The sequence below is a fragment of the Typha latifolia genome, chromosome 6, assembly GCF_019914945.1.
Source record: "Typha latifolia isolate L0001 chromosome 6, TyphaL0001v2, whole genome shotgun sequence".
Classification (NCBI taxonomy): Eukaryota; Viridiplantae; Streptophyta; class Magnoliopsida; order Poales; family Typhaceae; genus Typha; species Typha latifolia.
Window position 1 is genome coordinate 6,070,659 of NC_133091.1, and position 72,089 is coordinate 6,142,747.

Sequence of the window (72,089 nt, forward strand, 5' to 3'; positions counted from 1 at the left end):
GATTTGTGTTGAATGTTCTTATTGGTTTGGTGAACTTGTTTCTTGTTTTTAGGTATTTCTTTAGGAGCTTCTTTTGAAACAAAATGGACAACAAAATTGGTGGATGTAATATAGTAATAGAGTTGCTAGAATAAGAAATAGTGAAGTTTTTCTTGTTGAAAATAGAAGAAAATCATGCAGCCTAATGTAAATACTAGTTTCTAATGCCATTTTTAAGTGCATGCTTTCAATTTTAGTATTTATAGATCCAGAAATAACTAGGGAGTCTTGTGCATAGCTATTTTGCAGTGATAGTTTTGAAATGAGATTTGAATAAATAAATGGTGCATTATGATTTCCCACGCTTCATTCTACTAAATTCATTTCCAAGAAGGCTAGGGAAAAAAAAGGTGGTGTTTGCATGTACCTATAATTGTTTATTTCTATTTTTGTAGTTTGTTTGTTTATATTGACAAGTCAAATGTACATAAAGAGTATATTACATGTTGTGTGGTGTTTAAATTGGGCCTTCACTTGCATTTCATGCTACATGTTAACTCCACAGACAACTAGCTGTTATTACTTGAAAATGGAAAATGTACATCCTAATTTCCTTGTTATCTTCTATTCCACTTGATTTATTATGTATAATAGATGCTTTATTTATCTCTCAATATTCTCTATCTTAGTTAACATTCTCTTCTGTTTTTTTTTCTGACAGGATCGTGATCTTAGGATAATAAAATGAAGGGCCCAATGCAATTATTTCCTCTTTTTTTTAACTATTTGCAGTTTGTAATATATTATGAACTTGAAATTATGTTGTAATTATCATGAGATTGTTAGACTTGTAAGTTGTAAGTTGAAATTAAAATTAGTATTTAAACTTATTTACTTAATGTTGAATGCCGGTAGTTGAATTATTATATAGATTTGTGTTGAATTGAATTTATGGTTGAATATTTAGAATTGTATATTTTTGTCTTGTATATTTTTTTCAAATAAAAAGAGATTATTTTGTTTGAATTAATAAATATTGAATTTCATATAGGATTAATAATACTTTGTTATTTGTGTTATTGTCTCGTGTTAATACGATTTTCATTTATTAAACTGGTTAGACGAGTCATGTGAATGTATCGTGTTAACACTACCTATTTATTAAACGGATTAAGTGGGTCGTATTAACATGTCGTGCTAACATGACCCATTTATTAAACAAGTTAGATAGATCATGTTACCCATTTAATAATCGGTTATGGTCGTGTCTACCAAATGTAATTTATTTATTAATAGAGTCGTGTTCGTGTTAGGATGAAGTTGACCCGACGCAAATCTAACCTGACTCAAACTAGCCTAACCTGACCCAAGTGCCACCTCTACCCCTAATGCATCACACTCCACCGCAAAGGGTTTGGTAAAGTCGAGTCGCACCAAAATTGGTGATGTCCTTTTGAATTCTACCTTAGTCAATAGTGCAGTCAAGGTGCAATAATTTTTCTTGTAGTTAGCCACAAATCGATAGTAATAGCCCATCAAACCAAGAAATCCATGCAACTCCCTTGGCATTTTCGGTATCAGCCATTGCATCATGTTCTGCACCTTTGTGGGTCGACCTCCACTCCAGCGATTGAAGTTATGTGGCCAAGGTACTGCACCCTTGAATGGCCATATATTATGGTCCAAACGTCTGCTTCCCGATCTGGATCTAATGCAGGAAAACAGCCCGCACAGTCGGAGAAAAATATTTACCAGATATTCTACCATAGACAAAAACTACAAAACCAGCGATGGTCGATATATAACTTCATGATCTACGTTTTTGGTATTTACACCCCTCGCAGATTCTAACTTTAACTAGGACGAAAATATGTAAAAGTGGGGGTGATGGTAGAAGTGATGAGTGGTGGTGATGATGAAGTGAGGGATGATAATGGCGATGGGGTGGATGGATTGTGGTGTTTAGGGAATAAGGATGAGGGGGAGAAGGGTCAAGATCCCAAGGAGGAAGGACTCGACAGACGAGGGAGGTTAGTGGATCACCGATGTCGAGATAGCGCACGACGTGGGCTTGAGCGAAGGGGAAGGAAGATTAGAGTAGAGAGGAAGGAAAGGGGTAGAACTTAATATTCATTCATCATAATGTTTTCACACCTTAAGAGGCTAACCAAACAAGCCAAAAATAACAAATAATAACCCTAGAAATAATGAATTTTCGCCAATCGCGTTCAAACGGGGTCGAGTGTGTTCGAACGCACATTTCGCGTTCTTTGTCTATGCGAACATATGCAGGTGTTTGCACGCGGGTGTTTGAACGGGTTCTGTTCGTTCGAATGCACAATTTGCGTTCTCTGTCGATGTAAATGCCTACAGGCATTCGCAAGGGACGTTCGAATGCATCCACCCGCATTCGAATGCGACATACAGAATTCTTATTTTTTTGAAATAACAACTAAAACACAATAAGAGAAGACTCCCATAAGGTGTATCCATGCTCGAGATGACTCGGTGAAGTCCAAATCACATCATTCCACCATGCTTTCGCTCACTTTATCCTCAAAGTGTGAATTCAGGATATCACTCCATCAAGGTTGTCTCGGGTTTCCATGTGGTCTGCTCCTGTGTCTGTCCCATCCAGCTTACCAACACCTCTGTGACTATTTGCCTTCATATCTGACCCTCCTTCGTGCTATGACCTTCCTTGGAGTGGGCTCAACTGCCTCTGATTCGGGCTCGAGTTGTTATGTTGCAACTTGCTCAACTGGACCAACTCGGGCTCTCAAGTTAGATACATGGAAAATCGGGTGAACTTGGGATGACTTGGGTAGGTCTAGCTTATATGCAACCACTCCCACCTTCTCTAGGATCTGAAATAGGCCAAAGAAGCGATGTGCCAGCTTTTGGTTCTGAATAGTTCGTACCAAGATTTGCCAGTATGGTTGGAATCAAACATAGACCTTATCGCCAACTTCATGCTTCTTTCCTGGTGTTTGCGATCATACACTTGCTTTATTCGGTTGTGCCGCTGCTAGATGAAGCTTAAGCCGTTTGAGTACTTCATCCCATTCTACTAGTACCTCATGTATGTCGGTACGGTGAGGTGCGCTCGGTCGGTCATATGATCTCAATGTTGGAGGTATGCGCCTATAGACAGCGTCAAAAGGGGTCATCCCAATAGCACCGTGATGAGTCGTGTTGTATGAGTACTCCGCCCAAGGTAGGTAAGCTAGCTATCTCTTCGGTTGCTCCCCGGCGAAGCATCACAAGTATTGCTCGAGGCAGCGATTAACGACTTCGGATTGCCTGTCGGTTTGCGGATGATACGCCGAGCTCATTTTCAGTTCAGTACTTTGCTGTTTGAAGTACTCTTGCCAAAAGTGACTCATAAAGATCGGATCACAGTCTGAAACTATTAACCTTGCCATTCCATGCAACCGGGCTATTTCTTTCACAAAATTTTTTGCTACCTTCCTTGTAGTGTACGAGTGCACTAGAGTTAAAAAGTGCGCACTCTTCATCAACCAGTCGACCACCACCATTACCATCGTATTCCTTTGACCTGGGGCAGTCCTTCAATGAAGTCCATCATCACATCTTCCAAAATTTGCTCTGGAATGGGTAGGGGTTGCAGCAGCCCCGTTGGTTTGGTCTAGTGTGCCTTAGCGCATTGACAAACTTCACATGCTCGAACATAGGCAACACCTTCCTTTTCCCCCTTGCTCATGTACGCCACCAGCCTCCCTTCTTGCATGAGAATAGCTCCAATTCCAGTTCCTAATGCATCGCATTCCACTATAAAGGGTTTGGTGAAATTGGGTAACGCCAAAACTAGAGCGGCGGTCATTGCCTTCTTCAATGCTTCAAAGGACTTTGTTGTCACCTCGGTCCAATGAAACTCTCCCTTCTTCAATAGTAATGTCAAGGGAGCGGCGATCTTGCCGTAGTTGGCAACAAATCGACAGTAGTAGCCCGTCAATCTAAGGAAGCGTCACAATTCTTTCAGTGTCTTTGGAATTTGTCATTGCACCATGTTTTGCACCTTGGTGGATCGACTTCCACTCCCGTCGCTAAAATAATGTGGTCGAGATACTCCACTCTTGGCTGGCCCCATAAACATTTAGACTCCTTCACCTTCAACTCATTGTCCTTAAAAATCTGCAATACTTTGCGAAGGTGAACAAGATGCTCCCTCCATGAGCGGCTGTACACAAGGATGTCGTCAAAGAAGACTAGCACAAACTGCCTTAATAACGCCCTAAAGATGTCATTTATCAAACCTTGGAAGGTGGAGGGGGCATTAGTGAGTCCACAAGGCATGACCTTGAACTCATAATACCCATCATGTGTGCGGAATGTTGTCTTGTGCACATCCTTGCACCTCACGCAGATTTGGTGGTAGCTAGCTCGCAAGTCTAACTTATTGAAATAAGAGGCCCCCAAGAGCTAATCCAAAGGTTTTTCAATGACCGATATGGGATACCTATCCTTCACCGTGATGGCATTGAGTGCACGGTAATCTACGTAGAATTGTTGTAACAACCCAACCGTAAAAATGATGATAATAATAATAATTAAAAATTAAAAAATTTCATGGGCACGACGTGGGCAGCTACATGAGCAGCTTGCGTGCCACACTCTCGCCGCCGCCGCCACAGCCAACCGGCTGCGGCCAACTAGCAACTGCTGGCCCCGTCGCCATCGCTGTGGCCTCCCTCCCCACCGCCTCCCTCTCTCTTTTTCTTCTCTCCCCGCTCTCTTTCGGTCTCTCTCTCTCTCCTCTCTCTCTTTCAAACACACACTCTCTCTTTCTCCGTCTCCCTCTCTCCCTCCCTCCCTCTCTCTCTCTCTCTATCTCTCTACTGTGGGCTTGCCGCCCTCTCCATCACTTCCACTAATGCCAGTGAGCCTCTTCCCTCCTCCTCCCAGCTGAGCCGCCGGCAAGAGGCCAACCACTGGCTAGCCACTCCCCACTGGCCCGGTCCCCTCCACCTCCCTTCCCTTCCCTTTCCTTCTCTTTCTTCTCCTCTTCTTTTCTTCTTCTTCCTCTTCTTCTTCTTTTCTTCTTCTCCTTTCTCAGCTTCTTCTTTTGTTTCTGCAATAGTGCCAGCACTCGCGGCATTATTTTTATTTTTTTATTTTATTTTATTTTTGTTTATTTATTTAGTTAGGTATTACTTTCTTAATTAATGTAGATAAATTATTTAGACATTAATTATTTTAATAATAATATATATTCTTTAACATGATGATTATTAATTATAATTAGTATAATTAATGATTAATTAGGTTATAAACTATTACACATAAATATAGGTAATACTTTTATTTATTTATTTATTTATATTTCTATTAGATTAATAGATAGTTTTGTAAATTATAATTATTAGATTTATGTACTAATATTCATAATATATGAATTTTAAGTAATTTTAACAATTATTATACACTATTGTGTGTAGAATAATATACTAGTCTTTTTAATTAATTAATTAATTAATTAATTAATTTGTATAATTAAGTAAATACAATATAATTTTTTATTAATTAAGATAGAGTAAGAATTATAAAATTTATTATAAAATAGATCTTGTCAATTCTTATATCTTATTTATAATTATTTAGCTTTTATTTTATAATTATATATTTAGAATATTTTAAATAAAAAGAAACAAACCTTTCTCCTTATGTTATAACTAGCACTTTATGATAATAGTATATATAATGTTTGAATCGTACCTATAATGTGGATCTATGAGACACCTAGTTAGAGTCTTTTCTTATTGCATTAGTTATTTATTTTTATAAAAATAAATTTCATGTAGATCGCATTCGAACGCGGAAGGGGTTGCGTTCAAATGCCTTTCCGAACGCCTACATCAAGTTTGCAAAAATAGATAACGCAAAATGTGTGTTCGAACGTAGTTAGGCGTGTTCGAATGCCTGCATCAGGTTCACATCGACAGAGAACGCCTTTTGTGCGTTCGAACGTGATCAGGCGCATTCGAACGCAATCGATGGGAGTCCGCTAGAATTAGGGTTCATAATTATTATTTTGGCTTGTTGGCTAGCCTCTATAAAGGTGTGGATGGCAGCCAAAAATTATATTGCTATTGAATATTAGTTTTCTGCCTCTATATCTTCTCTCTAGTCTTTCTACCCTAATCTCCCTCTTCCCACTTCACCAACCTACCACCTCTACCATTGGCAAGGTTTCTCATAACTTCTAATCCCCCTCATCTGTCGAATCCTCCCCCTTCCTTGGGATCTCGACCACTTCTTCCCCTTCGTCTTTATCACTTAAACTACACCAACTATCCACTCTCATCTCCATTATCATCTATAACCTTAATATACAAAAAGAGTAGATCCAGAAGTTACGGATCGATCAAACTTAGTTTCGTAATTTTTTTACTACGGGAAAATATTTGGTAAATATTTTTCCTCGATTGCATATGAGTTGTGTCTCGTGAGGGTTTGCAGTGAATTTACCCACAAAATTCATTAAGTCAATTAAACAAAATTAAAGAAAGAAAATACAAGACTCAAGTAATTAAAAAAATCTTAAAAAGAAAATAATAAAATCACCTAAAATTTTGCTACTTATTGATTATGTAACAACATTTAGCAAAATCAACCGAGATCAGTAAATCTCAAACTTCGCAATTATCCTCAAGACCTCATACTAAGAATATACACAGGTAAATACTAGTAAATTTTCACAAAGCGGACATAGCTAGAGTCAATCAATCTAAAAAATGTAGGCAAGGTATCCAATTATCTTCTCATTTAGCATTAATATACATTCTACCCTTATTAAAACTATTCATTCTCCTAAAATTATAATAGAAAAGTATGCTGCAATTAAACACAAGGAGATAGATCCAGATCTGAATCACACTAGAACACCAAGGTATATATATATAATATGCTCTATTGCAATCTTAATTTTCTTATTAACTTAACTTAGAATTTCATAGTTGAGCAATGCTAGTGTTATCTTGCTTTCTAGATGGCCCTTGTAGCGAGGATTCTGCCAGTGGATTTAGCCACTGGAGGATGAGGCACCACTCGGGCATCACCCTCGAACCAAAATGCGGTATACAACTAACAACCATAAATTAGAGATGGTAACTCTGCCTTTTGACGCGAACACTTCCCGAGTGGTTACGTGAAGGCCCGGTTACTCAGTAGAGAGACTATTGCTCTAACATCAATTATATCTTTTTGCATTTCAATCAACTTGATATATTTATCAGTAGCATATTATACATTCAACCTACATGTGATCTAAAAATTTCTCCTGAATAATTAGCATGAAACTCTATGATGATAGATCGAGAATTATTAAGAATACCAGATATTTTATACTGATCCTCGCATTTATTTCAGAAATATAATGGTAACAAGACTACATTTTGAGGATTGCATCACTAAAACACATGTCCCATTAGTTTTTTTTTTAAATAAGTGTATAAAAATAGAATGAAGAAAATAGGATTTATGCTTCGCTTAATCAAAACATCACTTTGTGTTTGATCCTCGCTTTCTAACCAAATTGATCCTGCTAAATACCACTTCATATTCTAAGGAGAAAAAACATAGAAAAATATCGGAAAACAAAAGATAACTACAAGTAACTGAGAAGAAAAGACCTAAAAAAAGAAAAAAAAATGAAATTTCATCCCCACCAATGTAAATTCTACATTGTCCTCAATGTAAGAAAATAAAGCACAAAAAAAATGGTAGAATTTACCTGAGAAGGATAATTTATACTACAAGCTTCCTCCTGTTAAATACTGTACATATAATAATAAAAATAAAAAGTCAAATAACAATGTACAAAAACAATCTCTAGCAGATATAGAGATTAGCCTTGATAATTAGGATCTTCTAGAAGTGCTTCTTTCACTTCTCGATTGCGCAATTCTAAAAATGATTTAAGTCTTTGACCATTCACCATAAATACCTCACCATTTTTAGGGTTTTCAATCTTGACAGCTCCATAAAGATAGACAGTGCGTATAGTAAAAGGGCCCGTCCACTTACTTCTCAATTTTCTAGGAAAAAGATGTAAAGGTGAATTATAAAGTAGGACTTTTTGACCAAGACTAAATAATTTTCTCAATATGTGTTTATCATGATATTGTTTCATTTTATCCTTATAGCTTTTAGCACAGTCATAAGCATCATTTCTAATTTCCTCTAACTCATTCAATTGTAATTTTCTATGAGCACTTGCCTTATCAAAATCAAAATTCAGTTGCTTAATCGCCCAATAAGCTCAATGTTGGTACGATCCTTCCTCGGCTATAGGCTCTGATACCAGCTTGATACGAACCCTCTTTTGGTGCTATGGCTCTGATACCAGATTGTTACGATCTTGCACGGAATTTTAAGATAAGATCCCGAAATATCCCGCCGTTGGATCACTGTGAAATTTTGATATGTTGTAGGCCCGGAAAAGAGCTTTCCAACGGATCTAGTTTCAGGCGAATCGGAGTTGGGGATCTCGAGATATCGTTCGTTTAGTAGACGAACGTCAGGATACTCTGTTTTTGGATTCCGTGGATGAAGGCACGAAATCCTGGGTAATGGTGGATTGTGGAGGGCCGGTGTTGATGGGGTGGCACCGGTGTAAAAGTGATGGTGGAAGGGTTATGGATGATGGAAAGGTTAGGGATAGCGATGGATAAATTGGAAGAAGGGGGAGAAGAGGGCCACTCCTAAGGGACTAGGGTGATTGGCCCGTCGAGGGAGATTAGAAGCGGCGTCGCCGGGAGATTGAGGGAACGGGAGCGAAGAAGATGAAGGAGGCAAGGCAAACTCAATTCTCAATATTCAATTCCAATTTTGGTTGCCCTACACATACTTTTATAGGCTAACCAACAACTCAATCTTATCCTAAAACACAATCTTATCCTAAAACTCAATCTTATCCTAAAACACAATCTTATCCTAAAACTCAATCTTATCCTAAAACTCAATCTTATCCTAAGGTAAATCCAAACTCGAGACGACGTCGGTGAAGTCCGAATCGTATCAATCCACCACGCTTCCGCAACCTTGTCCTCAAGGTTTGAAATTTGGGAAGCGATCTTTGCACCTTGACTCTAGCTCCTCCATGGTATGATCTTCGCTTTGGTTCTCCACAAATCTGAAGATATAAGAGATGTTGGTGCTGAGAAGGAGGCGAGTTCACTTGTATCTCGGTTGGCGCGAAAGAGCATCGGCCGCTCTATTCTCAATCCCCTTTTTGTAGACTAATTCATAGTCATACCCAAGGAGTTTAGTAACCCACCTTTGTTGGGCTGGGGTGTGCACACGTTGCTCCATGAAGTAGGGCAAGCTACGCTGGTCCGTGCGGATAGTAAACCTTTGGCCAATCAAGTAGGGTCGCCATTTGGTGACGGCATGTAGAATTGCTAGCATTTCGCGCTCGTAGGTTGATAGCTGTCGCGACTGATTTGATAATGCTTTGCTCATGTATGCCACGGGTCTGCCCTCCTGCATCAAAACTGCTCCAATGCCTTCACCCGAAGCGTCGCATTCCACCACGAAAGGCTTGCCGAAATCCGGTAGTGCTAGAACAGGAGCTGTAGACATAGCGGTCTTCAAGGCTTCAAAAGCCTCCGTAGCTTTGCCCGTCCATTGAAACCCACCTTTTCTGAGTAAGGAGGTCAGTGGGGCAGCAATTTTGCCGTAGTTGGCAACGAATCGCCGATAGTACCCCGTCAGCCCAAGAAATCCCCTCAATTCCCGCTGATTAGTAGGAATCGGCCAGTCCACCATATTCTTGATCTTGCTTGGATCAGCTTCCACTCCTTTTGCTGAAATTATATGCCCCGTGTACTCCACACGCGTGACTCTCCCCATAGACACTTGCTCATCTTGACTTTCAGCTGGTTTTGTCGCAAGATATCTAGTACCTCCCGTACGTGTCGCAAGTGTTCACCCCAATTCCTGCTATACACTAGAATATCGTCAAAGAAGACGAGCACGTACCGACGCAAAAGTGGGCGGAATAGGTCATTCATAAGCCCTTGGAAGGTGGCCGGTGCATTGGTGAGTCCAAACGGCATGACTCGGAACTCGTAGTGGCCATCGTGAGTTCGAAACGCCGTTTTGTGCACATCTCCAGGGTCGACTCGGATTTGATGGTACCCCGCCCTTAAGTCAAGTTTGCTGAAGTAGGCTGACCCTGTGAGCTCATCTAGCAACTCCTCGATCATCGGTATCGGATACCGGTCTTTGACAGTAATGGTATTCAAGGCTCGGTAGTCGACGCAAAACCGCCAACTCCCGTCTTTCTTCCGAACCAGCAGCACCGGAGATGAGTAGGCACTTCTACTCGGTTGAATAATCCCTTGCTCGAGCATTTCCTCCACTAATTTACTGATCTCTTCCTTCTGGACATGCGGGTACCGATAGGGCCGAACATTTGCAGGTTCAGCCCCTGGAACGATCTGGATGCGATGGTCATGGCGACGATTCGGCGGCAGTCCTCGGGTTCCTCGAAGAGATCCCGGAACTCATGCAGCAGCTCTTGCAAGTCAGCGGCTATTCTCCTTGGTGAGGGATGTTCTGGTTCAGGAACAGCCATTTGCAATAGTAGAGCTCGGTCCCCTGCACTAGGAAAGCCTACAAGTGGTTGTAATGTTGGTCCTTGCCGCGGTTGATTTCCATCCAGCAGTACCTTTCTTCCATTCCTCCGAAAGGTCAGTGTGAGGTTTGAGAAATCAAATGTTACGGGCCCCAAGCTTTGAAGCCATTGAGTTCCCAAAACAATATCAGCTCCTCGCAAGGCCAATGGATAAAGATCCAATGTGAAACTTTGGCCTTGCACCTTCAATACCACACCTCCACAAATAAAATCTGCTCGCAAGGTGGTGCCATCTCCAATCGTCACATCGAACCCTTCCGTGGGTTCCGACTCGAGCCCAATCTTCCTAAGGAGCCTCTTGTCAATGAAGTTGTGGGTGGACCCGGTGTCAATCAAGATTCTCACTTTGTGGTCTTCTTGACTACTCCGTTCACCCGCAATGTCTTTGGCGCCGCCGTCCCCGAATAGGCGTGGAGGGAGATTTCAGCTATAACGTCCTCCACGTTTTGCTCCTCAACTTCTTCTCCTCGATGTCCAGCCACATCTGCGCTTTCAGCTGCAAGCTCATCCTCCGCTTCCTCCAATCCATCGATGAGCATCACCGATCCCATCGGTTTAGCACAACGATGCCCCGGTACAAACTTCTCATCACAACGGAAGCATAAGCCCTTGGCTCTTCTTTCTTCTACTTGGGCAGGTGTGAGTGCTCGCCCCGGACCTCTAGGTGCGTACTTCACATCTTGGGATGGCTTCAAGGGTGCTCGAGGAGGTATCAATGCAGTAGCAGCTCTTGGTACTCCGCTAGTGTTTCCCGCCGCTATGTTTGGTAGAGCTTGATTGCGGCTTCCTTGGCTTGTCCAACTCGCTTCCAGTGTATCTTCATGGCTCTATGCTTGTCTTCCATAAGCACCGCATCTTGGAAGGCCTCCTTTAAGGTTCTAGGCCTTAAAGCCCTCACATCGGCTTGTATGTCACCCCGCGCAGCCCGGAGATGAAGGTGCTTGCGGTTGCCGATCCGTCCATGGTGGATGACATCGGCTACTAATCCTCTCAAATTCTTCTTGGTATGACCCAACCGTGGTCTTCTGAACCGTCTTTGAGAGGAGAGCATCAAAGTCTTCATAGCCCGATACTCCAAATCGCCGTGTGATATCGGCGCAAAATTCAGCCCAAGTTTCGATGGCCTCAATGGCATTGGCTGATCGAAACCAATGAAGCGCCGCATCCTCAAGGTGGAAGCTTGCAAGCGTCACCTTGTATTCTTCCGCCGTACCTTGGTATGCAAAGAATTGCTCCGCCCTATACAACCAATCAATTGGATCGCCACCTTTGAACTTGGGGAATTCGAGACACACGACTTGTCCACGAATGCCGTTGTCTCGTTCCAGATCATGCCCAACTCCTTGTCTAACCGGCGGAGGATGCACCATGAAGGGTTGATGATCCCTCCTTCGGTTTAGATCAACTCGCCGTGGTTCCGGATCGTATCGGCCCGCCCATGGATCTTGATCTCCAATGTGGTCTCCATGGTGATTCGCTCGTCGGATGGGTTCACCTGCAACTGGTCCTGGTGTAACCATCCTTGCTTGCCTCTGCCCATAGGGTGGTGGTAGCAGCGGCTCTTGTGGTTGCAAAGGCTGAACCGGTGAGGATTGATTCAAGGGGGTGGACTCGCGTCGTGGGGTCGATGGTGCCTTCCCGTTAGACATTGCTTCCCTTGGCGCCCGTAGTTCCCGCATCATCTCCATCATCATCTGGTGGTTGATGGCCATCTGCTCTGAAATAGACCCCAACATGGATAGAACGCTAGGCTCTTCCGTATTCCGATTAGATCGGATGGTTCCGCGGTGGAAGTCCCCGCAATCGTCTCTTCCTCCTCTATTGGGAGAATCTCTTCTTCATCATCACGCCGTGCAGCCATGGATCTGGTGGTCGTCATTGGAAGCGCTTGTCCGAGGAACGGTGGCTCTGATACCAGTATTGGTACGATCCTTCCTCGGCTATAGGCTCTGATACCAGCTTGATACGAACCCTCTTTTGGTGCTATGGCTCTGATACCAGATTGTTACGATCTTGCACGGAACTTTAAGATAAGATCCCGAAATATCCCGCCGTTGGATCACTGTGAAATTTTGATATGTTGTAGGCCCGGAAAAGAGCTTTCCAACGGATCTAGTTTCAGGCGAATCGGAGTTGGGGATCTCGAGATATCGTTCGTTTAGTAGACGAACGTCAGGATACTCTGTTTTTGGATTCCGTGGATGAAGGCACGAAATCCTGGGTAATGGTGGATTGTGGAGGGCCGGTGTTGATGGGGTGGCACCGGTGTAAAAGTGATGGTGGAAGGGTTATGGATGATGGAAAGGTTAGGGATAGCGATGGATAAATTGGAAGAAGGGGGAGAAGAGGGCCACTCCTAAGGGACTAGGGTGATTGGCCTGTCGAGGAGATTAGAAGCGGCGTCGCCGGGAGATTGAGGGAACGGGAGCGAAGAAGATGAAGGAGGCAAGGCAAACTCAATTCTCAATATTCAATTCCAATTTTGGTTGCCCTACACATACTTTTATAGGCTAACCAACAACTCAATCTTATCCTAAAACACAATCTTATCCTAAAACTCAATCTTATCCTAAAACACAATCTTATCCTAAAACTCAATCTTATCCTAAAACTCAATCTTATCCTAAGGTAAATCCAAACTCGAGACGACGTCGGTGAAGTCCGAAATGTATCAAATGTTCTGGCTCTATAGGAAGGTGACAAGTCTTACCAAATACAATTCGATATGGGGACATCCCAATAGGAGTTTTAAATGTAGTTCGATATGCCCACAATGCATCACTAAGCCTTAATGACCAATCTTTCCTAGTGGGGTTAACCGTTTTCTCCAAAATTCTTTCGATCTCTCTATTGGATATCTCGACCTGGCCGCCAGTTTGGGGGTGATAGGGAGTGGCAATCTTATGCATGACAGAATATTTAAGCATAAGTCTTTTAAAAATATGATTGCAAAAATGTTTCCCCTCATCGCTTATAATGGCATGTGGCGTACCAAAACGAGCAAAAACATTATCTTTCAAAAACTTGATTACAACTTTGTGATCATTTGTTCTACAAGCTATGGCTTCAACCCATTTTGAAACATAATCTATAGCAACAAGAATGTACTCATAACCAAAAGAATTTGGAAAAAAGAATTTGGAAATGGTCCCATGAAATCTATACCCCAGACATCAAAAATTTCAACAATTAAAATCGGATTAAGCGGCATCATGTTCCTTTTTGAAATACTCCATAGCCTTTGACATCTCTCACAAACTTTGCAATACTCATGAACATCACGAAAGATGGAGGGCTAATAAAATCCACATTGCAAAATTTTTGCAGTAGTCTTTTTAGAGCTAAAATGACCCCCAAAGGCTTGATCATGACAAAAAAAAATGATTTTATAAAAATCATCATCAGACACACATCTCCTAATGATTTGATCTGGGCAATACTTAAATAAGTATGGGTCATCCCAAAAAAAGAACTTGACCTCAGCTAAAAATTTGGACTTATCTTGCTTGGTCCAATGCAGAGGCATTTGACTAGTAGCAAGATAGTTGACAATATCAGCATACCATGGTAGCTGAGAAGCACTCATTAGCTGCTCATCAGGAAAAGATTCAGATATTGGTTTGGATTCATAAGATGATTCTAGGATAAGCCTAGATAAGTGATCTACGACAACATTTTCAGAATCTTTCTTATCCCTAATTTCAAGATTAAATTCTTGTAGCAACAGAATCCAATGAATTAAACGAGCTTTAGCATCCTTTTTAGAGAGAAGGTACTTAAGTGCTGCATGATCAGAATAGATGATGACTTTAGACCCTAAGAGGTAGGATCTAAATTTGTCTAAAGCAAACACAACTGCTAGCAACTCTTTCTCAGTATTGGAATAATTTAGTTGCGCATCATTTAGGGTTTTACTAGTATAATAGATCACATGTGGTAACCTATTAACCCGTTGTCCTAAAACCGCTCCAATTGCATAGTCAGATGCATCGCACATAATCTCAAAAGGCTCATCACAATTTGGTGGTTGAATGATAGGAGCAGAAGTTAATTCAGTTTTTAATTGTTGAAAAGCCTTAAGACATTCTTCATTAAAGACAAATTGAGAATCCTTAGCTAGTAAATTACATAAAGGTCGTGATATCATACTGAAATCCTTAATAAAACGTTAGTAAAAACCCGCATGACCCAAAAATGATCGGATTTCCTTCACAGTCCGAGGTGATGGAAGGTTAGAAATTAAGTCAACTTTAGCCTTATCGACTTCGATCCCATCTTTAGAAATAATATGTCCTAGAACAATTCCTTTCTTTACCATAAAGTGGCATTTTTTCCAATTAAGCACTAGACTTTTCTCTTTGCACCTTTCTAAGGCTAGAGACAGGTGGTACAAGCATTCATCAAATGATGATCCAAAGACAGAAAAGTCATCCATAAAAACTTCCAAGAACCATTCTACCATATCTGAGAAAATGTTAATTATGCACCTTTGAAAGGTACCAGGAGCATTGCATAACCCAAAAGACATGCAACGATAGACAAATGTTCCAAAGAGGCAAGTAAATGTGGTCTTCTCTTGATCCTCAGATGCTATAGGGATTTGGTTATAGCCAGAATAACCATCTAAAAAATAATAATAAGCATGTCCGGCTAACCTTTCAAGCATCTGATCAATGAAAGGAAGGGGAAAATAATCCTTCCTAGTTACAAGATTAACTTTTCGGTAGTCAATGCAAACACGCCACCCTGTTTGAACATGAGTGGGTACTAACTCATTGTTTTTATTCTACACTACTGTAATGCCAGACTCCTTAGGCACAACATGAATTGGACTCACCCATGCACTATCCGAAATTGGGTAGATAATACCCGCCTGCATCGCGTTCGCATCGATAGAGAACGCATTTTGTGCGTTCGAATGCGATCAGGCACGTTCGAATGCGATCGGTGGGAATCTTCTAGAATTAGGGTTAATCATTGTTATTTTGGCTTGTTGGCTAGCATCTATAAAGGTGTGGATGGTAGCCAAAATTATAATTGCTATTGAATATTAGTTTCTTGCCTCTTTATCTTCTCTCTAGTCTTTCTCCCCAATCTCCCTCCTCCTTCTTCACCAACCTACCATTTCTACCGTTGGCAAAGTCTCTCCTAACTTCTAATCTCCCTCATCTATCGAGTCCTCTCCCTTCCTTGGGATATCGATCACTTCTTCCCCTTTGTCTTTATCTTTAAACTACAACAACCATCCACCTTTATCTCCATTATCATCCATAACCCTAACATCCACTCCATCCGTCACCACCACCTTTATCCCCACTATATCGCATTTTTCGTCCCAGTTATAGTTCGAATTTATGAAGGATGTAATGAAAAACGTAGATCAGGAAGTTACGGATCGATAAAACTTAGTGTCATAATTTTATGATTACGGGAGAATATTCGGTGAATATTTTCCCTCGATTGCGCGGATTGCTTCCTATAATAAATCCAGATCTTAAAGGGATCGTTCCGTAACCTATCAAATTTCCCATAACAAAAAGGTCAAAAGCAACATTTTATTTAAATGCCAAGATAGTTTACTGACATACCATTTTGCCGTTAGAGGCCTTGCAATGACAATTTTAGACCTATCTAGTAAAATCAATTTGGTTTTAGCAATAAGAAGAATCAACGCTATAGCTGTTGTAGCAGTCGATGTTTACCTATCACGGTAGATGATAAATTTTGGTATAGGTAGACAATGGCAAAACCACCGCTACAGAGGTTTTAATCTATAGTGGCAAAATATAATTGCCAATAACAGTGACTCTCTACTATTTAAAATACTACAATTAGACCTCCATGACTAGGGGGTGTAAACGAGCCGAGCTTGATCGAGCGTGGCTCTAATCAAGCTTGGATTGAAATTAATTTTGAGCCTGTCTTTGTGATCAAGCTTGAATTGAAATAATTTCAATCCGAGCCAATTTCGAGCTTAAACGAGCTGCTCAATTAGCAATTTCAAGCCTTATCAATTTTAAACCATTTTCGAGCCTTAGCAAGCTTGAATTAATTTAGGCTTGAATCAAGCTTGAAATATAACTTAATTCAACTATAAAGATAGAAATATTACCAAAATATAAATTACAAGCAATAAAGATAAATTGGTTAGAAAACTACAAACAACCAAAATATAAATTACAAATAACAAAGATAATTGTGTCAAAAAACTTCAAGCAACCAAAATATAAATTTCAAACAATAAAGATAATTGTGTTAGAAAATAATGGCTGAAATTCTGAATGGGTGAAAGGGTTTTGATCTAATGGTTCATATTATATATATATATATATATTCGAGCCTTATCAAGCTGACTCGATCGAGCCGGCTTGGGATCAAGCTTAGCTCGAATTTAATTTCGAGCCTAACTTTAATTATCAAGCTCAACTTAGCCTATTTTTGAGCCAAGCTTGATCGAGCCGAGCTCGAGCTGGCTCAATTATTTTGACAGCCCTACCCACGACCTTGGCGAAAAATAACATAGTATTCTTCCCTGTCCATATGGCATTATTCTGAATTCCTATTGGCTGATACTAGAGGCAATATGAATACCCATTTTACATTAGTTGCTAATGAATGGGATGTGATTTGATTAGAAGTACGGCATCAACTTCTCCTTACTCTCTCCTATCTCCTCATCTTTCTACTCTAAACTCTCCCATTGCATAGAATCAACCTAAAGATGAGAGGACAATATCAAACTTCTTTCCTCTCTATTGCCTCTTTCATTGTGTCTTCTCTACTCTTCTTATCATGAGCTTGTATCTCTCTAGCCTTATCATACTATCAATGTGTAACACCCACCACTAAATACATGTGCCCTGGGTAAAACCCATGTGGTTTCCACGAACCTGTTGATCAATATTTCAATACAATATATATAAAAAAAGCCCAATAATTATATAAATAATACAAACAAAAGAAGCCCATAACACCAAAGGCAACAAGTCCCAAAATACATATCCAAAAATAGATATAAATGCCCACGCAGGGCCTACAAGCCACTATCTTAAATTTACATGAGAAAATAATTAGAAGAATTATGAAATAGATCTTCGTTAACTTTTCCACGAATTCAGACTCATCTACAAGCTAAAAATATTTTCACTAAAAAGTGGTGAGCATAAAGCCCAGCGAATTTCTAATTCTATAATCTAAAAGTAATATAAATAAAAAGGCAATAGTAGATAAATATGAATATGCACATTATGATCAAATCAATGCATCAGCACCACATACTCATCATATTCATCTAATATGCACATGCATTAGCAATCTATAATAAGACATGCATCAAACCTGGATAATCATGTCGTCAAACTTGAGCTCACACTGAACTCCGCGCATAGGCCATGTCAACAATAGGGTATACATCACATCATAATATTAAGGCTATAACTTAGGCTCATACAGAGTTACCCTTGTAGGCTTCAATACTCACACTCGACCGCAGGAATACCCTCAAGGGAAGGTAGACCCTAGGATAGAATCGCTAACCCATCACTCGACGAACAGTATGACTGATTGTCCATCATTGCAGACTAAAGACCTTAAGACCATCATGAGTTAGTATCGCACTTGATATTACTTTCTGAGCCCTTAGCTCCACATCATTGCACCACCATGAGAAAAAAAATTATTAGCTGTCACTCATAGATGCCCTTACCCTACGTCATCAGGTACCACTAGATATATGTCATCCTACCATTTTCTCTCTATCTTAAATACCCTAATGGTATGACTCTCATCAATCAACAGTAAATCGCTCATCGCACGATGAAATGACTGCTTGATTGTCTGTAATCAATAGACTAGGATCCTAAGCGTGGCCCTCATATATAAGTATAATAATATCCTCTCCTCTAATCCTACCTAGGGAGGTGCCGGATACTATCGAGATACAGAAGTCACCCTCTTTATGGTCGTATAAGTGTGCAAGCGGCATTATATTATACAACACAATAAGCATAATGGAACACCTCATTATCATATATTACGTGATATCGCATATAATCATGCCCATAGGTATGCATAGTAGTTATGATAAATAAAATTATACCAAATAGAAGTAAAGTTAATATGATCTACTTGCATCAATAATAGTAAATAAGTATATGCATATGTATAATATGAATATGATGATGTCTTAAAGTAAAACATCTCATTCTCTACGCTACTCCTAGACTATAGGAGTTTCGCTTGCCTTACATTGTTTCCAAATTAATTTACTCCAACCGCACCACAAATCATCCTTGCATAGTATGGAGTCCACCTCAATAATAAAAGTAATAAACATGAACATAACATTCATGCCACTAATTAATATAATTAACTTACTGACATCTTCTATAGGCTTGGGTAGGTCCATCTAAAAATTCTTACATTTATTAATCAAGTAGAGTTGGTAAATTAATTACAATGGTTTGACACGCCGTTAAGGGTTATTAATACAATTCCCATCATATTTACCATTCCACCAATTACTGTGGATATAAAGAAAATAAAATAGATTATGCTCAATTAACTTACTTTATTGCATATAATTGCACGTCTAATAGAATTATCAAACTCTAATTAGAACTAAATCCCCATTAACAGCAAATTCATAGAATTACTCTCATATCACTACCACATTTATTAAAATATTATTTTATAACAATTATTATGGCTAACTAGACTACCCTCTAAAGGCGATCAATATTTAAATCTCAATTATCAAGAATAAAAGAATAAGATGACTAACATAAATTTAAATAATTTTGGAGCAACTAATTAGTTAAGGCTAGCTCAAAGCCAAGCTCAAACCTACTAAGATTGGGCACAAAGCCCTAAGAACTAACCTTAAAAGCCTTATGGGCTAGGCCGCAGCCCAACCCTCCAACAAACTTGGGTTGGGCTACTAGCAGCCCAACTCACAAACAAACTTAGGCTAGGCTACTAGCAGCCCAAACCCACAAGAAACTTAGGCTGAGCTGCCTACAGCCCAAACCCATAACAAACTTGGGTTGAGCTGCTTGTAGCCCAAATCCACCACTTGGGTTAGGTTGCTGTAACAACCCAAGGCATCGGGCCGGCCACAATGTGGCCTCCCTCCCCACTGCCTTTCTCATTCTCTCTGTCATCGTCATCACCTCCATTGACACCGATGAGCCTCTTCCCTCCTCTACTCTCTCTCTCCCTATCTCTCTCCCTCTTTCTTTCTCTCCCTTTCTTTTTATTTCTCTCTCAGGTTCGCTGGAACCAAGCCACCGACGAGAGGCCGGCCGCTAGCTGGCCAGCAATGGCCGAGCCCCTCCCCGCTAGCCCGGTCCCCTCCCCCTCCCTTCCTTTCCCTTCTCTTTCTTCTCCTCTTCTCTTCTTCTTCTTCTTCTTCTTCTTCTTCTTCCTTTCTTCTTCTCCTTTCTCAACTTCTTCTTTTGTTTCTACAACAGTGCTAGGCTTGGCCCAGCATTGTAGCAAGCAGTGCTGGGCCGAGCCTAGCACTAGTGGCAATGTTTTTATTTATTTATTTAGTTAGGTATTGCTTTCTTAATTAATGCAAATAAATTATTTAGACATTAATTATTTTAATAATAATAATATATATTCTTCAACATGATTATTATTAATTATAATTAGTATAATTAATGATTAATTAGGTTATAAACTATTTCACATAAATATAGGTAATACTTATATTTATTTATTTATATTTATATTAGATTAATAGATAGCTTTATAATTATTAGATTTATATACTAATATTCTTATGATATACATTTTAAGTAATTCTAATAATTTATTATATATTATTATTATTTTGTAACGAATGAAATACTAGGCTTATTTATTTATTTATTAGTCCCTAATTAATCAAGATAGAATGAAAACTACAACTTAATTATAATTAGTTTTTTATCTATATTTATATTTTTATTTATAATTATAAATCTAATTAGTTATAAAGATAAGTAGAAATTCTAAAACCTAATAAATGATCATATTTTACACGAACGGATTTTAATTAGATAAACGGACAATTTTATGTTACCTAAACATTTTCAGATCCCAAACCCCCTTATGTGAGATCCTGTGGATCCGGTTAGCGATGTGTTGACCCTTTGTTGGCGGACATAAGGGATACATATTTTGTATCTTCTGATCAGATGTAAGTAGTCTAATCTCCTATACATCTTTATCAAATTAGGATATATTATATAATTATGTATATGCATGTTTTGGCCTTCAGCATGATTATATGATTTTATCTAGTGATGATTTTAGTCGAGCATATTTTATCATTCATGTGAGTAGATTAATCTTGGATATGAGTATATTGATGATATATAGAGATGATTAGAGATAATTATACTGTTATGACTTTATGTCCAGATGATATATAGCATGAGTATGCATGTGATATACTAGCATGAGTATGTATATGATACATATACCCTTGGAGATTTTGTCGCATTATATATTTCTTTTAACTTCTCTTCCACCTAAATTTATGATATGCATGACTTGTTGTAGTATTGAATAAAATGCATGTGATCTATTATTTGGAAGGAAATGCATGAGTTCTTATGGATAGGATAGTTGGTAGAAAGTATGAGGATACCCGAGTGGGCGCGAGGGTTAGGGCGTGCCTAGAGTTGATTGATCGCTCGACATAGTCACGATCCTGTGGCTTTACGTCTGAGATCAGTAGTCTGTGTGCGCAATAGACATTCGGACATATACCGTTCGTCAGGGCATATGTGGCGAGTTATCCTCATGTAGTTTCAATCAGCTAGTTGGGTACCCGGGTTTAGATGATGATGATACCCTTAATAGTTGGTAGGGGTATGATTATTTGATTGAGATACCCTTAACGATTGGCAGGGTATGCTCTGAATCTTCGGGCTAGATTTGAGACCGGGTACTAGAAATTGACTATGCACAGTAGTTTAGTATAATGATGAAATTCAAAGATGACATTGATGATTGAGATGTTGAGAAATACATATGATTTCATTATCATCTGATATACTTAATTATCGATTGGTTAATATACACCATATGTGGTTGCATTTGAGATCAGTATGCATCATATGTGTTATATTTGAGAGAGTTATAATGATGGTATGACAAAGAGATTTTTTTATATATTATTGAGAATTATATACTTTGATCAATTATGACATGATATTTATATTTTATTTATATATTATTGAGAATATATTTATATACTCATTCATGACATGATGCTTCTATGTGATTTATATTATCTAGTACATGATTTACTCTCTATTTGACATCACTAATTCGAGGTAGGATCTATTCACTGAGTCTTTTGCTCATGACTCTCTCTTTTTTTTTTCTAACTCTCTCAGATATGTGGTACGTGATAGCAACTTGAGATATCCTGAAAAGATATTTTAGGATGATAAAGTGAGCTATAGGTGCGAGATGGCATAGATGATAATTTGTATAGAAATTGAGTTGTATCGTGGTTTGTTATATTTATACTTTAGTATATCAAATGATGATTTGTATAATATATGTTAGATTATAGTATACTTATGTATTAGTTATTTTAGTTCCATCTTGATGGTTTATCATGGCATGTGTGGGCCCTACCAGATTATGCAGTGGTCTAGTGTATATTATTGTGGACTTGGATGTTTAGATGTTAACATGTTTATTTGGTTAATAATATAATTTATTTGGTGATGGATTATGTGAGCATGAATATGTTAGTAGGTTTCATTTGATGATGTCATGATTATATGGGCATAGGAGTGTATCTGTGCGTGACGGGCCCCGGGCCGACCTGTTGCATGCGCCGCGCGTGCTGTGTGGGTGCGTGGGCGTGCACGTGCTCGTGCCGGACGGGGGTGTTACAGCTGCACGTAGTCCAACCAAGCTCGAGTTGGGCTAGGTAGCCTAACTCAACAACACCCCACCCCGCCACCTCCTTCCTCTCATACAATTGAAGACCAACCAAGAGGAAGGAGGTGGTCGCTAGCGTGCACCATTGCCGGTAGTTGAGGTCGGTGCATCGACTAGCACCCACAGTGGGGACGACACCTGAAGTGTGACCTAGCTAGAGGTTGAGCAAGGAGTCATCTCCACAAGGAGGGCTCCATGACCGGTGAGGAGTCAACAACGATCCCCACCACCGACATTCACCCACCTCACCAAACCATCCACACGATGCACATAATCCACACAAGGTAGCGCAAGGCTATCCAAGGCAACCAACGATGATCAAGTCCCCACACCATGGCCAGCAACTAAGGGGATGAGTCACCCGGCGAACTTGACCATGAGGGCACCAAAGGACGACAATGGGAGCTTCGTCTAGTAAAGAGGAAAGCTTTCGACTGGACGAGGGGAAGAGATGGCACTAGTAGTGGTTGAATTCTCCCTTGGAAGTCGGCAAGAAGATGCCACTTGGTATGGCCTCTCCCAAAGGCGCGGAGAGCCCATGAAGGGGCCCATCCATGAGAGCTTCACTAGGTGAAGCTCCCAAGATTGACGCAGCGGCGATCCAAGGTCATCGACCGATGAATTGATTGATGAGACTAAAAGAGGAAGAAGGGAGGGGGAACCACCACAGGTTAAATTAAAATAAAAAATTAACTTTACAAGATGGGAGAGGACTCACCGGCGAGCATCTCTGCAGCATCGGCAAGCTCCGACGACACTCTGGTGTGAGCAGGGAGCTAAAGGGGGAAACAACTATAGGGTGGGAGGGAAGGAAAGAAGGAAAAGAAAAAAAAAGAAAGGAAAGAAGAGGGAGCGGAAAAGAAGGCATGCTCAATTGTTTTTTCTTTTTTTACATGATGTTACACCATGGCAATAAGCCATATTATAATTTGTGTGCACTTTAAAAAATTAGTAGATGATATTTATTCCAGGCATATTCCAAATCTGATGAACGCCTGAGACCACAAAGCATGAGGAATAAATTGGTTGCAATCAATAAAGATGGCATCCAAATGGGAGAAAGGGGTTTAAATTGCTAATTTAGGTATGGGCAGAGCCAACCACTATGACAAAGACTACGACCAAGGAGTGGACTACAAATGTCTACCCAAATGAAGTAAAAAGTCCTCTTTGTGCTAATCATGGCAATGATGAAAGTAATTATGACAATTACTATAACAATTGGATCTAAGAAATTGAAGTCCTTCACAAGGTTGTTGTGGATTCTTACAAGTTGAGAGTAAAGTTTAGAAGTGTGGATAAGTGTGAAGTCCTACTGCACTTCCCAATATGCTCCCAAGTATCAAGTTTGTTGTTGCCATGTATGCAATAATGTCTCCTAACTTCACTCTTAGTTTGGGGTTGATAAGGAAGAAGGATTTGGTTTTAGGTTGGGATTGAGTTGAAGACAAAGAAAGCTTTCAGTTAGGGTGGAGGAGGAAGAAGAAAAAAAAATGAAGGAACGATGAGAAGAACAAGAAGAATAACACGAAGGAATTAATGAAGAAGAATAAATGAAGGAATGAAGAAAAGGTATTTTGATCATAATTTAAAATATTTTTTTATTCTAACGGCATAGTTGTAACAAATCTCTTACATGCACCACGCGAGAGTATTTTGAGTCAAAGAGTGGGCATAACATAAGAGCAAAATTATAATGCTCGATTAGGTTAATGGGTCTGATTGTAACATTTTAAATTATAGAGAATTACTACGATATTGGGCCATAGAGAGTGTAAGTGTAATTAAAGTAAAATTTAAACCCTATTATTTCAATCTAATTTTAAATAACAATGAATAGATGGATTACCTATGCCTATACCCTAGTTATTTGGCAAATTAAATGAATAGAGTAGGATAATCAAGTTTGTCAATCCTGGGAGAATTTCAACCCGACAATGTGAAAACTTGACTTTCTTTCTCTCTTCTATCTGTAATCTGTCATCTTTACTCTTAATAAAAGTTTAGTTGGGAGTTAGTGCTCTTCTATTTTAAAGAAAAGAAAAAGAAAAAGAAGGAGAGAAAGAAATAAAAAAGAAAAGAAGAGGGCAGGATAACATTAAATTCAGAGAGTCGGAACAGTAGACTAGCCGATACAGAGCCGCACACGCATGTTCTCTCCTCCACAAGTAAAACTATCAAGCTTCTAATCCTCTCTATTATTGTTATCTTCCACGTACCTATTCAATAACTCCCCCACCAATGTCCCCAACCAACTCACCGGGTAGTTGATTTTCATAAATCATAATTCAATAATATATCTCTTCCCCGAAAAGACCACTCCTAATTCCCGCACCGCCACTAATGCGATCGGATCTCATGGCTGCCATGGCCATGGAAGCTTGTGATGCCGCAGTTCCCTACACGCTTCTAGGGTTTCTTCTCCGCCGCGGCGAGGCTGCGGTTTTGTGCTCTGATTTCGATCCGAGCTGGTCTCGATTCATGAGATATTACTACGAGAGGGGGACGAATGCTTTGCTTTGGATCGCCCTCATCTGTGTCACCTTTCTCCTTTTCGGGAAGCTAGTGAGGATTGTTATGTTTTGGGTCAAGGGGAACCGGATCCCTGGGCCGCCTTGTTCGTCCTTTTTTGGATGCTCGAATCTCGCGGTTGCTCTCGGATCTGGAGCTAATCTCACAAGTATGCGCGTTTGCTTGATTTACAGTTTCGATTCTAAATGAAATTAGATAACATCTTTTAACATTTTCCTATAATTCTCAACTTTGAGTTGATGTTTTGGTTCTCGGAATAGTTACTGTAGTGGCACTGTAGCTTTACTGAAATTTTGGATTGCGTTTTCTTGAGAAAAGGTGGTTTTTTTTACTGGTTTTAGATTGAGTCCGGCGAGGAGGAGTAGTTGCTCATGGGTTATGCTTCACCTTAAAGACCCTACTCCCGTATTAACAAATCTCCCATAATAGTTCTTTGAGGGGCACATTTTAGACAGTTGCTAGAATAAGGCTCACCTTTGGATATCTAACAGAGGAATTTAGAAACAGAAAAATATATATTAAAAACGATGATAACTAAATCTGTAAGAAAAGATGATGGCATCATCTTATACAGGGGATGCCTTCAGATCTCTCTGAAGGTTCAAAACTAGCCTCAGAGCCTCTGGATAAGAAGCCACAAAATTGAGATGTTCTGTAGGATTTGGCTCCTTGATTGATGAAACCAAATTTGAGAGTAAAAAGTCAAGAGAAAAAATAAAGGAAAAAAAGTGATGAAAGGGTTCTTCTTCCATCTTGTCCTTTTCTCCCTCTTTGTTATCCATCTTTCCCACTCATGTGCTGTTGTGTCGTACATGTTTGGGTTGGGTCAGGTTTGAGTTTGGGTCACCCTTACACTAACAAAAGTATGACCCTTATATTAAATGATTCACTTATTACTGACATCAATGTTGTAACCCGTTTAATAATGTGTACCACATTTATATGGTCTGATTAAGTAGGTCAAGCTAGGTTCTGTTATGGCATTAATTTAGCAGGTTAAATGAGTTAGAATTATACAGGTTATGTGGATTAAACGGGTTAAAACTACTCGACCCATCTAACGTAGACAAATTGGTCCATGTACAACCCAAACTCGATTTTGTCGAACCAAATCCGTTAAAAGCCTTTGGGATGGTCGATTATAGTATCAGCTCAATATTGCCATCCCAGTTGTTATTGCAGTATAGCAGCCAATGATAGCAAAGAGGGAGAGTGGAGAGGAGAGATTATCGCCCCTTTTCTCCTGTTGTTGGACTGCCACACTTTTAGCGAAATGCATGGCTCAATATAAGTGAATAGGCAATGTCCATCTGGGTCACTGGAGTGATAGAATAGTGGATTGTGTGAATGGAAATTCACAAACTATTTTTGGTAGCTATATCTACATGTACAGAAGTTGAATGATGTTAGTGACTTACTAGATTTCATACATATTTGCTGCCTTGTTCATTTTCACACACAATCACATCACTCCATTTTCTTCAAGTATGGTATGCTATTATGGACTTATAATATATGCGACTATTTTCAATTTAGCAGAGTACTTTCAAAATGGTGTAATTAAAATAAACTGATTAGCAGGTGGAGATTTGGAAGGATAAATGGTTGATTGTTAGAACACTTCATTAGTTGAGATGGATGAGAATAATCAGGGAAGCCTATAGTTGAAGGATCAAAGTAAATTCGCAATTTATTGTTTGACAATGTAATTAGATCCTGGAACGTTGGAAATAAAAGTGTATTCGTGAAAGATATTTTTGACTATATAATTGTTTGTGCTGACTTGGTCGAAGGTTCAAAGAACACACCTTTGTTGTCGAAGATAGGATGAAGAATGAGATCTCAAGTGAAAGGAGCGGAGAGGACATTAGTTGTAGATATTGCAACATATGATGCGCGTAATGAGTTGAGGAATCAAGATAATAGAAGATGAGAGCAACTACATCAACCAAGCCTTTAGTCCCTTCTCTCAACTATTTTGGGTTGTGTAGAAGATGAGAGAATCAATGATTTTCATGGTAGTAAAAGCCCCCATATGATCTGGCATATGCCACCTAGTAGTAACACTATAAGTACCAATAGGCAACCCCATATTGCTCGATATATGACCTTCCTATGGACTAGCATCAACAATTCATCCCATTAGGAGAAATGTATTTTATACGAACTGGGGTAGTGGATATGTGGAATGTGGTGTTGAAAACTTCTATTTTCTCAATGAAGTGTAGGGATCATGGATCCCAAAATCAATCAATCCCGAGTCGGATCAGCCATAAATAATCTCAATTTGAACTTGAAACTAGTCACCAGATTGATTTTGGCCATATCGGCCAAAACTAAATTTTATAAGATTCAGGTCAAATCTAAAATGTATCTAACCTAGGAGATATTAGTAATTAATGTCCTCAACTACTTTTTTTTCAAATTTTTAGTTTTTACCTTCTATCTCTCACACAACTCTCCTCCCATCCTCACACTTTACTGAACTCATTTGGTGGCTATTTGATGAGCCCCTTCGGCTACTCTGCACTTTGGTGAATTCGGATGAGTTTTTTTTTCTTTCTCACCCACTTTTTTACTTCTCTTTTCTAATTGCTATAGAACAATAGTGTAGAGCGCACTAGTAATTTATGAGTATAAAAGTTTGTCAAATGCAAGTCGGAATTCATTATAATTTTGAGTGAGTTTTTTCTTTAGTTTTTAGGCTTCATATGTAACAAAATTTTATTTTCTTATTTTTCTGTTATTTTTTATAAACTTTTAGAACATTTTCTATAATTGAAATAGTATTTAGAATCTTACGTAATAAGAAATAGTCCGATATGATGCGAACAGACGATACAACTGATACAGCCTGTACGTATCATTTTTTTTAAAACCCGATCCGAATCCCGATACTGAGTTTCAGAATCTTGGTAGGGACGATGATATGGTTATAAACTTAACTACCTAATGGACCTCGGCATTGAAAGGTTGTCCTACTTATGTAAAAATTGCTATTTGATCAATTTTCTAAGAATATTAAAACCTAATGTTTATGTACATAATGAAATATAACAGTGAAAGCTAAACCTGCTTTTAGACAAATTTTCCATGATGTGCATCTACTTTTCTTTCTCAAGCTAGGCCAGAAACTAACACAAGATTCTGTAATTTCTACTTTCCTAGTCAAATGATATCTTCTGTTTCACTGCTTGAAACTCTTTGAAACTTTTAGCAAATTAAGTGATGAGGTTTTCTGCATAAATCTCTGGATGTCCATTTATGTTTGAAAGTCAAGACTCAAGAGATTTCTGTTTCACTGCTTGAAATTCTTTAAAAGTTTAGCAAATTAAGAGATGAGGTTTTCTGCTTTAACCTCTGGATGCCCATTTATGTTTGGAAGTCAAGACTCGAGATTCTAAGTTATTATGCATATGTCAAAATCCTCTTTCTGAGTAGCTGATCATATTTACTACTTGAACTTCTTAAATTTGACAGGCTACTTGTCAAAGTTGCATGAGAAGTATGGACCTGTAGTCAGATTATGGCTTGGACCTTCACAGCTTCTTGTATCAGTGAAAGATGTTGCTTTAATCAAAGAGATGCTTATAAAGGCTCAAGATAAATTGCCATTAACTGGAAGGACATATAGCTTGGCTTTTGGGAGGTTGAGCCTTTTTGTTTCCTCTTTTGAGAAGGTATCCAGTTCTATATGGCAACAAAGTCATGTAGATCTTTTATTCAGTAGTGTGCTTTTCTAGTATTATGCCCTCTTTCGTCATGACACAGTAATCATTATTATTTCAATATAGTAATCCATCTTGCATTTTGCATCGGGAAGTAATTTATATCAAGTTTTCCCATTTGTGTGTCATTTTATAACTTCTAATATATAGCATCTTGCAAGTCTCTTTTTGTTTTAGTGGCCTTTTATTTTCACACATTCATAGCTAAAGTATTATCTTACGTTGTTATCTTGTAAACCATGATATTGAAATTTTGAAATAACTAAATATTTATGGTAAAGTAGCATAAGTTTTAGGAGATGGAGTATATCATAACTTCTTCGCTCGTTAACATGTGCAAAGTGTGCTTAAGTTGCTTGTATTTGGTGGACTATTTTCAGGTTAAAAAGAGGAGAGAATCTTTAGCAGAATACATGAATGGAAAGTTTGCGGAGAGAGCAAACAGAAGTCCCCAGAAGATTATAGATATTGTCATGGAAAGGATTGATTCTCTCATGGAAAAAGGTTTCCTTGATTCCAGATCTTTTTCACAACATATGGCATTTTACATACTTGGAGTGACACTTTTTGGTGAAGCATTTCTCGATTGGTCTGATGCAGCTACTTATGAAGAGCTTCTTATGATAGTCGCAAAGGACGGCTGCTTCTGGGCCTCTTATAAAGTACCGCCCTTTTGGAAAAGAGGATATTGGAGGTACCAGTCCTTGTGCGGTAGGTTGAAACATTTAACCAAGGACATTGTGCAACGGTCCAGGTGCAAGTATAACTCAGTTGGCCAAAATGGTCAATGTTCATGTGAGAAAACTGAAGGAATTAAAAAGAAGGTTGGGAGAGAAGCTGCTGTTTTGTTTGATAATACGCTGTTGGACAACTTTTTTGACAGGGAGATTGAAGGATCTCTTTGTTTAAAAGAGGAATCACTTGGAAACATCCTGGCCTTGATGTTTCATGGATGTCTAACAACTGCTAGTTTGATTGATAGCATTTTGACTAGGCTCGTATTGCGTCCTAAATTACAAAACCAGGTAAAGAGTTCGTTCTTTGAAATTTTTGTTTTAAATTGATTCTTATGTTCTTCTTGTGCTTGATTTCTGAAAATGAAAAACTTTTATGGCTCTTCCTGGTTGCTATGGATTATGGAATGACACATTATCAAAATAACTATATATTCTCTTCTATCTTTGGTATACTTGTTCTTTTATATGTTTAAATGGATTATTTTTCCTTTAAATGATAATTTTTCTGTCAACTTAAGCTATTCAGAATCTAACGATCACCACTGTTTCTGTGATAAGTAGTGTTCAAAATTATCTGCTGTAAGCTGGGAAAGTATATTGGTTAACATCTACTATGGAACATGAAAGATGTTCTTCATAATTCAACGCACTTGATAAATAACAAACCATCATTTTAAGTATGTATAGGTAAATATATTCTGAAATACCAATCTGAATTGTGAACCTAGTTATTGTTCATGTTGGTAAGTTTTGATGGTCCTCAGTGAGGAAAAATCAAAGTTATGGATGGTTCTGTTTCATTATTTTCAATTTGTGATGCTATCTCTAATTCTGTCATAGAGCATTTGGTCATGCATTACATGTCATAATATTCTTTTGACAACTGACTTGAGTGTTTCATTTGAGGATAGATTGATAAGGTTCTTAAGTCCTCATCTTATTTTCATTTCTTTGGTTCGTAATTATTTTTTCTATTTCTCTATACTTCTTCATAGCGGTTGAGATTTTGTTTGCTTGTCAATACTGCTACCATTGATAGAAGAAAATATCTAGTTTGATCTTTTAAATGTGATAACTTTTCCTTTGCTTACTTTGTATTTATACAATGAATGTTTTGTTAAATTCAAAGTCTTGTTTGATGTTAACCTTAGCCTGTGAAGCATGGATACAAATACAGGGATACGATAAATTTTTAAAAGTAGGATACGGATATGACATGGATACGCTAATAAATAAATAAATAATATATATTTGATTTGTTGTCAACCAATATAAGATATGGTAAAAAATGATTATCCCATAAATAATAAGATAAAAGGAAAGAAAGCTATATATTTAATATCTGCATGCCTAAAACTTTAGAATAGTATTATAATAGAAACTGATATGAAACTTAAAATGTTAGTGAAGCATTAAAACCTAATTTAACTATTTAGTGTCACGACCAAAAAATTGGAATTATGACCGGCCATATACCTCAATGCACTTGAGATACATGAAGCCTTAACTAATACTTTTCTAAGACCCAAAATAACAAGAATTTAATTATGATCAGCTAACACCAATAAATATAATCCAATAATAAAGAAACACTAATATCATCGATAATGTGTCACCAATCAAACTAAAATAACATATAGTTTAGAATAAAATGTCTAATATGATTGATGGACAAAATAGTAAAATCATAAGTGGAGGTTAGGTCTCGATACATTTCGCTCAGTCGCCACGTGGATCAGCACCTAAAATATCAAGAGGGAACCCATGAGCTAACAACTATAGCTCAGTGAGTGGAATCTACTCAAAAGCCAAATAAATCTAAATCTATAACATAACTTTAATAAATACAAGTCCAATAATATAAAATGAGAATCTTATTAAGCTTGCTTATGATAACAATAATAATAACAGTACAAGTAATAATAGAGTAAATCATATCTCATAACATGGTTCGCATCAATATGCTGAATTTCTTTCAATATTCATAATAATGTCATATGTCTCAACTTGGGACTGTTCCTGAGGATCCATATCAATTATAAGTCACCTCGATATGCACTCGGGTTTTTTCCTTATAGTTAATCTAGTTAGGGTCACCAGGGGGTGTCACTATGTGATAAATTCACCCTATCTTTTTCACTAACTATAGAGAAAGATTAGAGTCACCTCAGGGAGATTTCTAATCTAGCTTGGGACTATTCTCTAAGTATGCCAGTCACCTAAACGGATCATATGCTGATTAGGTCGATCATAGAAATGACTATATACGCTAAGTATAGCAATGCATTGGGTCTTATATTTTGCACCCGAAACATAATAATGCACAGAAAAAATATAATAATGTATTTGCACAATGAATTATACATGATTTGATAAAAAAAACACAAAATACAAGACGAGTAAATAAAATAAATACGTAAGTGAATCCACTCACCTATGTCTAAATGAAACGACTGAAATTTTTAGTCCATGGGTTAAGAAAAATTACCACATTTAATAAATAAATAAATAAATAATATATTTTAATTTAACTAATATCATGATTTTTAAAATTTAAAACTAATTAAATTATTTAAATGGGCTTGTTTAAGCCCAAATGATTGGGCTGGGCTATGGTTGGTGGCCCACCAAAATCCACTAAATAGTTTGGGCTTAAGGCCCAAGCTCAATATTATTCATAGGCTAGGCTGCAGTTGGCCCGCAGCCTACCCAATAATCCATTTAAATGGATTGGGCTAAAGGCCCAGTCTCACTAATTTAAAAGGGTCGGGTCGGGTCGGGTCGGGTCTTTTGGATTCGAAATCCAAACCCGAACCCAAATAACATAAATAAGTTGGCTCCGGTCGAAACTGAGTCCATCCCCGCTTCCTTCCTTAAGGGGATTGACAACCAGAGAGAGAGAGAGAGAGAGAGAGAGAGAGAGAGAGACGATTGGAGTCAACTTCATGGCCGAGTGGTGGTCTGCAATTGCTCCGGCGGTTTGATCCCACGTCGTGACCTTGACGGCAAAGAAGGAAGAAGGTTCCTCCCCTAGAGAGGATTTTCAGGTTGATTTATAGAGAAGAATCTAAATCCAAAACTCGCAGTTGCTCCATCGCGTGTCGGTGAGGGAGAGAGAGAAAGGTGCACACGTGCAGTGCACATAAGCTCTAAGAGATTTTTTTTTTGGTTCTTACAATTAGTCTACTATTAATTTAGATCTTTAAATAGGTTTCAAGTTATATGTTTAATTCATTATCAAATAAGAATCTAAATCCAAAACTCGGGGCTGCTTCGTCGCGTGCCGATGAGGGAGAGAGAGAAAGGTGCGCACAAGCAACGCACATGCGCTGCAAGAGTTTTTTTTTTTGGTTCTTACAATTAGTCTACAACTAATTTAGATATTTAAATAGGTTTCAAATTATATGTTTAATTCATTATCAAATAAACAAAGCCTTAAAGTATCGTGAAGGATTCGACAATCGTATATATACATATAAAGTATATGTTTTATATTATCTTTTAACATAAAAAGAAAAAGGAAAAAGGACTGGATGATCAAAAAATGTATCAAAGTCGTATCCCGCCATATCGGAGCCATATCCTGCCGTATCAGAAAATTAAAATTAATCTTTTTAATTTGGATACTCCTCCGGTCGTATCCGATACGTATTGGTGCCGTATTAGTATCCGATACGTATCGAGCCATATCAGTGCCGTATTAGTATCCAATACGTATCGAGCCATATCGGTGACGTATTAGTATCTGATACGTATCAAATATCGGTACGGAGGGGCAAACGAAGTATCCGTGCTTTATAGACCTTAGCTGATCAACTGATATGTTTCATTTACTATTCTTCAACATATTCCTGACCACATACTTGGCTAAATGTTTAATATCTATCTAGATCTTGTGTGATTAGATTTCTATTTCTCAGATTTCTCTTGACTTTTAGGATATCTTTATATTTGAATAATTATGACTTTTATTTGATATACCATTAGCTATAATTCAATTGAATTGGTGTCAGCAGCTTGGATTCAATTGTTTTCAACATGACATAACATCTGAAACATACGCATAGTAATTGATTTCTAACATATGCTTCTTTTGCCTTTACTTGTTCCAGCTATACTCGGAGATTATTGCTGTGCGGGAAGAAACATGCAAGCTGGACAAAGACAGTGTGCAAAATATGCAATTTCTGTTGGCTACTGTTTATGAATCTGCTCGCCTTTTGCCAGCTGGACCATTTCTTCAGAGATGCTCTTTGACACATGGTGTGTAATATATCCATCCTATCATCTTTTCTTCCAATGTATTGAAAGGTAGCTGTGGGTAGCGGGCAGTCACCCCACCACTTAGCGCCTAGAAGGCGGGCGCTAATGCGGTATAGCATTTTAATATATAAAAAAGAAAATATAATTATATATGATATATATTATATATTAATATAGCATTATAAACTTTTTAATAGTAATTTACAACCATAACAATATATATGACAACTTATCCCATCATTTCTCCTCTCTATATTAGAAGTTTATAACTCACAATGCCTTGAAAAGAGAAATGTTGGGTTCCCAAAGCAGATAGAGAGAAAATGAAAAATGGAGAAATGAGTTCCTAACGCGGAAAGAAACTCCTCTCTACATTGAGAACCCATATCACTTTGAAAAGAGAAGTAGTGGATTCCCAAAGTAGAGAGAGAAAGAGAAGAACAAGAAAAAGAAGAAAAAGAAGAGGAGGAATGGTGGCTCGCCTGCCATTAGTTGGCCGCCTAGCTGGCTCGGCGCCATGCCATGGCAGCCGACAAGGCCACCTTAAAAAACCATGTTTCATAGACGGGACTAATGAATTCTTAGTATAGCTACTGATAGTGTGATGCATCTTTAATGCCTATCTGACTTTTCTTAAAGCAAGTCTCTTATATTATGTTTTGTTGAAGTTTAACTAATAAAGATATTATTAACGAAAGATTGTGAGTACTTTCTACATATAATCCTGCACAAGCCCATGAGAAGATGCTATTGAATTAATCAAACTTCCATAAGGCTTACATGTTTAGCTGCACTTCGTAGATAGTAGAAACATTGCTTTTTCAGATACAAATATTTATCAACAACAAGGGTCTCTCTTGTTTGAGAGTTAAGTGCTTGGGCTGCTTCTAGATTTTTTGCCATCAGTGATGATCTGAGAATCCATTAAAAAATGTTAAAGGGTAATTTCTCATCTTCACGTGCCCATTGGCAAGAACTAACTTTAGCCCCTATTTAGTCCCTTGATAGACCTCCTATATGTGAATAGAGGGAGCTGAGATTTATGAATAGCAACAAACCACAGTCATATATAGAGACGAGAAATTACAAGTCTCATTTCTTAAGCCCCATTTTTAGGTACATGGCCAACATGGTGCCCTACAATTTGAAATTTATTATAAATATCATTACTCTCATATGCTAATTGGCAATTATGAATCTTTAGTAATATGTTTGAAACTTTGAATAATATATATGTCTACATTCATTTAATTATTTGTATATATAGAGGTCCCCGTAGGACTGTTAAACCACTAACATCATAAATATTTTTTTTCAAACCATACATAATTGAGAAAACTTATTTAGCCCAAAAATAGTCAAGAAAAATTAATAGGGACACTAATAGTCAATGTTTTGAAAATCAAAGCATTCTCCTCATAGGCAAGGGTGGACCTAGGGTGCGCCCCACATAGTGGATATCCAGTCTATTATGTGGTTTCTCAAAAGGTGGAGTAAACAGGTAGCTAGCACAGGAGGATTAAGAGGTAGTACAAGTACCATTAATAAGGTGTACATGTAGTGAGGAAAAAATTGTGTCGCTAACCCTAAAATCTCAATTCTAAGCTGTTGCCTCGTGAGAAATTTATGCGCATATCTCTGCCACTTCTTCTAGGTACTTTCCCATAATTTCTTTCGATGTTGGGGGCTTAATCCCTAACTTGTGCTTTTGCAATATGCTGATGCTTCGGAAATAAGTATTTCTTGCAGCAGACAATGTTATATGATTAAAATGAAACCTTGTATACTAGATCCACCCATGATTGGAGATTTGGATTTGAAAGATCGTGGGGAGATAGAATTCCTAGAATGACTAAGTTTAGAGATAGGAAAATAAAAAATCCTAAGTCAAAGTCAAAAACCAAACCTGAATTGGTTTAGGAAAACCGAATCTTACTAGGTTTACAAAACCGAATAAGAATTGAACTTTAAAAACCAGAATCGAGTAGGAGATGGAAAACCAAAAGCTATAACTACGAAAACTAAAGTCAAGTCGGCGAGCGATAAACTAAGAGTAGAAGGTGGAAAGCTGAATACGAATACGAATAGGAAAAGTAAAGCATGACAAATATACCACGACATGTTTTTTTTAACATGGAAAATTTCTCATATAGAGTGGAAAAAATCACGGACCCACTTAAACCTAATTGGTCTTATTTCATTAAGCAATAGATAAAAAACTTACTTACAATCTTTGTCGATACTTCAATGCTTGAGTGTTTAAGTAATCAATTGAATACAAAATGCGTGATTAACTATCCTTGTGAGAAAGATTGCTTTCTTTTGATAAGCACACCCAAGCGACGGATCAATCCACTAATACAATTGTGTCGATGGTGATTGGTGTCGACGGATGTTTTAGCTCCTTCCAATGCTACTAGATCATCCTTAACTGTAGGTTTATAGCTCAACAATCAGACTTTGTGAGATAATTAGAGAACTCCTCTAAGATGAGAGTAGAATTCCTAGAATTCTCCTTATAATTGGTGATTAAACCTCTAACTATGGGTTCCCTAAATAGAGGATAAGATCATTCTTGATTCGTGCTGGAATAAGCCACTAAAGGACTTTCAAAACTATTTCTGATTTTGAACTTTCTTTTGCTATCTTGCACATGCCATCTAAATGTCGCTTAAGTTTCTTTTAAGTGATGCGTTCTAACGGTTTGGATGCCTTTACTCCCATCCAAACAAGATCTTGAAACTCTTTTTTTTTCTGAATTCAATTCTGCATCAATTGACTGGAAATCTTCACTCATTCTGACTCTCCATAAGTTATGTGACTTGATCATATACTTGAATCTAATTTGTACAACCCAATCAAATATGTAATTTTGTCCACGAATTTACTATTACAACAAATATTGCCCTTACAGGGTCCATGTCATCTCCCTTCTTTATCATACTCATCAAATTCGGGGTAACCAGCCTCCCATCTATCATGATCAATCTTTCTTTTGCTTTGTAATTTTTTTGACCACCTAGACACTGTTTTAATGGACTTTTGTTGCATCTATGTCTCTTGTGGCACTTTTTTAGCACTTTTGGGAATCCACCAAATAAATTCTTCTTCAAATGACTGACCTGTCTACCCTTTCCAATTATTTGATGATATCATGAGCTATACAGTGGGATGACTGCCGGCATACTGCGGGTGCCTTTCAAAAGTTAAACATTGTTGATAATTAGGGTAACTAACTTGATAAATTCTGAAAATGGGTAGGAATTTACCAAAGTTTGATTGTGGTCAGAATCACCTTATTGAACCTGGAAAAGACTAGAAATATATGTTCAAACCATTATTAAATGGACCAGAATTGTTGGGCAACTTCTATGTTGGAATCCATGTTTTATCAGCTTAATCAGTGATAGTTTACTTGGTGAACTTAATTAACTAAGGTTATTTGTGGACCCTAGGGAGCAAGGGACCTACAATAGCTTGATAAATTCTAAAATTATGAAAATGCCCCTTTACAGTCAAGGGAGCATTTTGAATGATCTGAAAAGCCTCCCTAGCTCCTCAGTCTTTCATTCTTCTTCCCAGCTTGTCAGTTTTGTCTCAAAAATAGAGGTTCGTATGGAGATGCAGGTTTGGAGGCTTGTGCTGGTGGTTTGCGCTATGGAGGCTTGTGGTAAGCATGGAGATTTGCAAGCATAACATATCTTATGTGGTTGCAGTCTCACAGGGTAGAGGTTCACACATGCTCGCATGGATGAAGTTTGCACATTAGAGTTGGTCCATCCATTGGAGAAAAGTTTCTAGTATGAGAGATTCTTGTTTAGAGATTTTGGTTTCATGAGATTTTGTGTGTGTGTGTGAATGTATGTGGAGACTTGTACTCTTGGTTTTGTTTTGGACTGGATCTAGTGATTGATTTGGTTGTTCTTAGTGGTTTTTTCCTAAGAGGTTTTCCACATAAACCTTGTGTCTTTTTTTCTCTTCATTTCTTTTATGGTTTGATCCCATCTCACTATATCTAGCTAAGAACAACAAAAATAGAGGGGAGGGAAATTGAGAAACAATCTCAATGTTTCTGAAAGGAAAAGAATCCCATTTTTGCTGGAGCTAAACATGCAGCTCAGTCTGTAATCGGGATTACTGATAATATTTTCTCTCAAGCTTAGTTCTGTTACTTTCCTTTGACCAGGGACAAATGTTATCCTGAGTTAATTTTTAGTTTTTAGGGGAAGTTTGGAACTATTATTCCCAAATAAAATGGAGCAATAAGCACTTTTTATCCTCTTTAAATCCCTACTTTACCCATCATCTAGTCCCATAGTTAAGAATCTGTTTGGTACAAACTGCAGGAATAAGCAGCAATGAACTCTCAATATTCTGCTTTCAAACCTGGCCTATACATTTATTAACTGTCAGGTAGATAAACAGATAGTTTTTTTTTTTAGTTTGTCAGTCATGTGGGTCGCTGTAATAAAATTTGTTGGAATCTGATATTTTGGGGAATGTTTTACACCTTCGTCACATTTGCCTAATCTAGACAAGAAAAAAGGCCTCTTTGTTTTGTTGGATGTTCTAAGCTTCTGACTAGAAATTTCATCATTTTTGGCAATTTCTTTGGAGCTGTTTCCTTTTACCTGATTCTTTATCTCTGTTCATGCTGTAAAGTCCTTAGTTCTCTTTCTTGTCTTTCTTGTTATACATACAACTTCTTATAGCAATGGATTTTATGCAGTCATTCATTATTATTATTTCCTTATTTCCAGATCTTATCCTTGAATTATATTTTTCCTCTTCTGCAGATTTGAGTTTGAAATCTAGTATAACTATACCGTCAGGAGCAGTTATTGTTGTTCCATTGCAGCTGGTTCAATTGGACAATTCTATTTGGGGTGAGGATGCTTGCGAGTTTAATCCTCATCGTTTTCTGTCAAACTCAACCAAAGGTATTTTTTTCATTTGAATTTTCTTTGTTATGATGTAACAATAGTGTTAACCTGGAACACTAATTCCGCTTCAGTTTAGCTTCCTTATATTTGTTAGTGTTAGTCAAAAAATTCTTTCATTCCCATTCCATGTCAAAGGAAAAATATGTTTCACATATTCATTGGATGCTTGGCTCCTCATATGCAAGCATACTTTACAACATCTAACAAAAGGCTTGTTGTGGAATATTTTGCTGCCTTTAGTGAACATATTTGCATTTACTTTTTGACTGATGTGTTTAAATGTTATTTTTGGTTTGCCATCACAAAGGCATGGATTGCTACATTATTTGTTTTGCATTGGTGTTGTTATGGCACTAAATTAGAGGTTTTCAACTAGAACAAAAGGACCATTTAAACATCTTTAGCCATTTAGTTGTTATTACTAATGCTTGCCCATCAAAGGATCATGGATTGCACTGAAATCAAGGTTTTCAACTAGCAGAACAGAAAGGACCTCATATGAATATCTTCTTGGCCAATTACCACTAGTTTCTAAAGAGAACTAAAGATTTTCATTTAGCTCAATGGAAGTTAGTGTCTTTTCGACCATGGCGTACAGTTTGATTGCTTCGATCTGTCGTTAGTAGTCTGTTATCTCTAATAGGTAAAGTAGCTTAGCTCAATTTCTTCATTTCTTGCATGTAGTCAATAATATATAGTTATATACTATAAAGTTGGGTTAAACACTTAAAATAGAATTACTTACTATTCATCATGTTTTTAAAATAGAACTCGTGATGTGTTTATTTGGACAATTCTATTTGGGGTTAAACACTTAGAATATAATTACTTACTCTTCAGGTTTCTTGCCAACATCAGTCTGATGTTGATGTGTCTTCTTCATCAATCCAACCCATGATGTTAGTGCTTAATTATTTTGTTGTATGTGAAGTGAAGTTTATTTTCATTAGAAACATATTATGATGAGATTTCTCCTTTAGAATCTATTACATTTGTTCATATAAAATGACTCAAATCATTAATGCTTTGCTGTTTTTCTTCTTGTCTTTAGGAACATCAGAGGTATACAATGACTCTAGTGGAGGTCCGTTCATAATTCACTCAAATAAAACCGCAACATTTCTTCCTTTTGGGTCTGGCAGTCGAACTTGCATTGGACAGAAGTTTGCAATTCTTGAAATTTCAGCACTATTTGCATCTTTACTCCAGAACTATGAGGTTAGTTACTGAATTCAAGATTGAACTTATAACCATTACTCGTTTTACAGATCTCTATCCCAATAATGCTTTGTATTTATCTCTGTGTATTTGTGCTACCTTGACATGGATTGATAAGCATTGGGCATTGGTTGATAATTTTGTTATAGAAAGATATGCATGAATTTCAGCAAACAGTACCAAGGCCTTGAGATTTATGTTATCAGACAGTTCAGTACATGTTATGTATCTATTTAGACACTAGACACTAATTCAATATAGGAAGTGTCATGCTTTAGAGTTGTTGCACGTTGAATCAACACTGTTTGTTTAGCACAACCTTAAAGGTGAAGATAGAGCAACAATATTTTCTTTTACACTCATTTTTTGCAATGTAGAATATGATTTCAACTGTGGTATCAACCCCGCTTCCTTCCTTTTCACCTTGCACTTTCCAAAAGGACACAAGTAGCAAGCTGAGGGCTATCTAATTCATGTGTCCTCCAGTTTTCAATGAACTTTAGTAAGATGAACCAAACTCCATATATGCCTGTAAAATTTAACTACATGACTCCAATTCTGTCAATAGGCTTAAATAAAATGAACCAAACTTCGTATGTTCAAGCCTATAAAATTCGACTACTTGGCTCCAAATCTATCCACAGGACTAGTTGAAGAATATCAAACCAAGCAAGAATGGCCATTGCGTTCGATTTTAGCTTTTGTACCTGAGACTAGTGTTGGACAATGCTATCTGTTGTGCTCATGTCAACCTTGACCTTGGGCCGCCCCCCTCCCCTCCTCTCTCTCTCTCTCTCTCTCTCTCTCTCTCTCTCTCTCTCTCTCTCGCGCGCGCACACAGATACTACTTCCAACTTCCAGATCAGTAAGACCCCAAGGATCCTTGTGAAAACCTCCTGAAAGATGCGACATTTGTCCTTGTCCTTGCAGCATTAAATTTTCTCCAAAATTGTCTACTTGCACGTCACCACTCGCCTTCTGAAGAAAAAATAAAATTTCCTCTTCCTCTTGACCTACTTTAGTCTACTAAAGTTGGACCTGATTCTATCACAAATAATCATAAGCATATTTACCAAACAAATGGACACAAGCACATGAAATTAAACAATTGATCTAGTTAGATTACTTGATCAATTATTCAATCAACTAGCAGTATGCGTAGAGTCCACCTTTTGCCTATTTGCAAATGAAGGGGAAAATGTAAAGCCTACCATTAAGGCAGCCCAAGCAAGACTTGCTATATCCATGCTAATTTTGTCTCCTTTTTTAATGAACAAAGGAATGATTTCATTATTGATCAATAATCCTAATGGATTTAATGGCTAGTCATAAAGAAATTAGTACATTATTGATTAATAATAATAGTGGTTTCAGATTTTCAATGGCATCGAGTCAAAATAGTATTCTGACTTAAAATCTATTGATTATCCAATTTAGTGAATTTACTCCTAACAAACTTGTAATAGGATTTCTCTCGTGCACAAGCACATACAATTGCTCACACACAGAGATAGACATATATGCAGAATTGTAGATAGAAACATAGCGGTCCTCATATTTACCAAATAAACGGACACAAGCATGTGTAACACATTGTGAATCAAGGATTGCCATCCAGATCAACAATATAGTGGTACTCATATTTAGCTCACAAATAGACACAAGCATGTGTAATACACTGTGAATCACACAATTTATCATGCCAACCAACACTTGCGCCATGCTGACCGACATTTGTTGTGCCGATAGCAAGGTTCTTAGTATCGGGATCGGGATCGACATCGGTCGTTCGGAAAAACGATATAGTCGGTCGCTCGTATGGGATCAAACTATTTATTAATTATATGAAATTCTAAATATTATTTAAAAATGCAGAAATTTTTTTAAAAATTTAGAAATAATGAGAGGAAAATAAGAAAATAAAAATTACTCAAATATAAAGCCTAAAAACTTAAAAAATGTGTTATCTTAAAATTCAAAATTTTAATGAACATCGAGCTATTAAAATATCGAGCTCTTTCCCCTCCTCGCTCTCAAAATTTAAAACTTCCCTCCTCTCTCTCTCTCTCTCTCTCTCTCTCTCTCTCTCTCAGGCTCTCAGCAACTGGTGTTGATGCTTCACTATAACAGCAACAGTAGAGATCATCAGATCTATTCGGTGTAGGAAGAGAAAGAGAGGGAATGAAAGGAATTTACAACTAAAAAAATGATAAAAGAACTCATCCGAGGTCGCTGGAGGTCAAGGTCGTCGGATCTTCGTTGGAGAATGTCACTGGAGGTCGAGGTCGCCGGTGGAAGAAGTGAGAAAGAAGAGAGAAAGAGAAAAAGAAAAGAGAGAGAAAAGAAAGAGGCAGGTGGTGGGGGGGGTTCGAGTTGGATACCACCCGTTCTGGCCAGTTTCAAGCGGGATCGGCCGTATCCGAAACGAATCAGGTATCGGCCAATATCCCAGCCAAAACCAGCCAAGCGGCTTGTTTCGGTAAGGATCGGGATAGCTTACCGACACCTGGTAGAAAGTTTATCGAAGACACTCTTTGGTAATAAGGCGTGCCGACCAACACGCATGCGTGCCCCATCCATGTCGAGCCTCGTTTTGCTTGCATCAGGCAATTCGGGCACACAATGTGAAGCAACACCCATTATGTGCTGCCGGAAACCTATTAACTTATGGCAGCATTGATGCGAGCAATTGGGGTACAATGTCCAGTAGCACCATTATGGGCCGCTGGAAACCCATTAACTTATGGCAGCACATTTCATAAATAGAGAATGGTTTGAAGAGAAGAAGGGGAGAAAAAGAGGAGATCGAGGAGGAATTTAGGATTTTTTTTTTTCTTCAAATGCCATCAAAAGGTATAATTTCCTTTTATTGGGCATAGCATTGAGACCCATTATGTGGGCCTGAAGTCCATTAACTTATGGCAGCACTTTTCCAAATAGAGAATAGGAGGAAGAGAAGAAAAGGAGATCAAGGAGGGATTTAGGATTTTTTTTTTTTACTTCAAATCCCATCCAAAGATATCTCTTTGGTATTTCCTTTCTTTTACACTTTAGAAATCAAATTGGTGTGTATAAATGATTGTTCTAGACTAATTTTGCTAGATTTGACATTTGGAAGTCATTCTACATCAAGCATTTTGGTGCTAGTTTTATAAAAAAAAAAATTCTTTGGAGAAATTTGATTTCCTCCAAATTTTAAAAAATATAAAGTTAATATGTCAAATTTATTTTTGGTGTAGGAACATGTTAGAATAATTTATGTCTGTTCCTCCCTGTAATTCTACATTTGACTAGGTATTTACTAATATTTTAGTTTTTAATTACTAAACTATTGTAAAGTGTCTTTGATCCTCCCTGTAATTCTACATTTGACTAGGTATTTACTCATATTTTAGTTTTTAATTATTGAACTATTGTTAATTTATGAATATATTCAATACTTCAATCATATCATATGTTGAATTACATTTCTACTTGATTATTGCAATATTTTTAACAAAATATATCATTTACAACATTATTTTGGGGATAAAAGACTCAAATGCACACTTTAATACATATGTTAGAACCTAAAATATGTAGTAAAAAAAATCTAAAAACGAATTAGATGTGTGCTAGTGTCTTAATGGCACACTGGGGCATACCGAGACGGCACAAGATACATCAATTGTCACGTGTCATGCCAACATAGTATCGACATAGCATGTGCTATTGGCACGACAATTCTTGCCTTGAATGTTTTTCTTTCTTTAATGAGAACGTCCTTGTTAGCTAGTAGAGACTACAAAGTATAGTACCTCTGCATGGCTAATGGATCACTTAGTACTTTTACCAAGTTATAAGCAAACCCTCAACCATGGTTTGTAGGATTGGCCGATCCCAATCCAGACCCATTCTAAACTCTCTCTCCTCTTTCTCTCACTCTTCTTCTTCTCTCTCTCTCTCTATCTCTTTCTCTCTCTTTTTTTTTCTCCTTACCATATAGCCATTATTTTTCCTATGGAGAGATCTAGTTTCGGCAAACTCCGGCGACACAGATCGAACTCTGATGAATTCCGGTATGTAATTTTTTAATTTATTTCTTTATTTCTCTTAGTTTTTTTCATTGCTTCCACTCTCTATCTCCTTTTCTTTTCTTTCCTTCTTCACTACACCATAATCTTCATTCTTTTATTTGGTTTTCTTTCACTCGCTCTCTCTCTAATCTCTTGTTTTCAGTTTTCACTGTACTATTGTTTTTCTTTCTTTATTTTCTTATTTTTTGTTATTATTTCTAAATTTTTAGAAATTTGTCTACATTTTAAAATAATATTTAGAAATCTCATAATTAAAAAAAGTTTGATTCAATCCAGGTGATTGATACGCCGATATGGCCAATCCGGCCGATATGTATCATTTTCTCGAAAGACTGATCCCGATCCGAATTTTTGAACATTGCCCTTAACTTTGTGCCAATTGCACCATAATTTTTTTTTTTAATTAGTAAGGTGATTTGCAACAAAAGCACACTTTAATTTTTATGTTGTACGCAAGGTTCCAAGTATCGGGATCGGGATCGGGATCGGGATCGGTATCGGCCGTCCCGAAAAACGATATGTATCGGCCGTATCGGCCGTTCGTATCGGATCGGACTATTTTTTAATTATATAAAATTCTAAATATTATTTAAAAATACAGAAAAATGCAGAAAATTTTAGAAAAAATGACAAAATAAGAAAACAAAAATTACTCACATATGAAGTCTAAAAACTAAAAAAAATGTATTAACTTACTCAAAATTTAAAACTTTGTTGAATATCGAGCTAGTTCTCGTAAATTTCTATAGTCTTCATCATCATAATCACCATAAGTTTGTAAATATTGATGTCTGGGACCTGATGCTCCAAAAAGTGATTTCATCATATTAGTCATTGTATGGATCTTGTTATGTGACTTGCGTTTGAGGAGGATAATAACCAGCATTTAGATCTTGTGCCTGAGAATACTGAGGATACTGAGGATAATAACTAGCATATAGATCTTGTGATGGCTCCAAACAATAAATACTCGATGTACCATAATCATAGGAACCAAAATGCATCTCATGACGACGTCGCTGATATGTATATATATCCTCAGTTTCTCTGTCTTCACTCCTTATGCCTCCTTGACTTTTCTCAACAAATGTAGATAGAACGATCTCACCACCATATGTATCATCAGGACTATGACTAGTACTAGTAGATATATTATCTCTCGCTGCTAAATGACTCGTACCAGATCAATACAATGTGCAGCACATGGCGTCCAATATAAATGAGGTCTTTTAATCATCAGTAAATTTCCAGCAGCTTTATAATTTGCCCCATTATCAGTAACCACTTGGACTACTCTTTTTTCACCGATTTCTTGTACCACCTCATCTATCAACTGACAAATATAATCTGTATTTTTGAAATGAGCAGTAGCATCCACAGACTTCAAAAATATTGTCCCCATGCTAGAGTACACTAAGAAATTAATTATATTTCTTTTGTTTTTTGTACTCCACCCATCATACATCAGTGTACAACCAAATTCATCCCAATACCGTTTAAATGTCTCAATATAAGTATGAAGTTCATCTACCTCTGAGTCAAGATATTTAGTAGCAATATCATTTGAACTAGGAGGGGGAACACCAGACCCTACTGATTGTATAGCATCCACCATAGTGTGATAACAAAGGCTATCAGCTACATTGAAAGGAATATGGTTGTAGAAGAAAAATTTAGAGATAGCTCTACTAATGTGTTTCTTTGCATTTTTAATTCCTTTGAGAGCTGTCTTGATGGAAGTCTGTGTACGACCCCTTTTATCTGAAGATATGTATCCATTGGTCCAATATTTTCAGACTTTGTTGTAACACCAGGAGTCCTATGGGTAGAACTGCTGCTCCCATATTCTTTTTCTCCTCGTATATTAACTGATCTAGCCACCAGTGCTTCTTCTCATCTCTTCCTCTTCTCTATACATATTTCTGTTCTTTTTTATTGCCCTCCTCATCTGTCTCTCCTCCTCATCCTCCTCACTTTGCTCACTGCCATCATCATCAATGTGTACAGGATTATGCATCAATTCTTCACGAATCATTGACTCTTTTGTTGTGCAGATTGTTTATCCTTCTTTTTGCCAATTAAATGAGCCAATATCTGCTTTCTAACTTCCAAAGACACTTGAGTGCAAGCTACTATATTTTCTTGTCTTCCAGCTAAATGTTCTTTCAAACGGCTGACACCACCACTCATTTCCTTTCCATACCAGCTGCATTTAACGCGTCTTTTATCTTGCCCAATAGTGTTGCAATGTTGCCATCCAATGTCGGTATCATATGACTTCTCTTTTGGAGCTATTGATATTTTATCTCTGCAACTAAAAAACATAAATCAAAATCAAAATAAAATATAAAATAATTTAAAATTTATGAGGCATAACTGCATAAGCAGCACCGGGTGCTGCTGCAGCAGAGAAGCTACTGCTGCTTTGCTTTTGCTGCTGTGCTGGCAGAGAAGTCTCTGCTGCAGCAGCAGCAGAGCAACAGTGCGCTGCTGCAGCAGCATTGCTGCTACAGGTGCAGCTGCTGCACAATGGAAAAAAAAATACTGAAAAAAACTTACCCAAGGTCGCCGGAGATCGAGGTCGTCGGAGAACGTCGCCGGAGGTCGACGTCATCGGAGAGACGGAGATCTACTCACTACTCAGTCGTCGGTGAGAAAGAGAGTAAGAGATCCGTGAGAAAGAGAGAAAGAAAAAAAAGAGAGAAAGAGAGGAAAAGAGAGAAAGAGAGAGAGAAAAGGGAGAGAGGCAGGTGGGGGGTAGGGACATCAATTATTGATGTCCCCCGGGTCGGATCCGACCCGTTCCCTTCCGTTTCGGTCGGGATCGGCCGAAACTAGGAACCTTGGTTGTACGAGAGGCTCAATTTTTCCTTTTCTATTCATAGTAGGATTTTTTTACTATTTTCTTCCTAAGCTGTCCTCAACCCATATGAAAAAAAGAGAGTTGTACAAGTCATTTATCAGCTGTATTAATTGCATCTTACACTCAATTGGACATGCTAGAATTCTATAAGAATATGGAATTCTCTTCTCTTTCATCCAACCAAAGGGAACAATTGATTATGCATGCAAGTACTCTATATTAGTTAAAAAATTCTAAACTTACTTTCTTCGGCCAAAGTGGAAAATACAATAATTCTGGAAAAGTTATTACTCTTCATAATTATTATTTGTAGTTCGTAGATATTACTATTTGTAGTTTGCAAATATTACTCTTTGTAGTTCACAATTATTATTCTTATAGTTCACAATTATTACTCTTATAGCTCATAGTTATTACTCTTAATAGTTTGTAGTTACTACTCTTATAGTTTGCAATTATGACTCTTTATTATAGCTTGCAATTATTATTTTTCTTGGTATGAACATAATTCTTTTTTTTTTACATAATTCACAGTTATTTATGTAATTCATAGTTATTTTACATATTAAGTAAATACATATGAGGGAGAACAAACATTTATTATTATCCACATCTTCCTAAGGCAAAAGTGATAGAATAATACATTTTACAAAAAAAAAAAGACTGATTACTTTGCAAAACATAATTAGTAATTATTTTATGTAAGGAATAATTCTACTTAGACCCCCCCCCCCCCTGAATTATCATTGTTTTTCACATACACTCTCTTAACTTTTCTATTACCTACATACACCTTTTAAACTAAAAACAAATTTGGATTAGGTGTATGTGGTAAAAAAAATTTAGGGAGTGTATGTAGAAAATGGCAATAGTTTAGGGGGTTTAAGTGAAATTATTTTTTTATGTAATTCATAATTTTTTATATATTACATAAATATATGTAAGGGAGAGCAAGCATTTATTACGGCCTATGTTTTTTTAAGGTAAATTTGATAAAATAGTACAATTCATAAAAAATATCAGACTGTATTAAATGCATAATAGACTTCTTTCCTCATCTCAATGCACACTTTGTTGTTTATTCACCACTCAATAAGGATAAAGTTGGAAGATAAATGAAAAATAGCCTGACATGCAAAGAAAGCGTAAAGTGGGTCAGCCAAAATTGAAAAATGAAGTGTTTTCATTGCAAATCATCCTATTGGTAATGAACATCCCTTATTTCCCCACATAAAGTGCAAAAGGACAATGCATATCAATTACCAGTCTATTGGTACCATCTTTTCACTGCGAAGCAGTTTGCTATTTGACAGCAAGACTAGTTATTTCCACAAAAATCAATATATGCTATCTTATACTTAGTGAGGTTGCAACTATTTCATGGATTCAATGTTTGGATAGTCTTCATATTTAGCAGAATGTACTTAAAGACTAGAAATTAAAATATAGTTACTTGATGGATGGGCACTCATGGAACATTTGACATACTTGCTTCTTGTTAACTGTCTTCTAAAGCTGTTTTAATTTATTTATCTACATCAGAGTTCTATTTAATTTTATTAAGGCCTTACCAGATTGCTTTTATGGTAAGTTGGTAACTAAAGGCCTGAATAGACCTTGCTTTAATCTCCTTATACTATCTGATTACATTTGTGATCATATTGTATAGTTGTTTCAAGAAGCCTCCCATGCCCAAGGTTTTTTATAAACAAACAGAAGGTGGTGTGACCTAGAGATCATCATCCCCCCACCCCTGATGAAAAGTCAGACCAGATCATATTCACAATGAAACCTCCTTTACAAACAAAACTGAAACTGCCAGAAGATTTTATTGTTATTGGAGCTATAAAAGAAACTTTGGCAGGAAAAGAAAATCAAAATCAGGTGCTTATTAAAACTTAGTTGCCCAGATTGCAGTTTTCCATGATAGTCAAATAGTTGGGCATAGTCCAATTTACCATGCTGCCTATCTAACTATGCTTACTGCTATCAACTGTACTGAATCATCATAACAAGTCTAAAAAGATTTCTATAAGAAAGTTCTATAAAAAATCTTTTACTCCTCAGGAGTGATATTGAAATATTCCACAAAGGAGTTTCTATCTTTAACTGGATCTAGTTATTCATCCTGACTCCTTATTGGTTGTTTTTATTGCTTCTTTTTTTTTTCTTATTGAGGAAGGGAAGGGTAATTACTTTTCTCCCATTTCAATTACATTGCTTAAAAGGGAGACAAATTCTTGACCTTTTAATTGTGAAAGGTGTAAGATATTTTTGGGATCAATTGTTATATAAGATCTAGAAAACCACAAGGGTTAGAGTCATATCTATATTGGATCTCCAATTGATCCCGGAAGGCTGAAAGGAAGTAGGTCTTCCTCTCATTCTATCTTTACAACCGGTCTCTCTCAATGGGCCAAGCAATTATAGTATTGCGGTGGAGAAAGACCTAGCTCATTTATACCAAACCAATGGGCTTATATTGGATTCAAAAATGACCTATACTTAGCTGCTTAACCATATCAACTTGTAAGATGCTTGTAAGCCCAATAAGAGATACTTAACAATATGGCTTAGCCTGTGTGTCTCAAGAACAATTTATTTTAATCGATTTTACAGATTCACATTTAAATCAATTATTGGGAACTTAATTTTGTAAAAATTTTAACAAATGGGTCTCTTCCACTAGGTTGACCTGTGTTTTGAGTTATTTTCTCGTCCTATTAGAATGTAACATGAAATTTAAATCTGCAGATAAGACTTCAGCCAGGTCTTACCATGAAACGAGAGCCAACAATGGTTGATTGTGTTCATGAGCTTCTTCCAAACCCAAAGATTGTCTTCATGAAAAGAAGGGTAGCATAAATGTGGACTAATAAGAACTTGCATTATTTTTTACTTGTCTCATCAACAAGGATATGAAGTATAACCTATTGTCTGTAAGCTTGCTGGAAAGTGGAAGAAAAGCATTGTACCAGGTGATCCTTTTTTCCTCCTAGTTTTTAACAGCCCCAGTGATCTTTTGTCAGATCTATTTTTAGAAGTCGGAACTCAGAAGCACTTGTGAGCTGTTAATTCAATGGAGATGTTTACATAGCTGCTGGTTTTCCTGCGTTCCAGAGGCGCTGCTTGTAAGTAAATGTAACCTAGTGTCTTAACTTTGATCAAGCATGTTATATTATAAAAAAGTCCCTTTGTTGTGTTGTTGCTACCTTGTTTTATTGGAATTGGTTGGGGCATCTCTCTCTTTCTCTCTACAAATTTACTAGATTATCTTATCTTTACTAGATTTAACCATCGACCAATATAGGGTCAGCTAATTTGAGCTCTTATGATCCAAACCAAACGATTGTTTAATGGGTCTGCTTGAGTTATGAAATTTTGATAAATGCAGGAACGTTCCTTTTTCTTTGAAGGGAACGGCTCTGTAGAGTAAAATCTTTGATAAATATTGACGAACTTTCTGAACACACGACTTGTCTTCTGTATATAAGAGGTATTAGTTCATGCCATCCAAACAACCTTCTCAGCAGTAAATTTGCTTATATCTGCTATCCCAGAATTTGCTGAATAGGAGGAGTTACTGGCCTAGAAAAAGATGGGCTCTCGTACTGGAGACGCGGAGTTAATATGGTTGGCGAATCTGGTTGCTCTTTTTATTAGGCTTCGCACGGTGTTTAAATTGACTAGACCTACTGCTACTTTCTTCAGTTCTCTCTCATGATGGTTAGAGAACCCTCTCTCTCTCTCTCTCTCTCTCTCTCTCTCTCTCTCTCTCTCTCTCTCTCTCTCTCTCTCTCTCTCTCTTTTCAATGATCACTTTCACCCCCTTCTTCTACCCTTCTTTGACCTCGCTCGGAGGAATGTCTACTCAAAAAGGGAGTCGAGACCTCTCTGATCTGGCTCTCCCTTTCTCTGAAGAGAAGATACATAGGGTTGTGTTTGACCTGAGCTCTACTACAACTCTCAGACCGGATGGGTTCCTTGACCTCTTCTATGAACATTTTTGGGGACATTAAGGTTGGCATGTCGAAGTTGTCATGTTCCTACTTGTCATAGATGCATAAAAGGTCACACTAGATCGAGATATTTAATCCCATCTAACATTTGTTTCCTATATACAACTCTTGTCATGATGTGTTCTTGTCATATTTATCAAAATATGAGTGCTAGAAGAAGAAAACTTGTTTTAAAAAATCTTATGTGAATTGTCACGCCCCGATCTGGGAACATGATGGCCATGAATTTTTAGGATAAAATTCGGAGAAAACACAAAAGCCTAAACAGTAATTAAATCCTAAAATAGATTGACACAACGAAAACGGTACTCAGTCTTTAGAATTTTCACTAAGCGGCTTCTTAAATTCCTGCAAAATAATAAGTTCTCATGAGAGCCCACTCTACTAATAATATTCTAATAACAAAAATCAACATGTGATACATATAGTAGTAGAAAAAGAATCATAACAATATATATAAGCCATCTTGAAAAAATAAATAATTTTCTTGTCTCTTATATTGAATTTTAAAATCCATATATACTAAATTAGAATCATAAATTATTCATATTAACTCATTTTGAATAAATCAATATAAAACAAATCAATCTTTGCTAAAAGTGTATTTTCATGGAAATCAAATCATAAATCATTCATATTAACACAATCTGAATAAATCAGCATGAAACGAATCTCCACTAAAGTGCATTATCATGGAAATCGAATTATAAATTATTTAGAATATCTCAATTTAAATAAATTAATATAAAATCAGTCGATCTCTGCCAAATGTCATATTGTCTCATTAATGGGTACTCTGACTCGTGGCCACATCGCACTATCTAGTAACCATATAATCGATCCGTCTAGGGTCTCACCAGGACAAAAATCCATGATCTTTTCCCTAATATCGCTAGAGTTACTTGGTAGCACATCGCAACGTTACATTTCAAGAATCTTTTCCCTTGACTTATCTTCTTGAAAACAAATTGGGTTCCAGATCTCACTTTTATCAGTATTCAACTATACTAATTTATTCTGAATCTCAAATATCAAATTCCTCAATCACCAAAATTCTCAATTCTTCAAATATAATATATACACAAATAATCCATAAATTCAAATATTACTATTTCCTCTAATATATATATATATAATATAAATCATTCTTAATAAGTCAGAAAACACGAATAAATAATAATCTAATATTTAATCTTGCAAAATTTCACGTCTCAAAAATAATATTTATTTTTCATCATATTCTAAAAATAAAGATCTCTTATATTTTATTTATAGAAAATAAAATATATTAGTATAAAGATTTCCTTTGTTATTTTCTGAAAATAAAATATAATAATAAATATATTTTTTTACAAATCCGAAATTCTAAATTGAAGTAATTCCAATTTATATCTTATTTTCTAGAAATAAAATAATATTAATTATTTTCAGGAATCCGAAATCCATATAAATTGAAATATTCCTAATTTATATCTTATTTTCTGCGATAGAAATAGATATTAATTATTTTCAGAAATCTAAAATTCATTTAAAGTGAAATATTCCTAATTTATTTCTTATTTTCTGCAATAAAAATAAATACTTTGAAATCTGAAAAATAATAAACAATAAAATCCCTTCTTTCCCAAGAATGATAAATATGAATTATCTATAAAATACAAAATCTTAACATTTCTAATTCTTCATATTGTAAAAAATTTTATCTTATAAAATTAAACAGCATAAGAATAAACATAAAGAGATATTTACAATTCATCAATTCTTTTTTATATAATAAAATTTTAAGAAAATATGAGTTGAAATTTGCCTTGATAGCTAAATGCAAAATAATTTGATTTTCACATCCTAATCGTAATTTGCACGAATTCCAAAGCGCTCCATGCCTTATCTTTCCTTTTCTTCTCTTTGGTATGATAAAAAAAATTTCTATCTATTTTCTTCTTTTTTTTCTCTCTAATCTCCCTCAAGAATAATATTTTTTCTTCTTTTTTTCGGTACTGTAGCATTGCTACATTACCGCCCCTAACTTCTCTCTAAAAAAAATCCTCTAAGGTTTTCTTCTAGGCCCCTTTTTATAGTTGGAAAAAAATATATAATAAGATTCATATTAGAATAAGGATTCTAATATCTTAAAGATATACCTAAAAATTTAATTTAATTTAATTTAATAAAAATCTTAAAATATAAAAGATAAAATAAAATTCCTTATTATCTAAAATGTATATTTTTATTTTATTTTATTTATTTATGTTTTAAAATTCTGGTTCGTTACATGAATGATATTGATGTGAGAATTAAAGCAGGTGAGAAAAAAAAAGATCACACCAAATTACTTTGGGTTGATGTCTTTGTCATACATCAACACCTTGTTGGCAGGGTCCGCGGTTTTCAAATAATAGGTTTAGGATCTAAAATAATATTTGTCTAATATAAGATTAGATTTTTATTTAACTAAGATTAATTTGAATAGAAGACAAAATTCACTAGATTTATAATTTCCCATTTTACTCTTGGCAACGTATTAGATTTATATTTTATATTTTATTCTAGTATTAATATTGCTAACTTATCTTATTTATTTGTAGCTCTTGGTTTGCTAATTATTAATTAGACATATAATGGCTATTCTCTTTATATAACAAAACCTACAATAGATAAATGTATATTATTATAAATAAGAATATAAGCACATACAAAATCTCGTTATAATTTAATTACTTGGTGATTATTACTCTTACTAGACAAATCATGAATTACACATAAAACAGTCATAACCCAATTATATAAAATTATAAATGTGTATTTTATACATAATAGTATATTATTAGTTGATACAAGTACATCTATATAAATAAATATATATATATATATAAGCATATAGAATCTAATTATAATTAATAATGTAAGATTGATATTTTTGTAATGGCAAATTCGTAGATAAAATCATTTTTATTTGAGTTGTACAAATTAGATTCACATCATATATAGTTAAAAAGGCAAAGAAAAGAAGTTTGCTTTTGGTTTCAAGACCTCGTTCAGATGGGACTGAGGGCGTCTAGATGGTCAGAACGCTTCAATTGAGTAAAAATTTAAATGGTGTCGGAACGAGATAAGCAGTGTTCCACTTGTGGAGAATAGCAAATAAAAGTTTTGAAATAGGATCAATTTGATAATTCTTTTGTTGGCTTGTCTTAGCACAAATCAAGGATGTTCTTAACCTATTTTCAAAAGAAGACAATCTTTTTTTGAAAAAAAATTGTTAATCAGGCAGTTACTATTCGAGCGGTTACGATATTAGAATGTTTGGACGTAAATTTTGCTTTTATTGCTTAATGAAATAAAATTAATCGTTCTTTCCTCTCTATGTGAGATAGATATTCGATGTTAAAAAACACAATGTGTATTCTATGTAAAAAAAAATTGTTTTGTATTAGTTGTGTTTATCTTTTCTTATTGTGTGTATTACCGTGTTTATTTTTCTTACTCATATTCAGATTTTTTTTTTATTTCTACTCTTGTCTACAAGCTGACTTGAGTTTGGTTTTTCATTATTGGAGTAAGATTCAAATTTCCTAGTTAGTTTCAATTCTCAAATTTCCTAATTAGTTTCAATTTTCTTTAAACTAATTCAAATATGTTTTATTGACATTTGACTTTGGCTTAAGATTTCTATTTCCATATTTGTAGACATAATCGTTATATGACTCCATCTCACCCCCACAAATTTTTAATTAGTATTAGAAAAAAATCCTGTCTTAGAGGGATCTTGTAGATGTTCGAACTATCCATGTTGGAAAGCTAGAATAGAAGTCTTCTTAAAGGTCAATTGATGAAGTATTTGGATGTTTGTAATGCATTCTCATTCTACTAAAAAAAAAAGAGAAAGTAGTACCAAAACCCATTAAAAAAATGAGATAAGATTGATTATAATGATATTAGAATAGCAAAGCAATAAACGCCATCTTTCGCAGTGTCTCTTAGGACAAGTTCAAAAATATCAATTTCTACGAGATAGCAAAAGAAGCTTGAGACAGATTTACTCATGATGGTAGCATGAATTAGAACTTTTTAAATTTCAGACTTACTATTTTTTAAGACTCTTAGAATAGACGAGTTAGAGACCTTCAATGAATTTTACGTCAAGCTAAGCGAATATTGTTAACTCGAGCTTCAACCTTAGCAAAAGGATTCCTAAAAGTAAGGTAGTGAAAGAAAAATCCTTGGGTCACTTCCTAAACAATTCCATGTGAAGGTATCTGCATAAAAGAAAGCAAAGTATTTCTCTTAGAGTGAAAGATTCATTCAGTAGGTAACTTGTAGACATGAATCTTCTCTCCATTTTTTGAAAAAATAAAGGGTATTGCAATTTCATCGCTAAAAATGAAAAATGGTCATTCTGATGACACTCTGAAAGTATTACTTTATTTGTGAAAGAAATTTTAAGAAATTATTTAAAGTAATACTAACACTATGATAAGGAACACAAAAGAAATGCACTCTTAAAAAAGGGAAGTCCATAAATAATGAATCTTCCGCTCCTACTACTCCAATTTCCAAAGTCCAAAGTTGAAAAATCTCAATATAGTAAAGTGCTACGAGTGTCAATGTTAATAGGCACTTCTCCTACGAGTGTCAAGTGTCCAAATTAGAAAAATAAGGCAAAAGCATGAAAGTGACATGGGACGACTCAGGATGACTCTACCAAAATAGAACCCGACTTGAATCAAGACAAACATATTGTCTTTATCTTTCTTGTGATATATCTTGTGAGATTGTTCCAGATAGAGAGAGAGAGAGAGAGAGAGAGAGAGAGAGAGAGAGAGAGAGAGAGAGAGAGAGAGAGATGATGATGACGAGGATGTTAGGACGGATATTTGACTGCACAAGAGATACAAAAGCATGCCATACACTCTTCCGTGAATCATTTATAACCTTGCTGTGATACCAATAATTTGAAATACCATAAGATAATTGGCGAATAAAACATGAAAATAAAATATACAAAAGCAACCGCACAAGAGATGAGAATTTTGCATTGTTCAACCAATGTGGGCTACATACATAGAAAGTCAGCCAATTTCACTAAATAGATCATAAGAAGAGAATATAAGAAAGAAATCACTCCCAACCCAACCAAAGAACCCATATTCTTTCTCTTCTTCTCTATCTCTAATTCATCCTTGTAAACATCCAATTGATTTGGCCAATGTAAGAGATGGTTGCGTTTATGATCTCATTGGTTACATGCTGGTGGCAAGGATAGGGTTTTATATACATGTGGCCATAATTGGATTCTAATAATTAGCAGTGAAACATATGACCTTGATTCTTTTTAGGGAATATGACTAGTAACTATATTAACTAATACAAGTAGATTGGGCAGCCCATTTGGCAGAACAAATGGTCCGCGGCCCTAAGCTAGAAGTGCTTGGTGCTCCAGCTAGACTGTATATGGAGGGCTATACATGTATTTAAAAAAAAAAATTCCTTTCTAATAGTTGTAATTTGGATACTTAGCAAAATAAGATAAATTATCAGATAGCCAATCGACTAATTTTGGTCCGAAATCAACCCCAGTACCTCCTTCATGGCAAGTAATGTTGTTCAAAATTTAATCCCTTTAAGAATATTGAATAGCACTGGGCTTATATAGAATGCGTGGCCTCACACCACAAAAGAGACGGATCAAAACAAAAGAACAATATCACATAATTCTAGAGCAATGAATAAGAACTATATTGCAAGAATTGCACCATTATATGACACTAAGGCCGCCGAGAGGAAGGAAGCAAGCAATCGTACATCCTCTCCATTCGTGAAATAACAGCAAATTTATATACTGTTTCGAGATTAGGCTTCCCTAAATCAGTAATATCCTGTCTCAAGCTGCAAAACAATCATATATTTGTCGTCACTTCTTGTTAAGAACTAGAAAATTTTGACCAAAGAAATGAAATATTGCTCACCTTAGCCACTCGCCTGTTTCCTTGGCATGCCTCTCTACAGACCTATAGAGGCGATCAAGGCTATACAACATTAATCCAAACCCGCATTGGGCATCCTCCTCCTGCGAAGAAGAAAAGTAGGATGATGTTTTTCAAGCACCTTTTATCAGATAGAAGTAATCCATACCTAAAAGAGTAAAATGTAAAACTAATCTATGTCAAAGGAAAAAAAAAAGATTAAAGAAGTGTTTAAGCCTGCCAGGTGGACTAGATTTTACATGCATTATTTCGACAACATAAATCATCTCAAGGAATGAGGAGTCTATTCTATTAGAAATACACCAATAGTTTCATCAATTGAAGTCATAACTCAAAAGGTTAAAAAAGATCTATTGAATGGGAGCCAGACAGATCATGAGTAAACAAAGCGTGAGTCCTGATGCACTATGCCATGGCAAAGTAAATCCAGCTCAAGTTGACTATTAGATACATATTCAGTTGTCTATTTCTCTAATGATATTGGAAAAATTGCGATTTCCTAAGGACTCAATAACATGTATGATCGTGTACTAGTTCACAGTATCAAATTAGCTACTCAGGGAAAAATAAAACAAAACAAGAAACAAAATTGACCATTAAACTTAATAGTTAGAAAAGAAAAAATATTTCTTCAATCTTAAACAATATGCTTAAGGAATTGAATTCACCACTCCTCGCTCCATGCAAATCTGGAATTGCATAAGCCTTTTCTCAACTTCAACAACAAGAAGCCTTCTTTGACGGCGAGCAATCATTCCTCTTCCTTCCGCACCTTTGTCCTGATTTATCCCAACTTTTAGTGATTCAATGGATTGAAACAATAGAGAACTAAAATAACTGGTATATGCTTCTAAAAATTTAAAAATTCAAAAGTTCAGAATAATGTACTGTGTCCTAAAAGCAAAATGTCAAAAAGGCCTTATTACATCGTATTGTCAGGTAAGCATTTAATTTAAAAACAGTAATTTTTAGAGCTCAAAATATTTCGACATATATTACAAAGTTCGTCAACATACATACTCTATTAGAAATATGAACATAAAAAAGAAATTTATGGAATATAGTAATTTACGTACTTGCAGGATCCATGATCTCACTACCATGAGCAGAAGAATGGAAAGAAAACAGGCTGGTAAAGCAGCAAGAATAGCAAAGTTTATTTCATTTGCCTTGAGTATCTGATCTAGCTCAAGCATTGCCCTGGTTAATAGCTCTGGTGTTAGATAAGATTGCAAAACTTCAGATTTCAGAAATAAGTAGTTAAACTTACGTCTCAAGATCCAGTTTCAGCTTTTGAATCTACATGTTCAGAAAGATGGTGAACAATAGTATGTTTCAGTAGAATAGACAAGGAGAAGTAGAGAAAAAGAATCGAAGAAAAGAGAACCTGGATAAGCATAGCACGAGCAAGTTCTCCGCTAAGAAGATTCTGAAGTGGATGCATCAGCTCCTTCTCATATCTGCACCAAAGGTATCTATGAGATGAATGTGCATAAAGTAATCATTCATATTCAGGATAATCTATAAGAAGTTGCACTGAAAAATGAATTTATAAAGTAAACAGTTTTATTTGATTAACAGGAATATCTAGTTTGTGGAAAAGTGTAGGGAAAAGAACAAAGACTTACATATGGTATACATCAATTTAAAGAAAGCTTATAATGATAGTCTGTAGGGAATTAATATGCTGAATTTTAGAATGTCCAGTAAATATATTGATGATATTCAGGACATGCATAATGGATATATGACTAATATAAGGATAATCAGGGGACTTATAAGTTTCCTAGAATATTAGGGTCCCATTAAAGTTCAACAGAAGTTATTATTAGTTTTCCGTTTGTTATGGAGTAATCAGAATCAGATAAAGGTTATCAAGATAAATTTCCATAGAATCAACTATTGGTTGAATCATTATTATATGTTTAGCAATCCATTAATCAATTATGAAAAGCTGCATCACTTGCAACCAATCAGGTTAAAACTAGATCAAAACAGATGAAACAATATCTCGGAGTTTCTTGCAATAATTCCAAAAGCAATATTTACCGCGACATGACTATTTCCAGCATTTCCTGATCTGCCAAACCATCTGGCAGTTTCTGACCTTTTGTTTGCTCACAAAAGGCCAACAGCATTCTGCACATCAAGATATAGATATTTATGAGAGAAAACAGAAAAATAAGGAGTAAAGTACAATTATTTCATATCTGATTTAGAACTTAAAAGAAAGAAAAAGAATTTTTAGTATAAAAAATGAGCTTGAGCTATGATGAGCATTCCAGGGAACCAAAAATTGTAAATCAAGCAATGCATAACAATATTATTGTGGTAACCATCAAGTCCACCAAAATTGCATATCTGTTCACGATCCAGCAAAGATTTATTTTTAATATCAAATCAATTGATCTAAGCTATTAAAAGGACATCAAGAACCAGGTTTCCGGACAGACTTCAAGCAATTACAGATATAGCTCTTCTTTATGAGACATCCTAAACGAGCCAAACTCAGATCGAGCTAAGCTAATGCATGAAACGACCTAAAATTGTAGCTCGAGCTTCATTCATGTATTTAATGAATGAACTCAGGCCAAGTATTAATAGAGTCAAGGTTGAGTGGTTAGTGAGCCATTGAACCTATTTGACACCATTACTTAAATACAAAAGGCAAGCCTCACTGGCACGCTAACTGGCGCCTTCTACATTCAATCGATGTCAATTTCTCATCAGTCTAGTTAACTTGTAAATCCTCTGTCTCTTGTCTGCCATTGCTTAGATTTAATTCTTTCAAGAAACTCACCATTTCTGAAATCTTTTAGTTATTTGTCGCTTTCTTAAGCCTATACCCTGTAAATGATTTCTATTTTCATCTTTTACAAATCCATTAATCCCTATTGTTTTCTGCATTAGGTACCTTAGTCCTTAATACAAGGATTGATGTCTTTGTGGCGCCCAAAAGATAAAAGCTGCTGCCCCTGCCTGCAGGAGGCGGACAGGGGTTCTCATGCTAGTTGCCAGTTCTGACTGGCACATGTATTGGACTGTGCCCCATGTGATTGACATGACCGTCCATGCTCCTAAAGCTGAGGGCTCAACAGCAAACTAGTTCTTCCTAGTATACCTGAACATAGGAGCAAATTATATATAGTCACATGTTCCTAGCACTAGCAAGTTGATGAAATAAGAGCAAAATAGAATACTAATTGAGAAATAAAAACCATACTTCTTACATGACAATCTTTAAGAAGATTTAGTATCATCTTAGAAACAGGGATTTGGATTGCTGCAACTTTATATAGTCTTAATATCATATGCCACGAATTAGTGGATGAAAATGAAAGTAAACTAATGGATAAACTTTAAAGTAGAAATTCAATTCAGCAATAGCTAGAAAGTGTCTTAACAATCATCAAGCAACTGTAGCACAAACTTTCCAAATTATAAGAGGGGAAAAATGTTCATAAGCATCCCAAAATGATCTAAAAATCTAACACAACAAGCATGGTGCTAGTATGGCAAAATAGTAAGCCAATGGAAAAATTAGTGTAATAACAAAACCAGCAAAATGAGCAGCAAGAACAAATTGAGTTTTAGAAGTGTCCGAACATGTTCCTAGCACATATAATGCTATGCAGAGTGGAATAAAATAAATATAGACTAACATGTCCACATTAGCAAATTCACTAGAAAATTAATAGCATTCCTTCTCACATGAAGTGCACGACTTACTTATCCACTATATCATTATATTTTCCTCTTACAAAGAGGTCTCAGATGAAATAACTGATTTATTACATCAAGATATTTATGTCTAGGACTGAAAGTATGAGTGAGTTGAACTAGAATTTGTATAAGAAAAAAGCAAATATTTTATGTCTTTATGACAATTTCAGCATAAATATAGCTGTGCATCAGGACAATAAATTTTCTGAAGATAAATGGGAAAAGTTTTCATATCACCAATTTATTATATCAAGGGGATAGAAAGCTGAGGATAACCTGTGGAGGGAATTTGCAGTTAATTGCACCTCTTCAACTTCCATAACACCTTTGTGTCTCCTCCTGAATGTCTCAAACAGCTCGTCTCTGATGGAAAGAAGCTGAGGATTGGCAAATAGAAGATATAGAATTACCACTAGCGATTACACATTGTTCTACCAGCACAGTAATTAAGCAATTAATTGCTCATATTAAGTATGTTAGTGTATGGTGGCAATTACATTGAAAGACATCATAACATAAATCCAGCTTTTAAGAATATATGATTGAGAAACATTACACTTCAATTTGCTTGATGCATATAAATAAGAACTTGTGGAGAAAGATATAACCACTTAAAAAGAACCACAACAGTCTTCCTTCGTGGAGAATCAAACAGTTTCTTGTATAAAGATGTAGGCAAAAGAAGTTACAGAATGATTCCTGATAGGATGCTATTCCTTACTTAAATGGCAAAGTAAATTTTATGTGATTTTGATAGAATATCTTATGCCACGCTATCTTTAAGTAGCAAATCATGGAAAAATGGCATTGCAGCTTTCAGCAGATCAAATGGAACTTAATCATAGATAAAATACAAACCATCTGCAATTACCGCATACAACTGTGCCAATTCATGGACGTATATGTTAACTCACCAATTACTCTAAAAAATTAAGCTATTAGAGAATGATAATTTTTTATATTTTAATATTCCCCATCACTTTTGGGCTGAGACATTTTGATGACTTAAGAAATAGATTTAATTTAACCCCGACTAAGTAAAAAGCTGACCTATATATAGATCTTACAAATTACAATAAGCAAACAATACCCTAAACAATTTCAAAAAAGTATGCCCTAAAAACCATAAATAATATGTATAATAGAAATAATTTACTTAAGACTAATTTTCTAAAAGAGGAACTGCACTGATACATGTGCTCGTGTAGTATGTTACTAATGTTCATAGACAGTGTGTCTACTACAGCCTCCAAAGCACGGACAAGGCAAAATGATGCGGACATCACTGCGTTAAAACAAAATATGGGTTATATGAATGGACGGTTATGCCTTTTGGCTTGACTAATGCTCTGAGTACTTTCATGAGAGTGATGACTCAAATATTACGACCTTTTATGGGACAATTTTAATCGTATACTTTGATAACATCCTTATCTATAGTCGATCTCGGGAGCAACATATAGATTATTTTCGTCAAGTCTGCGTTGTCTTGAGGAAAGAGCAATTGTATGCAAACCCTAAGAAATGTACCTTTCTGACAAACAAAGTTGTTTCCTTGGGTTTCATTATTTCATCCGAAGGAGTGTCTACTGACTCTGATAAGATCAAAGCTATTAATGAATGGCATGAACCTCGTACCAAAAGAGACGTGAGAAGTTTTCATAGGCTTGCTACCTTCTATTGTCGGTTCATCAGGGGGTTTAGTACCATTATGACTCCGATAACAAAATGCCTCAAGAAAGGTAAATTTGAGTAGTCAGCAAGTGCCACGAAAGCTTTCACTGAAATCAAAAAGAAAATGGTGGAAGCCCCTGTCATGCGACTCCCTGATTTTACTGAAGTTTTTGAGGTCACTTGTAACGCTTCTGGAGTTGGTATAGGAGGAATCCTGAGCCAAGAAGGTCATCCGATTGCCTACTTTAGTGAAAAGTTGAATAAAACTAGACAATGGTATACCACTTACAATAAGAAATTTTATGTTGTGGTTCAATCTCTTCGCCACTGGAGACATTATTTGCTTCCTCAAAAATTCGTAATCTTCTCTAACCATGAAGCTCTTCGCTACCTCAACTCCCAAAAGAAGCTTAACGCTAGACACAGCAAGTGGGTTGAATTTCTCCAGAACTATACGTACACCTTGCGACACAAATCTAGAGTAGACAACAAAGCGGTTGATGCACTAAGTCGTCGCATGATTCTTCTCTCAAGGATGAATGCAGAAGTAATAAGGTTTGATAAAATCAAAACTGATTATGAATCATGTCCGGATTTTCATAAAGTTTACAATTTATTAAGCGATGGAGCGACTCAAGAAATAGATGGTTTCATCTTGTAGAATGGCTATTTATTTAAGTCTCAAAAGTTATGCATTCCCAGCACCTCGTTAAGGGAATTTTTAATTTGGGAATTGCATGTTGGGGGTTTAGCTGGACATTTAGGCATGCGAAAACTATTGAAGCTACGGAACATTGATTTTTCTGGCCAAGCTTAAAAAGAGATGTTATGAGACTTATTAGTCGATGTCATGTATGTCAACTCGCTAAGCAGCGAAAGCAAAATACAGGATTGTACACGCCTTTACCTATTCCTAATTGTCCTTGGCAAGATGTTAATATGAACTTCGTACTTGGACTTCCAAAGACTATCCGAAAGCATGATTCCATTCTTGTGGTGGTGGATCGATTTTCAAAGATGGCCCACTTTATACCCTGTTCCTAAACTTTTGACGCCTCTCGAGTTGCTAAAATCTATTTTGATGAAATCGTTAAGCTGTACGGGCTACCAAAAACTATTATATCAGATAGGGATGTGAAATTCACTAGCTATTTTTGGAAAACCCTATGGCATAAGATGGGAACCAAGCTTCAGTATTCAACCACTTTCCACCCACAAACTGACGGGAAAACTGAAGTAGTCAATAGGAGCTTAGGTAACTTACTAAGAACTCTTATCGGCGAGAATCTAAGAGACTGGGATCAAAAACTGTCAACTGCTGAATTTGCATATAATAATTTTGTTAATAGATCAATAGGTCTGAGTCCAACTAAGGTAATATATGGTTACAAACCTAGACAACCTATAGATCTCATTCCTATGTCCCATTATCATAGGTTGTCTGAGTCTGCATCTGCATTCGCATCACATATTCATGACTTGCATAAAGAAATAAGTAACAAAATTACTCAAAATAATAATAATTATAAAATTCGAGTTGATCTAAGGAGATTCAAAGAATTTAATGTTGGAGACTTTGTGATGGTCCGGATACGTCTGAAATGGTTCCCACCTAGAATTATCAAAATGTTGCATGCACGAAGTGCCGGACCTTTTAAAATTCTCAAGAAAATTAATGATAATGCTTATGTTCTAAATCTCCCCAGTGATTTCGACATCAGTTCTACTTTTAATATTGAGGATCTAGTAGCTTATAAAGGTCCAGATTTTACTCCAGATAACCCACTAGATACTGAGCCTACCAATGAGCATGTTTATGAAAGACCCTCTTTACCTCTACTTCCCAATATTCTACCTAACACAGCAGACGAAATTGATAAAATTTTAGATGATGAGATTATTTTAACTAGAGAAGGTGGATCCCAACGGTATCTAGAACGTTGGAAAGGACGACCTACATCTGATGACATGTGGCTCGATCGTCACAATTTGGAGGTGCATCACCCTGATACCTTAGAGCAGTATGATAGCAGCAGAGCAGCACACTCGACGGAGTCGACTTCTCTCCCACCCGGGGAGAATGATGCGGACATCACTGATAGGACGCGATGGCGTGTGTACCAGTGCAGGAGGCGCCGATAGTTGATGATCCCTCCTATAGAGATCTGGTTTCGATTTTAATTTATTTAGGATGTTTTTTGCTTAATTCCATTGTAGGTCTATATATAGACCTGTTATATTTTCTTTGGAGGTTAATGAAAGTTTATGTGATTTTGTTCTCTAGAAAATTTTGGTGTGGAACCGTTTCTTAGGGTGGAGGTATGAAACCTCATTCCTTCCCTTCTTATTTTCGTCTATCATCTTTCTCCACCACGTTTTGCATCATTTTTAGTATCAGAGCAATGGTTTTTTAAGATTCAAATTTTCTCCAAACCATATTTTTTGTCTCCATCGCCCATTAATTTTTCCGTGCTATCCATCTTCCCCAACCTTTATCACCAATTCCACCGTATATAGATGGCCCGCCTTCCAAGTTATATGTCGCTCTACACTTGTCCTTCATTCGACACTTGCATCACGAATGCCAAATCATTATTGCATGAGAAGATCGCCGTTGTAGAGGAACGAGAAGAATCAGTCATCATTCTAGAATTGCGAAGCAAGATCTAACCAAACGTGGAGTGTTCGTGCATCATCCAATAGTCCATCATCACCTAAATCAAGTAATCAACCTTTTTCCTTGCCATAGGTGAGCAAAAAAAAATCATCAAATTTTCAATATTTAGAAATTTTCGAAATTTCTATTTTTGGCTCTTAATTTTAGTTAGAATCCCAACAAATTCCTTCTTTCCCTAGACTTCCTACCAAATTTCTTTTTTCTTCTCAACATCCCAACAAATCCCACCTTTCCTAAACCTCTACCAAACTGCCTTTTTTTTTCTTTTCTTCTCCCTCCAATATTCCCAATTAGCAAAATTTTCATTTTTGGCTCTTAATTTTTGTTTGAATTCCAACAAATTCTTTCTTTTCCTAAACTTTCTACCAAATTTTCTTTTTCTTCTTAACATCCCAACAAATCCCACCTTTCCTAAACCTCTACCAAACTGCCCTTTTTATTTCATTTTTTTCTCCTCCAATATTCCCAATTTTTGAAATTTTCCCTCCCTAAATTGAAACCAACCCATTGAAATCAGCTCCAAGCCCAAACCCATTAGCCACCCAACCCAAACTCACTCACACCTATTAACTCAAATACTTCCAATCCAACCTAACCCCATTAAACCCAAAACCTATTAATCCAAAAGCCAAAAACATATTAATCTAACCCCTCGACTCGTTAGTCATCATCATCTCAACCCATTAGCCATCTTCATCCCCAACCTCCTCTCATCTCACACCGAGCCCTAGCCCAATTCCCCAATTCCTTCCTTCACTAGACTCCTCATAGCCAGCAACTTCTCCACCGACGTTGTCGCCGCCAGTAGTGCTCTCCACTGATGCCATCATCACCAGTGTCGCTCTCCACCGACGCCAACATCGCCAACCTCGCTCTCCGCCATCGCCATCGCCATCTTCTCTGAGCTCCGCCGCCTATCGTCGCCTACTTGATGCCGCCAACCCATATCCTTCACTGTCGCGTCCCCATCAACTTTTTATCTCGTCCCCATGATCGGTGTCATTTCTGAAACTAAGAACAAGCCTTGACATCATGAAGATTTGGGTATGAAACCCTAGCTAGAGGGTGAAGGTGTGAAACCTATCCCTAAGCATGATAATACTTGGTTTGACTGAGAACGGTAAGAGCCCGATCGACTAGAGAAGTATGTGAAAAGTCTCAGTCCACTGCTCGAAGTCACTAAGAATAAGTTTTATCATTAGAAAAACTTGGGTGTAAAACCCTTGCTTGAAGGTGGTGTGAAACCTATCCCTAAATCTGATGATATTTGGCTTAATTGAAGTGACTTCGGGTGCCAGGAAACTGTGAGACTGGAGCAACATAAAGGCTGCAGGGGATATACTCGACAGAGTCAAGTTCTCTCCCATTCGGAGAGTATGATGCGGACATCACTGATATATTACACAGGTGCATGTATCAGTGCAGTTCCTCCTTCAGGAAATTAATCTTAAGTCAAATATTTTTATTATACATTTGTTATTTATGGTGTTTAGAGTTATATTTGCTTTTTCGCAATTATTTAGGGTGTTATTTGCTTATTATCATTTGTAAGGTCTATAAATAGACCAACTGTTTACTCAATCGAGGTTAATGAAGAAATAAAAAAAATTTGAGATCACCAATGTGAGTTTTGGGTGTGAAACCCTAATTGAGAATGAAGGTGTGAAACCCCATTCTTTTTCTCTTTCTTTTACCATCATCGTTCCTAGAATCCTAACGATCCATTTGTTTCACATCACAAAATAAATGTCTTGGTCGTGGTCATGGCCATGTCCCACACACCGAGGACACGAACACCCCGCCGACATGCCGTCGACACGTGTCGGATATGCCACCGAATATCCAATAATTAAAAAAAAGGACATGCTGTGGACAAGCTCTCAAAACTCAAACCCTAAAAACCAAAAACACCCAAATCGCAACCTACTTCAGCTTCGAGTTCTTTCTCCCACGACAACACTTCCGATGAGCTCCCCCTCCCACTAAGATATCTCTCTCTGTGTGGCTGAGTTAAGAAAGAGTGTCTAGATAGAATGGGTAAGTGGGCGTAGGTGGGTTTTTATTTTGATTAGTGAGTGGGTACAATTTTTTTTACTTTTTTTATTTTTATACAGAACTACAACAGTGAGTAAAATTTAAATTATAAATAGTTTTATTTAGTGATTTAAGCACTATAAATTAGTAATTGACATGTATATATATAAGTTGCTAATTTATAATTATATATATATATATTATTTATTAATTTATTTACTGTGATATCCTAGCCGTGTCTGTATCCTGTTTTTTTAAGATTTGCTGTATCGTCGTGTCCATATCGTGTCGTCTTCATGTCATGTCCGTGTCCATGTCCGTGCTTTATTGACTACAACATTCATACTGCTTTAGTTCTACAGTTTTCTGTCACTCCAAGTCACTTCGATCAAACCAAATATCATCAGATTAAGAGATAGGTTTCACATCACCCTCAAACTAGGGTTTCACACTCAAATCTTCCTAACGGCAAAACTTGTTCTTAGTAATTTCGAGCAATGGACTAAGACTTTCCTCATACTGCTCTAGCCTGTTGGGTTCTTACCATATCAAGTCACTTCATTCAAGCTAAGTATCATCATGCTTAAGAATAAGTTTCACACATTCACCCTCAAAGGCTCAAACTAGAGTTTCATATCCAAATCTTCCTAGTATCAAAAATTATCCTCAGTTTCAAAAAGGGCACCAATCATGAGAAGTCGATGAGGACTCGACCGCGGTGGATGAGGGGTTGGTGGCTACAGGCAAACGAATGCAGGTGGTGGAGTTTAGAAAATATGTCATTGGAGGTGATGGAGAGTGATGCTAGCAATATTAACGTTGGCGGAGAGCGATGCTGGCAATGTCGGCGTTGATGGGGAGCGACGCTCACGGTGACGTTGTTGATGGGGCACTATTGGCGGCAACGGCGTCAGTGGAGAAGTTGTTGGCTATGGGAAGTCCGATGCAGGAAGAAATCGAGTTGGGATTAGGATAAGTTTAGATATGTTGAGGTTGAAGATGACTTAAGCTAATGGGTGGGAATGAGGTTGGGGTAAGCTGAGTTGATTTGGGTTTAGATTAGCTTGGGTTCAAATGGGTAGGTTGGAGAAGGTGAGAGTTTTGGCATTTTGTGGGAAAAGTTAAAATTCAAAAATTTTGTAGGTATGATAAGGAAGAAAAGAATGAGAATTTTGATATTTTGGGGGGAAATTTAAAATTCAAACTTTGGGATAGGCTTGGATAGTTTTTGGTAGTTAGAATTTGTTGTGGATTAGGAAAAAAAGGATTCATTGAAATCTCAATGAAAGGATACTCACTAGAATTTGAAATTCACAATTTTAAAATTTCACAAAATTCAAAAATTTTAAAATTTTGAAATTCAATTATTCATTTTTTCACCTATGGGAGAGAAGGTTGATTTAGGTGATGATGGCCTATTAGATAATGCACGCAAGGTTCGAAAAATCTGGATCGAGACTAGGATCAACCTCCTGAAAAAATGATACGTATTGGCTATATCGGTCAGGTCGATCGTATCGATGAGATAGACCGTATTGGTCGCTCGGATCAGATCGAGCTATTTTTAATTACATAAAATTCTAACTATTATTTAAAAATGCAGGAAAATTTCTAAAATTAAGAAAAAAAAAGAAAAATTAGAAAATAATAATAACTCACATATGAAGCCAAATAATTAAAAAAAGTACTAAATTACTTAAAATTACTGCAAACGAAGGAGTGAAAAAAATGAAAAAAAACTCTACCAGAGTGAAGGAAAAAGAGAAGAAAAAAATAATTACAGTGAAAAAATAAGAGAAAAGAGAGAAGGAAATAAAATAAAATAAAAATCTGTGGAGTTTGTCAGAGCTAGATTTGTGCGTCAGAGAAGCAAATAGTAGAGAGAGAACGAAAGAAATAGTGAGAGAGAAAGAGAGAGAGAGAAATAGTGAAAGAGAGAAAGCGAGAAATAGTGAAAGAGGGTCGATGCGGATCGGCTGGATCGGTCAGATCGACCGATCCCACCTAACCCCAATCAATTGATTGGGTTCGGGTATGGCAAATCCTTCAAACCATGGATGAACGAACACTCCATATTTGGTGATCATCGGATCTTGCTTCGTTTCACAGTGATGTCGAGTTTCTTATCGTTCCTCCACAATGTTGCTCTCCTCATACAATTCAAAACTCATCGTACTCAACATGCAGTGAAGTTCGCAACAATCCGACGTTAGTGATGCAAGTGGTCGAACAAAGGACAAGTGCAAAGAAGCATAGAAGTCAGGAGGCAGGCCATCTATACGAGGTAGAAATGGTGATGAGGTTAGGGAAGATGAGCAGCACGGGTAGATTAATGGGCACCAAAGATAGAAAAGGTGGTCTTGAGAAGATTTGAATCCTAATAATACATTAGTCTAATACTAAAATGATGTGAAGCGATGTGATGGACGTGATGGAAAATGAGGTGGATGAAGGATGCAATAAGAAAGAAAGAGGAATATGGTTTCACACCTCCACCCCTAAACAATGGTTCCACACCAAGTTAAAGTAGAGGAAAGCTCAAAATTCTTCCTTTTTTCTTTTTGATCTACAATGAAAAGAAAGGGTGATCTCAACTTTGGCACTAGATTATTGAATAACACATGAGCAACTCACTTTTGATGATTGTTGAGTCTCACGTGGAGGTTACGTAGTGGCGATGGAATCTTCTTGTTCCTCATTGATGATAATCTCCTCGTGCGATTCGGAATTTGTTATGCTTGTTGTGCATCAAGATTCGTAGCATTCCAATGTTCGTGAAGCGATCAATCGAGCGAAGAACAAACGAGGTGCAGCATAGAACCCGAGAGGCAGGACGTCCATAACGATGACATTTTGTTTGCTCTGATGTTAAAATAATGTGAAGCAATGTGATGAACATGGTGGAAAAGGAGGATAAAGGATGCAAAAAGAAAGAAAGAGGAACAAGGTTTCACACCTCCATTCTCAACTAGGGTTTCACACCAAAAATTCACATTTAAGATAAATCTCAAAAAAAATTATTTTTCTTCATTAACCCTGACTAAGTAAAAAAGTTGACTATATATAGATCTTACAAATAACAATAAGAAAATAACACCCTAAAAAATTGCAAAAAAGTAAATATAACCTTAAATACTATAATTAGCAAATGTAAAATACATATCGCACTAATACATATGCTCGTATAATGTCACTGATGTCCACATTAACCACACCTACATATGCATGTGTGTATACGTCTACAAGGGCCATGATATGAGCATACACGCTCCGCCCAGTGTCAAAAGGTGAACAAAGTTGGTGAGTTGACGATAGGGGTGTGTTATGATCCGGCTTAATGAAGTTGCAAATAAAACTCGAGATTAGTCCCGGTTTCGATCTATAGCAGAACTTTCGAGAAGAATTGCGGATGATCTAGTCGTCCAATAGAACTGAGACTTTGACAAGTTGTTCCTCTTGAAGGGATCCAATGTAACCGAAATCATGTCGATCGGAGATGTAGATCAGAAGTTATAAGAGAAATATTGATTGTTGATCAGGTGGTGGTGTAATGGACGTGATTAATGGAAGAGGGAATAATAGTAAGGTATTGGGGGTGACAATGGTAGCGATGGTGGGGTAGAGCATTTAGCTAGACGAAAGGGTAGAGGGTGGACCGATCCTTAAGAGGCAAAAGGGCACAATCAGATTGAAGGATGAAGGAGATGACGTCCAATGATGGATGCCGTTGGAGGAAAAAGATAGGGGTATAGGAAGGAAAGACTTCAATAATTCTTCAATAATGTTCAATTAAGTTGTCTTCCACATATTTAGAGGTTAATCTAACAAGCAAAACAATCAAAAGATAACCCTCGAATAGTACAGTTCGTCGGTCACGTTCAAACGCAGGTCAAACGCGTTCGAAACACGCTAAATTCGTTCTTTGTCTTTGCGAACGTGTGCAGGCATTCGAACAACGCGTTCAAACACGATCAAACGCGTTCAAATACACTAAATGCGTTCTCTGTATTTGCAAACATATGCAGGCGTTCGAACGACGCGTTTGAATGTGACTTCCTGGCGTTCGAACGCGACTGCCAAAAATTTTTATTCTTCCAAAACAAAAATTATTTCCTTCAAGATGGGTTGGTCAAGTCCAAGCCTTATCTAGCTGAATCGTAACAGAGAGACAGTGAGTGAAGCCCTAGTGTATGGCGGGCCATAACTATAATAGTCCTAAGGTAAAACTTGTGAACAAAGACACTACAACTACACCTACAATCACCCACCTCCTGACACACGTGCACCGACATGCAAGCATATAGACCCACAAGAGCGCAAGCACATGCATATGCATACTCTTTATACTTCAAGTAGATCTCTACATAATCATATCAAGTAAAACGATTTCTCTTATTACAGCTCAAATATCGTCTTATTGTCAAGGTCCACAATAAATGAATATATTTTGTTTATCATTTCAATAAGAAAAGCATGAATACAATAACGATGATAAATATCAAGTGAAAGCTGAATCTGCCTCCCTTTATATCTAGACAAACCTGCAAAACTAGTGATGGAATCGGCATTCTATGTTTAAAGCTACTCTAGAACTATTCTGGAAAATAATTTCAGGATCTTGCACCATGTTCGAGAGGAAAACTATAACTAGTTAGGAGCAAAAGAGAAATAGTGTAACATAAACAAAAAGACTTAAGAAGTCATACTGGTTGCTCAACATGTTCTCTCCAAAATCCAGAAATTGATTCTTTTGCTTCACGCATCCACTTGTCAATATCAGAACTCCCCATCAAACTACTATGCCTCAAAATCCATACAGAACATGCAAACAGGCCAACAGCTCCACCGGTATAGTGTAACCAGTATAAAGCCATTCTCCTTGGTTTCCGACAGTTGGAAAGCTAATGACAATAACCATAATTGCTTTAGTTGATGCAACAAATAATTACATATTAAAAGAGAAATAAATTGCCCACAAAAACAAAACAAATATGCCCAATAGATAAGTCCTCAGTAGCCTATAGTAT

The 72,089-nt window shown here is 36.7% G+C and overlaps 2 protein-coding genes across 3 annotated transcripts in view; one reads left to right on the forward strand and one right to left on the reverse strand.

The window, feature by feature from the left end:
* Positions 1-24,757: 24,757 nt before the first annotated feature.
* On the forward strand, positions 24,758-50,162 carry LOC140790955 (eupatolide synthase-like). Of its 2 annotated transcripts, XM_073141277.1 has the most exons (8): positions 24,838-25,271; positions 28,604-28,803; positions 29,232-29,355; positions 29,452-29,876; positions 33,701-33,851; positions 38,648-38,791; positions 39,846-40,012; positions 49,706-50,162. In XM_073141277.1, exons 1-8 carry the CDS (start codon positions 24,935-24,937, stop codon positions 49,814-49,816), a joined length of 1,659 nt encoding a protein of 552 aa, XP_072997378.1. In that variant the 5' UTR covers positions 24,838-24,934; the 3' UTR covers positions 49,817-50,162. The 2 variants fall into 2 exon arrangements, with proteins under 2 accessions (XP_072997377.1, XP_072997378.1); XM_073141276.1 differs by having other exon boundaries at positions 24,758-25,271; positions 29,232-29,876.
* A 6,408-nt stretch (positions 50,163-56,570) lies between these two features.
* LOC140791352 (protein DGS1, mitochondrial) overlaps positions 56,571-72,089 on the reverse strand; it is a 19,642-nt gene continuing 4,123 nt past the window's right edge. The window contains exons 6-14 of the mRNA XM_073141886.1: positions 71,769-71,963; positions 60,954-61,054; positions 59,004-59,093; positions 58,342-58,414; positions 58,225-58,253; positions 58,031-58,154; positions 57,623-57,733; positions 56,937-57,037; positions 56,571-56,856 (exon numbers count right to left, since the gene is read on the reverse strand). Coding sequence (XP_072997987.1) covers positions 56,736-56,856; positions 56,937-57,037; positions 57,623-57,733; positions 58,031-58,154; positions 58,225-58,253; positions 58,342-58,414; positions 59,004-59,093; positions 60,954-61,054; positions 71,769-71,963 — 945 coding nt within the window. The 3' untranslated portion in view covers positions 56,571-56,735. The remainder of the gene's footprint in view (positions 56,857-56,936; positions 57,038-57,622; positions 57,734-58,030; positions 58,155-58,224; positions 58,254-58,341; positions 58,415-59,003; positions 59,094-60,953; positions 61,055-71,768; positions 71,964-72,089) is intronic.

Coding starts and splice junctions, on each gene's coding strand:
- LOC140790955 (XM_073141276.1), top strand. CDS start 24,935: ATGCGATCGGATCTCATGGCTGCCATGGCCATGGAAGCTTGTGATGCC. Junction 25,272..28,603: donor ATCTGGAGCTAATCTCACAA/GTATGCGCGTTT, acceptor TAAATTTGACAG/GCTACTTGTCAAAGTTGCAT. Junction 40,013..49,705: donor CTTTACTCCAGAACTATGAG/GTTAGTTACTGA, acceptor TTAAATCTGCAG/ATAAGACTTCAGCCAGGTCT.